This window comes from Hibiscus syriacus, unplaced genomic scaffold (genome assembly GCF_006381635.1).
Source record: "Hibiscus syriacus cultivar Baekdansim isolate YM2019G1 unplaced genomic scaffold, ASM638163v2 tig00116939_pilon, whole genome shotgun sequence".
Lineage (NCBI taxonomy): Eukaryota > Viridiplantae > Streptophyta > Magnoliopsida > Malvales > Malvaceae > Hibiscus > Hibiscus syriacus.
In genome coordinates this window covers 426029-498117 of record NW_024063477.1, presented here as the reverse complement: position 1 = coordinate 498117, position 72089 = coordinate 426029, and the positions used below count along the sequence as shown (strand labels likewise).

Genomic DNA, 72089 nt, shown 5'->3' with positions numbered 1-72089 from the left:
ATTTCGAACAAAAATCGAGCCTAAAATTAAATTTTCAAAAAAGTGTACCGATGCACGAATCCATGCATTGATGCACCATTGAATAAATTGAAATCGAATGCATTATAAGCATCGATGCACATACCATGCATCGATGCACTTAGGTTTTTATGAAAACATCGAATGCATTTTATGCATCGATGCACTCGGGCTTGTTTGAAACATCGAATGCACTTCATGCATCGATGCACTCTTAGTGCACCGATGCACTAAGGGTCCAACGGTCGAAATATTTGAATTTTACACATAGTGTACCGATGCACTAGCCTTATGCATCGATGTACCAGACGCTCCCGACTGTTTTATTAATTGTTTTCACACTTAAACGGCTCTATTGACTCCACTAATCATCCCCAACGTTCAGAATCAATTGAAGGAGTATTTAAACAAGCTTAGAATCCATTGATCAACAAGATGAAACAATAAGAATCAAGAATTAAGAGAGAATCAAAGAGAAAGCATCAAACCTCAAGTTTGAGCATTTCAAGCCTATTTTTCATTCAATATTCGTTTTTGCTTTCAAGAACACTACTTGTACTCAATTGTATTCATTCTTGAGTGTTCTTTTCTTTGTTCTAGAATTGTGCAAACACATTTACCTTGTGAGGTTTTTCATTAAGTTTGCAAATTTGTAATCTTCTCTTTGAGAAAGAGTGTTCTCAAGAATTGGGGCATATTCTTGAGGGAGTTGTAAGGTTATCTCTTTGGCCTCAAAAGAAAGAACAAATTAGTGAATTTTTTGGAAAATCCTTAGTGTGGATAGCTAAGGTAGTGGACGTAGACTTTGGTTAAGAAAGTCGAACCACTCTAAATCGATGTGCAAATCTTTTCAATTTTCTGCAAAAGCTTCCACCGAATTTTTAATTGCCAATTCACCCCCTCTTGACCGATTCCATCGATCGATTAACTTAACACTGTGTATCCGAGGATTTATTGGATGTTGAATTAATGTTTGAGGGCGATCAAATGGAGTTTAAATGGTCGATCGATATGGCACGAAAACTGATGTAATAGTTTACTACCTATTGTATGCTTTTCAGAACTCATAGATAGATGATGAATGCATGAATAGAAACGATTGGTCTATTATATGTATTTAACTATCATTAAACTCAAACGAAAATTGGAATAAATGCATAACACTATATAAGACTCAGATGGCTCGAAAAAGAGAAATTAGTACACTGATCGAAAACAAATATAAGTTTAATGATTTAATTAGTAAATCAATCAATCTCAGGACTCGTAAATTATGATTAATCTAGTTAAAGGTTAAATGTTGGGAATATTTGGATAATAAATTACCAAAATATAACCCTATGAGGTAAAATTACGAAATTTCCCTTATACTTTAAAATACCAAGACTTCCCTGGATGGTGAAAAATAACTCCGAAAGGACATACTTGACCAATTATCAGAAAAACTACATATGATTGAATTGAAAGGAATTACTGAAATGTCCTCGAGCTTCGTAATAACTATAATAATCTCCAATGATCAAATGAACAAATACCTTGAACTCAAAGGAACTAGAATACTTGAAGCCTAATATATCAGAAGTAATGTCACTGACAGATTTAAATTAAATGACGATGATACGCTTAAAGTGTAAAAGAACAATGGATGGCTATGATAATGGTGACGACCTGAGAACTCATATTTTCATCCAATTGAACCTTGGAATCATCAATTTAAATTCTGGATCTATATTGGAATGCCCTGAAGTGCAAAATGACCCAAAAAATGTTTAAGCACTGGAATAACTAAATACCCTCAATATGTAAAATAAATAAATCAACCTCGAATACCAAATGACCTAGAATTTCTATTTTCTGAGATAATACTCGGAGACTGAATTATCAAAGGTACTTTACACGTCTGAATTTCTTGAAATGATTAAATTATATGACCAAGTTGAACTAAATGGAAGAACTGTATGTATCTGAAATTCAAAAATAATTGAATTGCTATGGAAACTCTGAAGTGATCGGGAAATACTTCACTATTAAATGACCTAAGTACCTTCAAAGACCAAGAATTAAGTGAATGACTCAGACAAGTTTGGAAACACTGATGAACTCATATGTTGTACCATCCTCAAGGGTTTTAAACCCCAGATCAAGCACGTCTACATTTATTGATATCGTTGCAATACAAAAAGAAATAAATATCACTGGAATACAGATTCGTCTACTTAAGAACTAATTAAGGATAATTCTGATATTGATCAGATCAACTGGTGCAGTCAGTAATAAGAATGAATAATAATAAAGTATCACAGTCCGAATTATTGACAAGTATTGTAGTGTTGGGATCGTTGGTTCAATTAGACTCAAAATCCTGATAATTCAATATATAATCCTGAATACCCCTGATTGTTTGAGTAATGGAATCACTCTTTGAGTAATGGAATCACTCTTAGTAAATCTGAATCTAGAATTATTCTGATGTAAAGGTTCCTGAACACCTTTCTGATGCTCCTGAATCATACGGGGTTCTAAAGTATCAACTTTAAATGTCTGATTAGATCCATCAGTAATCGATCCCTTTCAATAGGACCTCGTTCCTGGAATCTGATCAAATTACATAAGTTTCATGCTTTTCATTCTTGATAACTATTAAATGCCTCTGAAAAAAATATTTGGATCCTCTAGTGTGTTCCCCATGTACTACATGATGTTTTATATGTTTTGAAATACGTTTTACTGAAATTTATTGATTTACTGGCTTATGAACCATGGCTACATGGTATGTGTTCTTCGATTACAGTTTTCACTGAAAAATATGATTTACTTCTGATTTATGAAATCATGGAATTTACTTATTTATGAACTATGGTTTCCTGTTTTCACTAGTTACTACTTGAACTGTTTTATTGGGATATTTTCTGGGTAGAATGGAGTATAGAGGTTCAGCTCTGATCAAGCTGGTAAATCCTTACGGACCTATATCAACCCTTGGGTAGGCTCTGAGGCCCCGAGAACTTTCTTGGGTAAGCTCTCAGGCCCCAAGATGTTCCCTTGGGTTGGCTCCTTATACCCAATGGGTACAAGGTTACCATATGGACGCAATTCTGGGGAACTGCATATGGTGTAAGGGTGGAGGGCAATTATATGGTTTATTTCATTGTCACATTTATGAGATTTTACTGGATCATGATACAGATATTACAGTTTACTGTTAAAACTAATTTCTACTGGATTCTATATGGGTAGGATTCTGGTGTATGGAGATTCAACTCTGATCCAGCTGGTAAATCCTTACGGACTTAAGGTGACCCTTGGGTAGGCTCCGAGAAAGTTTCTTGGGTAGGCTATCAGGCCCTAAGGCATTCCCTTAGGGTGGCTCCCTTTGTTGTGTGCTTAGGGTAAGCCCTTATGGATGTAATTATGAGGAACTGCATAATGGTGTTCGGTTGAAGGGTTCTACTATGGTTTTAAAAATATGTTTTAAATTGTTATTGTTTCAAATATATATATATATTCACTGGTTTTGGTTAGAACACACTAGACATCCTATTTTAATCTCCTGAAAACATGGTACTCTGAATGTTCCTATGAACTAAGATCTTCATGACTTTTACTCGATGAAATACCTATGGAACCACATCTCATTCTGAAAACCAGTATGTATCTGAATTAACAATGAAATTTTATGGTTTCCATTTATCTGTATGTTCTTCAGCATCATCTGGTAGTTCTGTATTACTGAGCTTCTCAAAGCTTACTCTTTTACTTACCATTTCAGGTTAAAAGGATCAAACCAATACAGCTATCGAGTAAAGGAGTTCCACCGGTGTTGCTTGTAGAGTATGGTGCATGTGATTAGGGGCATGTAGGTTGTATTTTGTATATACACGAGTCTGAAATTTGTTTTATTTTTGAATAGTGGAAAATTTTACTTTTGTATTTATAAATAGTTTTGTGATTTTAAGTGTTTTAACATAAATTTTAAATTTTCTCGGATTTTTATTGTGGGTCGCTATGGTTCCCCTAATGTGACACCCCGAATCAAATCGAGTTACCCGCATCGGTCTAAGGGGGTTACAATAATGTTGACTTAATTTACAAGCCATGTTTTGTTTCAACAATAGGTACGTTGAGAATTTATTTCATTTTTTATTTTTTGGTACATTATAAATTGGGAGAGGATGAATTACATTTATTTGATTTGAACCCCTTTTATAGTTGAAACTATTTAATCTTGTGACGAGAGTAAGTATATTTGGTCGGTTGGTCAAGTTGTTTATCTTTATTCATTCATATTCTCTTAGAACATGAGTTCTAGACCCACTAGGAGCGCTCGAGTCTCCCCTTCCCCTCCCCTTTAGGTAGGATTAAGATTAAATTTAGAATTTGTCAAAAAATAATAATAATCTTGTGATGAAATGAAAACCTTTAAATTTAAATTTGAGTATATGATTTGCAAATATAATAAATTTGAGTTTGAATTCTAAATATATCATTTTTTATATTTTATTTTTTACACAGATTTAAGATAGTTGTGTGAATGAAAATAAAAAAGATAAGATTAACAGAAATAAGAAATATTTTCACACTATCAATATTTTAGGTTCAAGTTGCTTTTCTCAATAATATCATCTTTAAGGTTTAGACACAAATTATTTTCTTAAAAATATAATGTACCTTACTATTACATACAACACTAGTTGGTACATCAATTATGATATTATAAGGTAACCATGCATGACATTGTCATCTAAACTTAACATTTAAGACATTGAGAATAATGCATGAACCAATTTATTTCGGTGGCTAAAAGAATTGTTGTTCTTCCTAGAAGTTACGGGTTCGAGCACCAGCGACTGCAATGGTGATTGAATGTTTATTGCCAAATGGCTAAGAGTACTTAAAATTAAGTTAAATTGCTATCATTATAAAATGTAAATTAATAAATTTTAAAATCGAATATCAATATTTACATTTTTTTAAGTATTCTCAAGCTCCTTCTGCAGGACAATTTAAGGTACAAATTAATATATAAAGTATAAAATATAAATGGTAATTTTCCTAAAAGCATATAGTTTTATTTAATTTTGGGCAAAACTCCAAGAAACGGAACATAAAGAAAAAAGGGGTAAAGTATATAAATGATCCATTGACTATAAGACGTTGTTTTATTGAGTCATTCGGTTATTAAAAGTTACAAGATGGTCCTCCAATTATAGGGAGTTGCTTTGTTGAGTCTCTCGACTATTAACAATTACAAATTGATCACCCTACTATTCATATGTTCCAAACTCATAACGATCGTTTGAGTTGGATTGACTGGGATATGATAGTTATTTGATATTTTAGGATCATATTTTATCATACCTCAATTAATAGGTTAACGTCAAGTTCAGACTGTCGTCAAATTTTTAACGAAAAATGATGAGTTTGGAATATATGAATATTCGGGTAACAATTTTATAACTTTTAATAATTGGGAGACTCAATAAAATAATATCCTAAAGTCGAGGACTACTTTTTAATTTAATAGTCGGGACTCAATAAAGAAGCTTCTTATAGTTAGGGGGACCATTTGTGTACTTTACCCCACAAAAAAAGAGTTGGAGATTGGGATATAATAAGCCCAACTTGATAGCAGCGATTCGATTGCATGCATTTTTTCTGCTTGGAAATGGGAATCCATCTGTTTTTCTTCCATTTTTTATAATTTATTTTTGTCATGAAAATGCCCTTTCAAATCTATTCCAAGTTCCAACTCTATATTTAATAAAAATAGAAAATGTAACTTTTAAGCTTTAAATTTGATATTTCTTCTAAAAAATGATTCTTAATATTTATTTTAAGTTTTAAACTTAAAATATGTTTATTTCACAAAAAATATTTTTTCACATTTTTACTGTTTCATTTTTAAATATATAAAAAACTGAGCATATGAATTTTTTTAACTCAACCTAAGATTAAATTTTTATGCAATTTGCCTTTCAAAAATAGGTTTTAATATAAGCAGGTGTGTTTAGCTGGTTGGTTAAATTTTTCACTTTTTTCCCTCATATTTTTTTTAGGTCATAGGTTTTAAACTTACTATGAGCACTCATCTTTCTTCCCCTTTCTTATAAGTTAGATTTGATTTATTTATTTTTTTAAAAAAGAGTGGCAGTAATATGAACAAATTAATTATATTAAGCTTAATTAATTCAGATAAATGTTAATTTTATTTTAAAAAGTTATCAGTTATACCTGAAATAGATATTATAAATTTGTTTTTAAATTAATTTAATATTAATTTTTAAATAAATAAATAATTTAATTAGTTTAAATTAATATTTTTGTTACAATGGTAGTATTTATTCAAAAAAATTGAATTAATTACTGGTATCCAATCTATTGACCGACTAATCCAGATCGGGTATTGCAAAGGCGAAGAGGACCCTGCCAACCTAGTTTGCTCTATTTGCAAATGTTAGGATTCAAATCTCTGACCTTGCTTAAGGGACCTAGTGTCTCATCCCACTAGACCAACTGGTTGTTGGTATTCAGAATTTTTTTTAACCATTGACAATACACGCACATCTTACAGACATGGTTACTTGAACCCGTGACCTCTAGAAATTTTTTTCCTTTTACCCGTTTAAGTTAAATATTAAATATTAATTTGGTTAGAAATATAATAACTTTATCGCTTGGTTCAATGGTTAAAAGTTCTTTTACGGTAGTCTTAGATTCAATCTACTGCAATTATATTTTAACACAATTTTAAAGTGTAAAATAATATAACTTAAATATAAATTTTGATAAAAATTTAATAAAATTCTAGTCTAACTTAATGGTCACTAAACTCTTTGGTTTTTTAAGTAAGCTAAAAGTGATTATAAAGTAATATATGTTTTAAATACTCTCAACCATTTGATAATGAATACTCAATCACTTTTGTAATCGTTGGTACTCGAATCCGTGATCTCTAAGAACAACAACGATTCCTTAATCACTGAGGTATGTTAGTTCGTGCTAACTTTTTGTCTTTTCTTTTTTTTAAATCAAGCAATTGAAAAAAAGTTAATAACATTTTTTATAAAAAAAATATTTCAATGACCAAAATAGATCAGAGTTCGAGTTCCCTCCCTACCACTTAAACAATAAGAAAAAAAGTATATAAAAGAGATTAATATTTAATTGTATAGTTTACCCTATTTTAAAAAATAATTTTAATGAGTAAATCTGGTTGTATATTGGGCCAAAACAAGTTTTTCAATAGAGTAATTAAAAGACCTCGTTTACATCGAGCTGAGGTCTCCCTTTCAATTTCATCGTTTATGGGCAACATAAACGTTCATTCCTAGGAATAGGTTTTGTTTGTTTGTTTTTGTATATAAGTTACTAGAATTTGATTTAATTTAATATAAGAACATTCAATGACGGAATTAAAAATATTTTTTTAGGATGAACATATATATTAATAATAGAAAATTTTCATATAAGGTATGTACAAATAAAATTTCAGAATGGACACCATCAGTAAAATAGATAATTAACATAAAATAATTTGAATTTTATGGTGAACATGTGCCCACTCTAGAGTTCACTTACGTCTGCCACTGATTACATGCGTACGATATTTAAAAAAAATGTTAATTGATCGGGTCAAATTTATGTTTACTTTTAGTTTATTTTATGTTTGTTTTAGTTTATTTTGACGTGAAATATAAGTTATTTATGAATATTTTTCCTACAAAATCAAATTTAGAGATGTGCTCCGGATTAACTTCTATGAAATTAGATTCATGCAAAGCATTGAACACATGAAATAAACCTTTAAAAAGTTTAATAAGATAGTCGACACACAATATAAACTTATAACACATATAAACATATAACTGAAATTACTACAACATACCAATTTCAAACATGGCATTAATATAAATAAGAGTAAACTACAAAATACACCACTTTCGTTTAAGTTTATACATTTTTCTTTACTGATTTAAGAGAACATAATTAGGATGTGGTCATTTTCGTTTTTATTTAATTAAGATGTAATCACTTAAAGTTAATTGTCGTTAGACCTTTAACAGATTGCTGATGTGGTAACTGAATTTATAAAACTAAAAAGGGTAAACTACATAAATGGTCACTAATGTTTGAGTAAGTTTTTGTTTTTTCCACTAAAGTTTTAAAAGTAATAAATCGGTCACTAAAACATCAAATAGGTCATTGAACAATGATTTTATACCTAATTTACCCCAAAAGCTTTCTAATTTTTTTATTACCATTCAAAATATTCTACTGCAAAAAATTGGAAAAAATTGAAAGCTTTTGGAATAAATTAGATATGAAATCATTTTTCAAGGATCTATTTGATGATTTAGTGACCAATTTGTTATTTTTGAAACTTCAATGGAAAAAAAACCAAAACTTACTCAAACATTAGTGACCATTTGTGTAGTTTACCCTTTTTAATTTTATAAATTTATCATGTCACATCAACAATCCGTTGAAGGTCTAACGGTAGTTAGCCCTCAGTGACCACATCTTAATTAAATAAAAATAAAAGTGACGCAATCTTATGTTTTTTTTAAATTCAATAAGTAAAAATGTACAATACTTAAATGGAAGTGATCAATCTTATAGTTTACCCTATAAGTAATACCATTTCATATTATTTATCAATATTAGCACTTATTTCATTCATTTAGTCAATGATTCATTTCAAAGCACTTTAGTTTATTTCGATGGATGCTGAGCATCTAATAGATATATGGATTTAGCACCTCCTCACCAAGAACAATATCCATAAAAATAAACAACCATCCTCCTCAATAAGAAAGAAAATCTTCTAATAATAGCGTCTCACATCATCATTGATAAACAATAATACCTTATACAAGTATTATAAAACTTATTAAACGTCAATTATATTCGAAATTATATGAATAATTAAGAACATCGATTTATCGAAATATTGAAAATGTCATTTAACATTTATCACATTTAGCATATATCTCATTTTGCAAAATATCAAAATTATAACTTAGCTCATTTACACATATTATGTTCACATTTGACATATATAACAGTTAGCATTTCCAAATCATCATTTTCACATTCTTATCGTACTACCAACAAGTTAATATGAACACCACATTAAAACGTCATTTTTATGGCAAAATAGACATACCCTTTCTATTTTCAAATCATTTGAAGCTCGATTTATAAAATCGTTTTTCACAATCAAACACATTTTAAAGGTAATATTTGAGATTATGACATGTCTTATTCGCATTAATATATACAAATTCCAAGTTATTAGTTTTGATAAGTTTCAAGAAATAAAGAAAGGAGAATGTTGAAGTTATTAGATTAATGTTTGTTTTTGGTATAATCAATGGTATTCGATCTATTGATCGAGTAATCAGAATCGGGTACTGCAAAGGGGAGAACGACCCTTCCAACCCATTTTGTTCCATTTGCAAAAGTCATGATTCGAACCCCAGAACTTATCCCATTTCCAAGTGTGAGCACCATTTTATTTTACAACCAGACCTAAAAACCGGCCAAGCCCAAACCCAAATAAAACCCCAAAACCCAGCCAAGCCCAAACCCAAATAACCCCAAAATCCAACAAGATGCAACTAGATCCGCCCCTATCCGGGTCTACCCTAACCCCTAAGGTAGCCGCCCACTCCCTCAACCAGCAAACACCTTTTTCTGCCCCAACCAGCATACACCTTTCCCTGCACCAATCTCGGCAGCCCCACTCCACGCCACCAAGCTACACACCTCTGCAGAAACAAAACATCAAGCAAACAACAAATAGAATCATCATTTTTCTCTCTGTAAACGGGTATAAAACACGAGCAATACACTGTAATATGAGACTTTTTTCCATTCGAAAAATTCAAAAAAAAAGACTGGAATTTTGTAATCCATTTTCACAGCAATAACAACAAGAATTTCAAGGATTTTATTTTTTCAGTTCGATTACTTTTTTTCTTTTATACTTTAATTTCGAAAACAACAAAAAAGATAGGAGAGCACCTTACCTTCGACCGGAGCTTCGCTAGCGACAAGGACCTCTGTTCACGAATCCGAACGGTAGAAAGGGAGAAGAGGAGACGGGGAGAAACATACTAAAATTTGGGTTCGATCCAACGACGGGCGGTGGAGATCCTGGCGGTAAAAGTCGAGGGGCTCTCGGCTCATTTCGCGGCATTGGGGAGCATTTTTTGTGAAATCGAGCCCATATCGGCGGCCGAAAATCACCAGCAGTGATAGCACGACAATCGACAGTGACTGAAACGACAACCAATAGAGGAGCGACTACTGGTGACGACCGAGATTCTAGAGAGATGGGAGAGCCTCTCTCTCTCTAAGTTTTTTTAAACGAAAAAATGAAAAACATATATATAAAAAAAGAAAAAAGTTGTATGTATAAAACATTTTAAGGGGAAATTGTGTTTTGGTCCCCTAAACTTTGTTGCATTTTTTCAAAATAGTCACTTTCAGGGACCGTTTTCATAATTTTCCCATTTATATGTATGCTTTGTATTTTTGGTAAAGTACAGTCCAGGTCCTCCTATGTTTGCTGTGTTTTTGCATTTTGGTCATTGGACCTTTCTTTTCTAATTTATTGCAATTTATCATTCTTTTTTATTTTATTTTAATTTAGTCACCTATTAGCGTTGTTATTTATTTAAAATTAGTCATTGATTTTTGTTTTGTTTCATTTTAGTCATTAATTAGTTTTCTCTTTATTTTATTTATGAATTTGATGCTATAGTTTTTTTTATTTTTGCATTTTGATCACTATTTATTCCTTATTTAACTACTAACTTTTATTTTCTTGCATTTTCGCCACTGTTATTTTATTTTATGCATTTTGGTCATTGCCTTTTCCGATTCAACTACTATTTTTTTATTTTGTTATATTTTAGTCCCCATCTAGATTACTTTTATTTTAGATTTATCCCTTAAATAAGGAGAATTCTTAATTTGGTCCTCGCTTTTGCTCGAGGTTCCAATTTAATTATTTGAATCTTAAAATTAATTTAGGTCAATATTATAGCCTCTATTTTATCTTGAAGAAAAAGATTTTATCTCGCTTGAGATAGTTTCACTCGAAACAGAAGATTTATCTTTCTTGAGATTTTTTTCTTAAAACAAACTACGCCTCACTTGAGGGGTTAACATTTCCTTTGCTAGATTCATAACACTTCGAATCATCAACGCCCCACTAGAGGGGTTAACATTTACTTTGTTCGATTCAAAACACTTCGAATTAGCTTAAGTCCTTCAGGCCATCAGTAAGTCTTTCGAGCATGATGCTTAAATCCTTCGGGTAATCTATAAGTCTTTTGAGCAAGATGATAAGTCATTCGGACCATCCATAGGACCTTCGGGCAAGATGTTTTCGTTTCTTTTGCTCGATTCACAACACTTCGAATCAACAAAGCCTCACGTGAGGGATTAACATTTTCTTTGCTTGATTCACAACACTTCGAATCAACAATGCCTCACTTGAGGGATCAACATTTCCTTTGCTCGATTCACAACACTTCGAATCAATAACGCCTCACTTGATGAATCAACATTTTCTTTGTTTGATTCACAACACTGCAAATCAGCGACGCCTCACATGATGGACCAACATTTACAATAGAAAATTCATGAGAAGAACTTGTTCGACCTATTATTCGGTTCACAACACTTCGAATCAGCGACGCCCCACTTGAAGATCAACATTCAACCTTGGCTCGATTCACAATACTTTGATTCAACAACGCCTCACTTGAGCGATCAATATTTCTTTGCTCGATTCACAACACTTCGAATCAGCGATGCTTCACATAAGGAACCGACATTTCCAGTAGAGAATTCTTGAGAAGAACTTATTCAACCTTGGATCGATTCATGGCATTTCAAATCAGCAATGCCTCACTCGAGGGATCAACATTTCCAATGGATAGGTCATGATGAGAAGAACATGTAACTTGAAGAACAGAGATTGTGGTAAAAAAATGGCGCTCTATTATCTTTGATTCATTCCCATTTCAAAGCAATGAGCAAAGAGGTACAGCTGTGAGCACCATTTTATTTTACAACCAGACCCAAAAATCGGCCAAGCCCAAACCCAAATAAAACCCTAAAACCCAACCGAGCACAACCAGATCCGACCCGATTTGGGTCTACCCAACCCCCTAGGGTAGCCGCCCACTCCCCAATCAGCAAACACCCTTTTTTACCCCAACCAGCAAACACCTTTCCCTGCACCAATCTCAGCAGCCCCACTCTACGCCACCAAGCTACACGCCTCTACAGAAACAAAATAACAAGCAAGCAACAAATAAAATCATCATTTTTCTCTCTGTAAACGAGTATAAAACCCGAGCAATACAATGTAATATGTGACTTTTTCCCATTCAAAAAATTCAAAAAAAAAAGAGATTGGAATTTTGTAATACATTTTCATAGCAATAACAACAAGCATTTCAAGGATTTAATTTTTTCAGTTCGATTAATTTTTTTCTTCTATAATTTAATTTCGAAAACAAAAAAAAAAAATAGGAAAGCACCTTACCTTCGGTCGGAGCTTCACCGACAGTGGGGACCTCTATTCGCGAATCCGAACGATCGAAAGGGAGAAAAAGAGTCAACGAGTAACATATTGAAATTTGGGCCCGATCCAGCGATAGACGGTGGAGATCCAGGCGGTGGAAGTCGAGGGGCTCTTGACTCATTTTGCAGTGTGGGGGTCGTTTTTTGCAAAGCCGAAGGCCACCCGCGGCGGCAACTGGAATTGCGACCGGACGAGGAGCGATCACCAACGATGGCTGGGATTCTGGAGAGAGGGGAGAGCCTCTCTCTCTCTATGTTTTTTTAAAAAATGGAAAAATGAAAAAAATATAAAAAAAGAAAAAAAAAATTGAATTTATAAAACATTTTCGGCGGAAATTGCATTTTGGTCCCCCAAACTTTGCCGTATTTTTACAAATTAATCATTGTCAGGGACCATTTTCATAATTTTCCATTTATATGTATGCTTTGTATTTTTTTAGGTGAAGTGGAAGTCAATGTCCCCCTATATTTGCCATGATTTTGAATTTTGGTTACTGTATCGTTTCTAATTTATTGAAATTTTATCATTCTTTTTTATTTTATTTTAATTTAGTCACCTATTTGCATTGTTATTTATTTAAAATTAGTTACTGATTTTTGTTTTGTTTCATTTTAGTCATTAATTAGTTATCTCTTTATTTTATTTATGAATCTGATGCTATTGTTTTTTATTTTTGCATTTTGGTCACTATTTATTTCTTATTTAACTACTAACTTTTATTTTCTTGTATTTTTCCCAATGTTATTTTATTTTATGCATTTTGGTCACTGCTTGTTTCCAATTCAACTACTAATTTTATTTTTGTTATATTTTAGTCCCCATCTAGATTACTTTTATTTTAGATTTAGTCCTTAAATTAGGAGAATTCTTAATTTGATCATCTCTTTTGCCTGAGGTCCCAATTTAATTATTCGAATATTAAAATTAAGTTAGGTCAATATTATAACCTCTATTTTAGATTAGATTTCAAAATAGTCTTTTAATTTAGGGAATAATTCGAGTTGACCCTCGCCTAAATGCTCGAGGGATTATCTCGATTATTCGATTCGATAATTGATTAAAATCAAACATGATTAATATTAGAGCCTACATTTTTAGGCTTGAGCTTCTTAGTTCCTTAATTTTCATAATTTGACACTTTAAGCTAGAAAAGCCTTTAATTTACCCTTAGCTTAATTAGGACGAATAAAATTTGTTTGATTGCACTTTATTTTTAAACCTAAGGCAATGTTAACTTATTAGGGAATTAATGGTATACCTCCCGCAAGTATGCTCAGGGGGTTACTACCGGTGATTCCCAAAATAGGTCGACATCCTTTTCAAGACTGCATCATGATTTCTAAAATTAAGGCAATGTCCGGTTATTATGCACAATAGTTGATCTCCCGCATCTATGCTAGGGGGCGAATGTTATTGGCATTAAAAAATGAATATCCTTTTCAACTTTGCATCTGTAATGATTTTCAAATTAAATAAAGATCGAACTCGAAATTTTCGATTTTAAATATAAGGTAATCAACTAGGTACCAATTTTTGGGCGCTTGTGGGGGTGATAATCCTTCCCCACGTGTAACTAACTTCTGAACCTGATTTCTTGATTTTTGCAGACCTTAAACATGGTATTTTGATAAAAATAAAATGTTTTATTAAAATCATCCGGTTTTTAAGGTGTCACAATCGTACCTTAAATGATTGGTGGCGACTCTTCACATTTCAAAATTCTTTTCAAAGAAAAAATCTCAAGTCGGTACTGGTATTTCCCCGCCCGGGCGAAAATCGTTGTCGACGCCAAGTTATTAGATTAATGTTTTTAATCTAGTAGATTCCATTAGTTAGTGGGTTAGTCAAAATTGTTGTTATAAGTGGTTAGTTGGTTAAGCGCAGTTGGCTTCAGTTTGTTAAGTAAGATGGGCTAACCCATGATCAAAATAACGTAGCATTGGGCCTCTGCCATGGCAGCTAATTATTTTTATTAATTAAAAATGAATATGAGATATTATCTGTTTAGAAGTTATTCAATCAATTGATAATAAATATACACATCTTGCAGAAGCGTTAAATTTCGTAATCGTTCTCCAAAGCAATGCTAACATTTGAGAATTTTCTCCTATTGTTCTTGATGTTCTTCTCTTCCTTTTCAAATTTAAATTTACGACTAACTTTTACCAGGTCAAATGGAATTACTTGCGATTCAATACTAGAAGGTATCAATATAAAATTTTAATTATAGTAGAGAGATAAAATTAGATATTATCTATTAATTTTAATGTGCTTCACCATTCTTTTAATAACAATTAATAACAAATTATTTATTTTGTAATAAAATAAAAATAATATTTATTTTATACTTTTTAAAAATTTAATATTTCAAAAAATATTCTAAGATAATTTAATGATATGTTGGAGAAGGGAAGTATAATAATAGCAAAGCAAGGGCACACACAACACGACCATCCATGCTTATTTATTAATTTAGTGCAAGGGGATTATATAGGACTTAAAATAAATAAAACAAAACAACTCATTTCATGGAACATTTCTTAAGATAAAAATGTGATCGGATCTCATGTATTCAAAATATTTTAATTCTATAAATATATTCTTTATCCTTTTAGGGTAAAGTACATAAATGGTCCCCCGATTGTAGGGTTTTACTTTGTTGAGTCCCCAGCTATTAAAAGTTACAAAATGACCACCCGACTATTTATATGTTCTAAACTCATCATTTTTCGTTAAAAAGTTGATGGTCGTATGAGTTGTACGTTAACTTGTTAATTGGATATGATATAATTATATTTTAATAATGTCTATTATCATCGTTGTTGCTTTCAAGCATCGACTCGAAAACATAATGTTTCAAGCACTAACTTGATGACATAATATAAATGGAGAATCAATCCACAAAATATACCTCAAAAGGTTCTGAGATCATATTTTATCATTTCTCAGTCAACATGTTAACGTAGACGGCCGCCAATTTTTTAACCAAATGACGAATTTGAAACATATGAATAGTCAGATGATCATTTTGTAACTTTTGAGAACTCAACAAAGTAACTTCCTATAATCGAATGACCATTTGTGTACTTTATCCTTATATATATATATATATTAACTCTTAGCATATGATAATAAAAATACAAATTATTTTTTGATATATTATCCATAAAAAATAATTTCAAAAACGATGTCAAAATAATTAAAAAAATATTCTTGGATCTTCTTAAAAATTTAAAAAATAAATAATTTTTTTTTATAAAAAAAAACTAGGTTTCATTACATAAAATGTAACGTACAACAATGGTAAAACAATCTTAAAAATTCAAAAGATACGAAGAAAATAAAATTAAAACTTATCCTTGATTCCTTGAATACTCACTTCATCTTTAAAAAGAAATAGCAACTATCAATAATCTTCTTATCTATATTCAAGCTTAGACGCAATATTGATGTAAACGTGGAGATTGAGAGAATTAATATGACACATTATTCCATGAACGATTCTGAATGTCTCGATAAACTGACACAAAAAAAGATCTAACTATACGAGACTATCGACCTTTCTTGATCATGAGATACATCGTGATGAATACAACCCGAAACGTTAAAGTACTATAACGATAAACAATATCTTGTCATAAAAACATATAAATAGTCATGTCATAAAAGCACACAAACAAACTTGCTGGTTTAAAGTTTTCTTTAAATAATTATTAAACACTCGTTCTGTTCAAATGCAAGCAATGTATGTAAATATGTCGTTTCTGGATGTAAATATGTCGTTTCTGGTCGGACCCATTATTTTATATATCTTGTAAAACCTCATTTTTAAGAGTTTATGTTATATACGTATATGAATAGAAAATATAATTTTTACATATATAAGAAAATTTTAAAATTTCAATATACTTATATCATAGAGAAATATAAGGGTAGAATTCAATTATATAATGTAAATCTTTTTAATTTTACATAAATTTAAGATATTTGGATGAGTAAAAATAGACGATTGAGATTAACAGTAGGAAATGATAATATATTCATTGAAAAAATAATGAGTTAATCTCAGCAGCCTATTTTCACTCATCTAACTGGCTTAAATCTGTATAAAATTAAAAAGATTTTACACTATGTGAATAGTTTTTAACCTATAAATATATATTCAATATTTATATTTTAAATAATATATATCAGAAATAAGGTTTTTTAGATATTTTAAAACCCTAAGATATGGGACACGGGACTTGGTGTGTATCTCTCTACATGTGCATGTGTCTCGATCAACTTAATTTTTCAAAACATTTAAAAAAAATAAAAATAAAAACATAGGATGCCAAGGGAAAGAAGGGCATGAAATACTGTGGAAGTAAAAGCCGAATGCATGCAGCCAAAAGCAGTTGAATCAATTGATAAAATTCTGCATTATATAATAATTATATACACCATCAACCAGTTGGTTTAGTGGAATGAGACAGTAAATCCCTTAAGCAAAGTTAGATATTTAAATTTTGATGTTTACGAAAGAAACAAACTGAGTTGGGAGGGTTGTCTTTGCCTCAATGACCTGATACGGATTAGTAGATTGATAAATCGAAAATTGGTGATTGTGTAACCCCCTCAGACGATACGGGTAACCCGATCCGATACGAGGTGTTATATTAGGGCTACCGAAGTGACACAAACTGAAAATACTGGAAACTTTAAAATTTGTCAAATGATTTGCGAGCGCAAAACAATTGTGAATAAAAACACAACTTCAAAAATCATTCATATCGTTACCAGTATCCAATAATAAAAAAAATTAGACTCGAATAAAATCAAAATACAGCCTACGTACCCCCTAATTACATGCACCATACTCCGCAAGTAACGCCGATGGAACTCATTTGCTGATGTCGATAATAGCAGATGATCAAACTCTTTAATCTAAAATGGTAATTAGCAGAGTGAGCTTTGGGAAGCTCAGCAATACAGAACTTCTAGATGAATGCAATAAGTCATCGAGTATAAGTTAAAACATATATTTCCTTAGTGGGACGGACATAATTAGATTCTATCAATGATTTCAGATTTCATTAGCTAAGTCTTCAGTTACAAACAGGGATTCATAGTCCGAAGGAAGTATTCAGAGAGACATATTCAGAAGATTAAATTGGGGAGTCTAGTGTGTTCCAACAAAACAGAGAAATGCATACAGGTCCTTTAAAAACATTAGTAATGTAAACATAGTTTAAAACCACATTAATACACTTCAACCGAACACTGATATACAGTTCCCCAGAACTGCATCCATAAGGACTTACCCTAAGCACACAGTAAATGAGTCAGCCTAATGGAGTACCTTGGGGCCTATGGGCCTACCCAATGGTCTCCTTGGGTCCGTAAGGAATTACCAACTTGATTAGAGCTGAACCTCTACACTCTAGAATCCTACCCATACAATATCCAATAGAAATCAGATTGAGCAGTAACTTTAATATCAAAATCATGATACAATGTAATGTCGTAAAATGAAAATGTAGTTATTTAAATCTCATGAATGCCCTCCATCCGTACAGCAAAATACAGTCCCCCTACTAAGGGAGTGACTTGGGGCCTTAGAGCCTACCACCTTAGGTCCGTAAGGAATTACCAGCTTGATCAGAACCGAACCTCCATACTCTAGCCTACCCAGATAGTGTCCCAATAAAACAATTCAAGTAGTAACCAGTAGATTTCATGATCCATAAATCAGGAACGATTATATTTTCTAGTGAAAACAGGTAACCAGAGAGCACATATCAGGTAACCATAGTTCATAAACAGTGAACCAATACATCAAAAAATCACATTTCATGACAGATAAAATAACCATTTGGAACATATGGACACACTATAGGATTCAGAGAATTTTTCAGAGGTACTTGGTATTTATCAGGTAGGGAGCCACGAAACGTCTGTAAATTAATAGGATTCCATAAATAATATCCCTATAAAAGGGGGTTTAAAAGCTAACGAATTCATCAGTCATTGGAGAGTTGATTTATCAAGATCACATAGTATTCAAATATTTTTTGGAGGCACTAAGTAGTCGGGAAGGTATTCAGAATCTTTTACATCAGAGTTACTAGAGATTTTGGATATGATAAGAGTGATTCCATTATTCATGCAATCAGAGGCATTTTAGAAATTTTGGTTTCTTGATGAATTCTTAGTAATTTGACCCAATGAGAGTGAAACAACAATTTATGTTATTTAGGATTTATATCGAATTATCAAGATTTTGAATCCAATTAAAATATTCAATCCTAACACTACGATACATGCCAATCATTCAAACTGAGATACTACACCATTATTCACTTCTTAATATCGATTACTCTAGTTGAACTGACCACCTTCAAAATCATCGTTGAGTGTATCTTAGGGAGACAAACAGATAGTCCAAGGGTATTTATTTCATTTCTGTATTGCAACAATATCAATAAATACTAATGTGTTTGATTTGGGGTTCCTAACCCTTATGAACGGTACAATATATAAGTTCATCAGGGTTTCTAGACTTTTCCAAGTCATTCACTAAATTCTAGGTCATAGAGGGTACTTAGGTCATTTTGTATTCAAGTTTACCTCGATCATTTCAGAGTTTCCTAAGTAATTCAATTGTTAAAATGATTCGGATACACATAATACTTCCATTAAGTTCAACTGTGTCATATAATATAGTCATTTTACACTTTAGGGTATTTTGATCATTCCTTCAATCTTATCTTTCCATTTAATTTAATTTTCTGAACAATTCAAACATAAATAATACTCCCGATGTTTTAGTCTTTAGTTGTTTGTTGATAAATCAATAATTCTAGGTCTTATACTTTCTCAGATGTTAGGATCTGATTGATACAAATCAGGAATTTAACATATGAATATGTAGTTTGTCGGATTAAATATGAATTCTCAGGGTACTTTTACTATCAGGGTCAATTCAGACCGTTTTTACCTCATACGGGTAATTTCGTAATTTCTTAACCAGATGATTATGATATTAAAACTTTTAACGAAAATATTAGAATTTGATGACTCTGAGGTTGATTGCTTTATTGGTTAATCATTGAACCTAAAATTATTTCTTATCAGTCTTCTAGTGTATTATACAAGCCATCATAGTTTTATTCAATTACAGACTTTTTATCGCATTCGGATCCAGTTTAGAAATAATTAACTATGCAGATGAGACCAAACATATTCATCCATGCATTTACCAATACCAACATGTTCCATAAAGCATGTATAAGGTAGTAATGTATTACCTCAATTTTTGTGCTCCACTGATCAAACATTAAAACTCTATTTGATTGCTCTCGAACATAAATCCAACGTCCAATAATATATTTGATATATATCGAAAAAATTACATAAAAACAGAACTCGATTATGAAAAATGGATCGAATCGAGAGGTTAATGTTCGTGAATTGTGACTACTAAATATGGTTACAAAATATGTGCAAGTATACACAATCGAACAAGTAATATAGTGATGAGTGAGTATCGTCTCCAAAGGGATTGAAGGAAATTTATAAGTTCAATCACAACAATTAACTACTTCTTCTAAGTATAGTTAGTAATGATATGTACAAATGAGAATGTTGTGGAAAAATGAAATGGATGTTGGTGGGACTTAAATGATGGTGTGATATAATGTGGAAGCAAATAGAGATGTCGTGGCAAGATGGATGAAATATCCTGGAAAAAATAAATTAAGTGTAGTGAAATCAATTGAAAATGCAAAGGCAAAATGAAATGTAAACACTGGATTTAATTAAATAGACTTTAGAATCCTCACACAACAAGCTACCATAGGAATGAATGATATGAGTCACTTAGGAAACTTAAGCCTATTTTCTCAAGATGGTCTTACTTTTATGCCTTACTTACCCGACAGAGTTTAGAAGGGTGTCATATGCTATCTCTAGTCAAGGGACTCGATAGGTTGAGGATGTCATGGTAATACCTCTCGGCGTTAGCAGGATTAGGGATCCTATTGGTTCAGACCAACATAATATGTCAAGGTAATACCACTCAGCGTCAACTCTAGCATCTAACCTCTCGACCGAGCACTACTTCTTTTAGTCTATTGAAATCTTAGCCTTATGTCTAAGGTTGGATTAGGTCTAGTTACTATCTAGAACCCCTTGCTTATGTGGATCCTCCCTAGTTTCTCTCGAGAACTAGAGATATGCTACTTAGTCATTCTCTTAAACAATAAACATTCTCCTAAGGAATGGCTACTCTCATAGCTCCTACAACTTTAAGGCATTAAGCATCATAAGCTAAACAAATAACAACATACAAAAAAACCATCAACTAAAATAAAACTTAAGTATCTATAAGGAACTCCCACCAAATAAGACTAGTTCATGGTGGGGTTCAAATATTCCAAAGAACAAGGCATGAAATTAATCCATTACATACAACCCAACTAAGATAAATGAAAGCAAATAGAAAAGGTATGGAGGAAAAGCCTTCGACGTGCACTGCTTGAGCTCCCCTCGGCCACCACGAACTACCCTAGCTCGGTAGCTCCTCTCGTAACTCCCTCTAGCTTGTTAATAGTGGAATGTCACAGTAAATAGGATAGGAGAGAAAAAAGATATACCTTTTCTCTTTTTAATTTTAAGCTCAGCGGCGTGTAAAAGAGTTTTTTAATCTAATGACTTAATCTCTTTTTTATAGTGGGGAATAAACCTAAGAATTTGTGTTAAAATCCCTTGGATACCCCGAGCTTGTTACTTCACGTGAGGGGGTGAGGCAGATGTGGCAGTGGTCCCTTCCTGGATAGCTAAGCGTGGTCCATTCTGGAAGGCTTGCAGCTAGGCGTACATGCCGACATCAGCCGACCAGGTGGCAGATGTTCCCTCCTAGGTGTCGGCAGTTGAAGGCACGTGAAGACAGGGAAAACTGGTTCTTGAAAATATATTCTTTTTTTTGCTTCCAAAATGTCGTTTAAGTTGGCTTTTGCATTGTGCTCAGCATTCACAGCATGTTACGACAAATCCCTTTGCTTATCATTGCTCCCAAATCCTACACATCATCAAACAAAACACCTTCCCCATAACGCATTATCGTTTTTAAATAAAATGCCACGACAAAATATATTTCCACCACATGCAACTATATACTCCTAAATGCATCTATATGATCCTATATGAGCTATTAGACAACCAATAAATTAAGTGAAAATGCCCTAAATATGACCTTTTTTACAGAGTTATCACACCCCAAACTTAAGTTATTGCTTGTCCATAAGCAATGTATAGTATTAAGCAAAATAAATATACCATGGCAAGTTCAGGTTCAAGATAGTCATATAGGATAGAATTTTAGCCCTCAGAACAGTTGGCTTCAACATGTTAGACTAGTTTGAGAAATCAAGTATTGTTTCGTAGAGCAAGATACTTTGTGTAAATTTGTGTGTACTTGTATAAAGTCCATGCTTATCAAATCTAGAAAATTTATAAGAAAACTTTCTTATTTTTCCACGACATTTACAAGTTTACTCTTACATTGTTTTATTATTATTCTTCTTTTATTTTTTAACTGCTACAAGGGGAGTCATCCCATCACATCTACTATCCCACACTCTAGGTGAAAGGGAGCATACCTTCCATCCCCGAGCTAGTCAGGTAGAGTCATCGTGTGACTACTTTCATTCACTCATATATTGTGGCTGCCATTTATTTAAATGCAGTATCCAGACAATAACATGTCATAGCAGAGTATCCGTCTACAGTTATGCAGAAGCATTTATTCTCATTTGTTTTCATTTTTTTTAACATGTGGGGTTTTCATCATTCAAGGACATTATCAAAGTTTTATGCCAAGACATGTAAGAGTTCTCTTATAAAAAAAATTCTAAGTTCCTTAAGCATGAAAAACATACAATTGTGTATCAAAAGTTACAAAGAAGCAAGTCTTAAAGTTGGTTCTATCATCCTCAATAGTCATGTACATTCAATTCTAGCCATAAATAGTTCATCATCATCGGGCATCATTAATTTATTCCAGAAAACTAATACGAACACTTATTAATGTCATGACATATTCATTCTACTAATACTATCATGCAATGATTTAATAAGAACTCTACCTCCCCCAAACTTTAGAGAAGCATTATCCTCAATGCTAAATAAAAACTAAGTTAAAAATAGATTACGTGCTATGCAATGCAAGGTACCTTGACTTTTTATGATAGTGGTGGTGCGACAGCCATGCGACGCATGCGCTTATACAATGGTGTGGGGCTAGAGTGTTCAGAATCTGATGGTGGTGCATTAGGGGGATCTTAAGGCCTTCAAGGATCAGGGTGAATTGAGGCTCCTTACGTTAAGACACCTTATTCAAACGGTGTCGACTCCTTCGCATAGAGATTTTCTACGACATTTATAATTGTGTTGGATCAAATGGCTCTGTGGGTTGCGTGTGTACTGGTAAGGTTGAGAGTTGGAGCTCGATATCTTGGCATTCAGTTGTTGGTACTTAGTGGATTGGATCATGATCTACTGGTTCCTCATTATCAGTGGGCTGGTGAGCATCTTCTGATGTCGTAGCATCCACAGAGGGACTCAAGAGTGTATTAGAGAATACTGGGTTATTAAGATTAAAGTGCAAGAGGATCTCCATGAAAAAATTCACCACAAACTCATCTCGGGTGTTTTACATAGGCAAAGAAAATCATTATATTGCTGGTCAGCTGTACCACGTGATCTTAGGTTCACTTAGTGACCTCCTATGGAACATCTAGTTTTGTACTGGCATCTTGGGTTGCATCAGCGCGGGAGATGCTCTCATCTTTTTCATTGCCCTTGTTTTCCTTGAATCCAAGCAACATAGGCAGCTTAGCCTTTGTAATACCAGATAACCCAGGCAATATTTCGTCAAATTGTTCCTTTAGCATATTATTCTTACGATAGAGTGTCGTGATGAGGTTTAGAAATACCAAGGCACTGGTAGGTCGCTTCAAACAAGTATGAACTTATTCTATGATTATCTTCCCTATGTCAATGGAGTGCCCCACCAAAATAGAGTGCAGCATAAGCATCCTCTACAATAAGATTGTGGTATTGTGGGTAATGGGGAGAACATTGTGCTTAATAAAATGATTCCACAACTTAGCCCTCGGTTGTAACCTCTCGTGATCCACCGATTATCTGATGGCTTGTTGCCCATTCCACTTTGTGTTTAAAAACACATATCCTCCAAATTGTCATGGTAAGTCTCATTATCATCCTCCTTCATGAATATAGTGTGGCTATTAACAATATCCTACAAGTTAAAGTAATGATTAATATCCTAAGGGGTAAAGAAATATAAATACCATGAATCACCATGACATATTGATTTGGATCAGATAAGTTGGCATAAAACTCATTCACAAGGGAGGCATTCACGTTCTCCAGATGCCTAGCAAATTTTTTCCACTTGTATTGGTGAACAATGTTTATGACATCACTTCCAAGGTTGGCATCTTCAGTGTCGGAGAAGATGAAGCCTAACTCAAAGAAAACCTACGGTTTTTTAGCCCTTCATCGATAAAACGCTATAGAGATGATGAAGCCATGCTTGAAGGACATGAGCATTCGGTTTGAAAAAGACAAAAATGGGGTTATGTAATAGGTGGATGGGGTGTGGGTTGGGGAAAAAGACAAAAGCATTAAATGAAAAGTAAACCCTAAAAAATTCAAAAATTCAAAAAGTAAAAAAGGTAAAACATTTCCTTCCCATTTTTGTCTTGGTGTTGCCCACTCATATGTCATTAGTGTACGGGTCTCACATGCCTTCTACGTAGGTCCCTAAAAATTCAAAATATTTTCATTAACCCAAAAAACTAAATATAAAGTAATATTAAATAAAATAAGCATTTATTTATGTAAAGGACTAAATTTGATATGTCATGACATCTTCAATATGATTTACAGATTCTGACATCTTGTAAGAAGAGTGTCGATTTGTCACGCAAGTGCGGAGCTCCTTGATAAGCCTTCAAACACTAACCGTTAACTTTAAAAATGGTCCCATCATTTATATTCTTGATATTAATAGTTCCATGATGGTAGACACGGTGTACTTCAAAGGGCGGATCATCGTGACTTTAGTTTGCCTGGAAAGATCTTCAACCTCGATTTGAAGAGGAACACCTACTGGCCAATATGAATGTGCCTTGGCAAAAGCATTCGATAATGTCACTTCTTTGTTTTTTCTTTGTAAAGCTTGGCATTTTCATATGTTTGTGCTCTAAATTCTTCTATATCATTCAGATCAAGTAATCGTTGCCCCCACTAGTTGCGCGTCAAAGTTAAGATTCTTGATAGCCTAATATGCCTTTGCTCTAACTCCACAGGTAGGTGACATGTTTTACCATATACCATCTTGAATAGTGACATTCCCAAAGGTGTTTTTAATGTTGTTCGGTAAGCCTAGAGTGCTTCGTCAAGCTTCGGGGACCAATCCTTCCTTCTAGGATTCACAACATTCTTCAGGATTTGCTTAATCTCCCGGTTGGACAATTCATCTTGCCTATTGGTTTGTGGGTGATATGCCATGGCAATTGTGTGTCATACTACATATCTTTGTAATATCTTGGCAATTAACTTGTTATCAAAATACATTCATTCGTCTCTGATAATGGCTCCAGGTGCTCCAAATCGGGTGAAGAAGTTTTTGTTAATGAACTTGAGCACGGTTTTAGAGTCATTCCTTGGTGTTGCAATTGCTTCAACCCACTTAGATACATAGTCTACAGCAAGCAAGATGTACAAGTCTCCAAAGGAAGATGAGAACAGTCCCATGAAGTGAATGGCCCACACGTCAAAGAGCTCGATCTCTTAAATGTTTTGCAATGGCATTTCATATCGTCTGGAAATGTTCCCAGTGCGATGGCATCTATCACACGCTTTGCAAAACTCATGTGCATCCTTGAACAGTGAAGACCAATAAAAACCTGATTGGAGGACCTTAGCAGCAGTCTTCATACCTCAGAAATAGCCTCCACAGTGGGCTATGTGACAATGGTGTATAATGTCTCTTTGCTCCTCTTCAGGGACACAACATCAAATTATTTGATTGGCGTATTGTTTGAATAAGTATGGTTTGTCCCAGAAGTAAAACTTGGCATTATGTTAGAACTTCTTTCCCTGACTGTTCAATTCATAAGGTAAAATATCACTAACAATAAAATTGACTATGTCAGTGTACCATGGAATTGCCATGGCATATAAAATTTTCTCATCGGGAATTGTTCTTGAATATCTAAAATGCCATGGCATTCAGAATTTCTCACTAGCCTAGAAAAATTATCTGTAACCTGGTTCACAGTACCTTTTCTATCTATCACCTCTAAGTCAAATTCTTGCAATAGTAATATCCACCTAATGAGTCTAGGCTTGGCATTTTTCTTGTTCACTAAGTATTTTATAGTTGAGTGATCAGTGTGAACAATAACTTTGGTGCCTATCAAGTATGACCTAAATTTGTCAAATGTAAATACCATGGCAAGTAATTCCTTCTCAGTGGTTGTGTAATTCATTTGAGCTTCATTCAAAGTGCGACTAGCATAATATATAACATGAAAGATTTTACCTCGATGTTGGTAAAGCACAACTCCCACAGTAAAATCGCTTGCATCAAACATTAGTTCAAATAGTGATGTCCAATCGAGGGAACCACGATGGTGCAGAGATAAGTCTTTGTTTCATATCGATGAATCATAACAATTTTTATCAAACACGAAGGGCTAATTTTGTTGAAGTAGTTTGCATAAGGGCTTGGATACCATGGAAAAGTCCTTGATAAATCTTCTATAGAACCTAACATATCCAAGGAAACTCATAATTCCCTTGACTGAAGTTGGTGATGGTAGCTTCTCGATCACCTTGATTTTTTCTTTGTCCACTTCAATGCCCTTATTAGAGATCTTATAGCCTAGCACGATGCCTTCGGTCACTATGAAGTGACACTTTTCCCAATTCAGCATGAGGCCGACCTCCTCATATCGCTTGAGTAGCTCTACGAGATTGTCGAGGCATTTCTCAAATTCATCTCCAAAAACAGAGAATTCATCCATAAAGATTTCTAGAAAGTCATCAACCATGTCAGAAAAGATATCTTGCATGCACCGTTGAAAAGTTGTCGGGGTATTACAGAGTCCAAAAGGCATCATTTGAAAAGATTAAGTGACATAGAGACACATGAACGTAGTCTTCTCCTGGTCCTTTAGTGCGATGTCAATTTGATTGTACCCTAAGTATCCGTCCAATAAGCAGTAAAAAGCCTTGTCTCCCAATCTATCAAGCATTTTATTGATAAAGGGCAAAGGGAAGTGGTCCTTCTTGGTGTCCTTGTTTAGCTTGCGATAGTTCATGCATATCCTCCACTCGGTGACAGTGTGTGTTTGAACTAACTCATTGTCCTTGCTAGTCACTACGGTTGTGTCTCTCTTCTTTGGCACACGTTGTACAAGACTCACCCATGAACTATTTGATATGGGGTAAATTACTCCAGTATCAAGCCATTTGATGATTTTTTTCATCACGACTTTCTTCATGATTGGGTTTAGTCTTCTTTGTGGCTCTATGGATGCCATGGTATTTTTCCAGTAGGATTTTGTATATGCAAATAGTGGGACTTATCCCCTTCAGATTTGCCACAATTCATCCTAATGCTTTCTTGTGATGTGACAAAACACTTAACAAATTACATTCTTGGTTAGGAGTAAGGGCAGAGGAAATAATAACAGGTAAGGTTTCATTACTACACATGTAAGCATATTGAAGATGATGTGGTAAATTCTTTAGGTCTAGGGTAGGTGCATGCTGTAATGGGGGCTTAAGAGGAACAAAATATCAAAATCAAGAGGTTCAAAGCGTGTACCTGGGCTAGCTATGAGAAAGCTAGACTATTACACCTCCAAAGAAAAGTTATTGGGCTCCTTGGCACTTTCTTCTTCAATAAGTCTCTCATAATTTTCCAACTGAATGAAATTTTCATGGCAAAATTGATCAACTTCTCCTTCTATCAATGAATCCGCTTCGAAAATGCTCTGGCATTCTTCAGACTCATCGATGTATTTGAGAGTATGAAAAACATTAACGGTGACACATTGGTCGACCACTCTCACGATGAGTTCACCCTTTTCACAGTCGATAAGAATACACCCAGTAGTTAGGAAATGTCTCCCCAAGATTATGGGTGTTGTGGCATCAACTCAATCCAGTATAATGAAGTCTTCTGGAAACTCAAATTTATCCACCTTTACAATGATATCCTCGATTCGCCCTTCAAGACGAACATGAGAACGATCAACTAGTTGCAAGATAATAGAAGTGGGTCTTGCATTTCCCATTCCAAGATTCACAATGATTGAATTAGGCATTAAGTTCAAGCCAAGGTCATATAGTGCCTTCCCAACATTATTTTCTCCTATCGAACATGGAATGATAAAGCTGCCTAGATCTTGTCGATTTGGCGGCAGTTTGCTTAAGGCAGAGAAGTATGCTTTTATCGTGGTAATGATATTGTACTTCTCAGCTTTTATTTTCTTGGTAATAATCTCTTTGAAGAATTTAGCATATGTCGGCATTCTCTCTAAAGCTTCAAGAAAAAGAATATTGATATGGAGTTGGTTCAGAATGTCGACAAACTTCTTGAATTGAATGTCATCATTATGTTTATTCAGTATTTGTGGGAGAGGAGTTGGGGATCTGACTTCCTCTAATGAAGGGATGGGAACAACATTTGTTGTGGCATTTTTGTTTAATCCCTCAATTGCTTCATTGGATGAACCCCTATCCTTATCCTCCTCCACTTGTGTCTCTTTTGGCATTTCACTCTCAGCTTGCACGGTTATAGGGGTAAATCAGTCATCTTTCTTCCCCCAAACTTTTCTTATACATTGATTTGGGTGCCACTTTGTAGAGTTAGTGCACTACATTGCTCTTTTCCATGAGGTTTTATGACTTCAGTATCACTCGGTAGACGGCCTGGTTGACATTCTTGTAATGCCACGGGTAATTTGACCAACTTGACTCTCTAATGCCCCAGACATGAGTTATGGCTTTGAAGCAAAGCTCCTTGGTTTTTTATGGATGTCGCATGGTCATGCAGCATGGTCTTCGTGGTTGCTATAAAATCTTGCATTGTGACCTCCAAAGAACTTATGTTGGATGAAGATGATACTCCCTTGTTATAATTATGTCATGGCATATTCATTTGAAAACCTTGTGAGTCATTAAAATTTTGCTGCCTAGTGGGCTGACTAGCATTGTTGTTCCTTGATTTCCCCAATAGAAATTTGGATGTAAACGCCATCTAGGATTATAGGTGTTAGAATAAGGGTTATTATTACCTCAATTGTAGTTTCCTACATATTTGATGGATTCTTGATCGGTCGAGTAATCGCTATCATAGTGATTGTCATGACATAATTAACATGCTAAATTAGTTGCCTTTAGTTCCTTCACCTCACTTGGTCTTTACAAATTCTTCAACATATTGGTGATAGCAGCAAGTTGGGCGGACACAGAATTCCTAGTATCTAACTCGAATGCCCCATGTAACTTTCGCCCAATTCCAAGCCTTGTAGATGGAAATTGATAATCATTGTTGGTAATTCTATCCAGAATGTCAAATGGCTCTACAAGTGATTTATCGAGCAATGTTCCATTTGCCGAGGCATCTAACATCATCCTTGTGGGTGCATTTACTCCATTATAGAACATTACCACTTGATTTCAATCTTGAAAACTGTGATTTGAGCATTTGCAAAGCAATCCTTTATACCGATCCCAACATTCATACATTGATTCGTCATCAACTTAACAAAAAGAAGTGATGTTGTTCCTCAGTTGGGTGTTCATATTTGGTGGATTATACCACAATAATTTTTTTTTCCACAGATCAGTCCAAGACTCCATCGAACATAGTGGAACACCACTCAACCAAGCCCTTACTCAGTCACACAGAGAATATTGAAATAACTTTAACTTTAATACATCTCCGTGCACTCCTTGTTGTCATAAATAATTGTACACCTTCAAGAAGTTATAAATATGTTGCCTAACATCTTCATTTGGCATGCCCCCAAATTACCCTATGGAATTTAGCATATTGAACATGACAAGTTTTAGCTCAAAATGAGCTCCATGAATCTTGGGTGCCACAATTCCTGAATTTAAATCGTTCAAGATAGGATTTAAGTGATTTCGAATGGCACGAGGTCTAGCTGCACTCCCAACATTCGAAATTGCTTCAGCATTATGATATTCCTCGTGACCAATACCTTCATTGCCAATTTGATACATTTTTGCAAAGTTGAGCATGTCTTCTTTGCCTAAAAAGCATCTCAATCCCAGGTTCAAATGGTTTTAATGTCTCGTCAAAGTGTCTTCTGGTCATACACCAAGAAAAACCTGAAAAAGACAAGAAAAATAAATAATAAAACTATATAAAAAATAAAGAAGTAAAATAAAAATGCTATGACAAAACTAATTAACTTCCAGTTGCCAATCCTGGTAACGACGCTAAAAACTTGTCCGCGAATTGTGACTACTAAATATGGTCGCGAAATATGTGCAAGTATACATAATCGAACAAGTAATACAGTGTTGAGTGAGTATCGTCGCCACGGGGATTGGAGGAAATTTATAAGTTCAATTACAACAATTAACTACTTTACCTAAGTATAGTTAGTGATGATATGTACAAATGAGAATGTTGTGGCAAAATAAAATGGATATTGGTGGGACTAAAATGCTGGTGTGATGTAATGTGGCAACAAATAGAGATGGCGTGGAAAGATGGATGAAAATGTCTTGGTAAGAATAAATTGAGTGTAGTGGAATCAATTGAAAATGCAAAGGCAAAATGAAATGTAAACACTGGATTTAATTAAACAGACTTTAGAATCCTCACACAACAAGCTACTATGGGAATGAATGATAGGAGTCACTTAGGAAACTTAAGCTTATTTTATCAAGATAGTATTACTTCTATGCCTTACTTACCCGACATAGTTTACAAAGGTTCCCTATGTTATCTCTAGTCAAGGGACTCGACAAGTTGAGGATGCCATGGCAATACCTCTCGTCGTTAGCAGTGCAGGGATCCTATTGGTTCAGATCAACAGAATATGTCACGGCAATACCACTCAGCGTCATCACTAGCATCTAACCTCTCGATCAAGCACTACTCCTTTTAGTCGATTAAAATCCTAGCCTTATGTCTAAGGTTGGATTAGGTCTTATTATCTAGAACTCTTGCTTATATGGATCCTTCCTAGTTTCTCTCGAATACTAAAGATATGTTACTTAGTCATTCTCTCGAACACTAAACATTCTCCTAAGGAATGACTACTCTCACAACTCCTACAACCTTAAGGCAGTAAGTATCATAAGAAAAACAAAGAACAACATACAAAAAACAACCATCCATTAAAATTAAACTTAAGTATCCATAAGGAACTCCCACCAAATAAGACTAGTTCATGGTAGGGTTTGAATATTCCAAGCAACAAGGCATGAAATTAATCTGTTCCATATAACCCAACTAAGATAAATGAAAGTAAACATCAAAAGGATGGAATAAAAGCCTTCGACGTGCACTGTTTGAGCTCTCCTCGGCCACCACGAAATGCCTAGCTCACTAGCTCCTTTCGGACGCTTAGCTCGCCACTCCCTCTAGCTTGTTAATGAAGGAATGCCACAGTAAAGACGATTGATGAGAAAAAAGAGAGACCTTTTCTCTTTTGAATTTTAAGCTCAACGGAGTGTAAAAGAGTTTTTTTAATATGGTGGCTTCATCTCATTTTTATAGTGGGGAATAAACCTAGAAATTTGTGTTAAAATTCCTAGGATACCCCGAGCTGGTTCCTTCATGTTAAGTGGTGAGGCAGAAGTGGCAGTGGTCCCCTCCTAGACAGCTAGGTGTGGTCCATTCTGGGAGGCTTGCAACTGGGCATACGTGCCGACAGGATCAGCCGACCCAGGTGGAAAATGTTCCCTCCTAGGTGTCTGACAGTTGAAGGCACGTGAAGACAGGGACAGCTGGCTCTTGAAAATATCTTCTTTTATCTTTTTCACTTCCAAAATATCGTTCGAGTTTGCATTTGCATTCTGCTCAGCATTCCCAATATGTCACGATAATTCCCTTTGCTTATCATTGCTCCCAAATCTTGCACATCATCAAACAAAATACCTTCCCCATAACGCAGTACGTTTTCAAAATAAAATATCACGACAAAATATATTTTCACTACATGCAACTATATGCTCTTAAATGCATCTATATGATCCTATATGAGCTCTTAGAGATTCAATAACTTAAGTGAAAAGGCCCTAAATATGGCATTTTTACGGAGTTATCAGTTAATCAATGAAAAATAGCTTATTGGGTTCAAATTTGATGAAACAGCCTCGAAAATAGACTCAGGACGTCTGAAAACATCAAGATAGATGGTCCCAGAAAAAGCCAACAGTCAGTCAACAGGCAATGCATGGTCAACGGCTCGGCTCGGCTCGACTCGACTCGACGGCTCGATCCAAACTGACACAACCGATTTAATAGACCCCCTGGATGGCAGACGATGCCCACGCACAAAAAGTGGCACGTGTGGCATCTCTGGTCGTTGGTTCGGAGTGAAATTTCTAGTCTTGTAAATAGGCACCTCAAGGGTCTCGTGGATGGGTTATTTTTCAGGTAAACACGACGGAGTGTGAAATTTTAAAACGTTCGAACTTTTCCAACAGTGATCGACGAGTAATAATGGTGGAGCAATGGCAGCGTGAAGATTTTGGTCGGATTTTGAGCGAATGGAGAAGGCGAGTTCAACCCCGCCAATAGTGAGGCAAATCGATGAGCAATGTTACCAAAATCGAAGAAAAACCCACGCGCGACAAGGGTTTTCGGTGAATTTCTTCGGTTTAATTTACGACAATCGGTGGCGCTACTCGACAAGGGGATGGAGGGGTTTTGGTCGCACGTGGTCGATGCTTCGTTTAGTGCTGGTGGTGTAAGCCACCGCCGACCGATGACTGGTGAACGGCAGTGAGTGGCTTTTGGGTAAAACCAATTTGTTTCTGTTATGGTGTTTCATTGGGGAGAATTGATTTTGGGAAAATGAGATTTCATTTAGTTTAAAAGATATTTTATTTATAACACATTAGCTATAACAACCTAGTCTAAATGGTTAAAGCTTAGATTTGGTTCCCCATGCTAAAAAAAGTCTTGGGTTCAAATTCTACAAATTTCATATGTTTTATTTATTTTGCACTGAAAATAGATGGTCAATTTTAACTTTGAGTCCCTGAACTTCCAAAAATTTTGAAAACTACCATAACATCTTCAAGATCTTATAAATTGATTCCCAATTTGATTAAATAAATTTAATTTAAAATCAAGAGAAAATTAGGGTGTTAGAGGTTGTACAAAAAATATAATAATTACATACATCAATGGAATTATAATTTACAACGCTCAAACTCAGTTTTGATAAATACATCCACATGTTCAAATCCAACTCTCTTGATGTTCACTTAAAAAAAATTGCAATTTTATTGCATGGTATATAAAGGACTATACGCAAGCTAAAAATATATATTTTTTACTTACTCGATGGTAATATATATATATATATATATATATATATATATATATATATATATCGGTATTATTTATTTTAATTTTTATATTTAGAGTCGTGATTGTCTTTCTGAATAATAATATTGTCAGAGTTTAAACGTGAGTTATCTTTGAAAGAATGCAACCTATCTTATCATCATACAAATATTTATCGGCTATTTTTTATAAGTTTGGTACCTGGAATTTTTGGCCTTATCACGTACTTAAATTTCACTTTAAGGTTTAATTTGTTACTTCAAGTTTTTGTCCAATTAGGTATTTGAACTTGGTTTTTATGTTCAAATACCTAATTGGAAATTGACATCTAAAGTTGACTTCATGATTCAAATTGATTTAAACAAATCATTTATCGTAAGTACCAATTTAAACCAAAAAAATGAAATTTATGTACCTGTAAACCAACAAGTCAAGTTCATGTAGTAATTGAATAAAAATTAAATATTGAATTAAATCTTAAAATCAAATTCAAATACTTGATTTTACAAAAACAAATAAATACTTAATTAGATCTTGAAGCTAAATTTGAATTTCAAAATATATATTTCACCTTTTATATTTAATAATATAAGTTTTAAGGTGAAAGTTACTTCTAGTTCTTATCATATAGTAATTCATCGAACATGTGATTCTCTCATTTTGGGGCCCTCGACCCATATCTTGGGAACTCTGTCATATGGAACTTGACAATTGACGTATACTAGCTTACTATCAAAATGAAAATGAAATCTAACCCCTTCGAATTCTGGTTAGCATTGGTTTAAGGCTTGAATAATGTGGAATCCAATCCAATCCAATTTAAATTGAAATTGAACTTATTGTTGGCAACATTTAAGTTGTGACAATCGCAGACAATTCATCCCTTTTGAAATGGATGAAGAGTCACAGTCGTTACTTTCACTTCAAGTGATTACTTAAGATGATAAACGATGTCTTCTCTAGAGAATAAGAGAATGAGAAAAGAAGAAACCCCTCTCAATCTTGCATGAGGGGTTTTATAGTGATTTTTAGAGTTTGTGTCAGACATAAGACAATGATGACTACTCGTAGATTTGTAGGCTAAATTTCATATAGTAGATCACATATCATGTGGGCATGTCATAAGTCACATCGAAAGGCTGTTAATTGTTCGGAAGACGTGGTTTTTCAGAGGTTTCGAGGAACTCCGAATGATATCCCTTTTAAATTTTCTAAAATTCAATTCACGCCCTCTTGAAAATTTTGGTTGATCGATCGAGCTAACACATCTAATCATAGTAGAGATATCTTGACTCTTTTCAACCAGTCATCACAGAGATAACAAAAAAAGCCCCAAATTATACATTAACATTTAGTACGATATGCACAAATAGTCTTTCTCTTCCTAAGAAGCAACTATGATGCTTAAGCCCAAACATGTAACCCCGTGTTCAATTCCAAAATCAAAATCAAAACTAATTAGTAAGAGGAAAATAAAACACTTGATAGGACATTGTCATCGAAGGGAGGCGTGTGATGACACATGCAACTTCAGTCGTACACCAACAATGTTTTATAGAAAATAGTGATTAATATTATTGTTGTTGTATGTCTAATTATAAAATTTAACAAAAATAACTAGATACGAGAGATGTTGTATTCTATAATGGTACATTGGTATGTAAGTAATATTATGGTGTGTATAATTCTTTAAAACCAGGAAAGACCTTCTAATCATAGGGTTGAGATTGAGATCCCTCTAAATAGAGAAGCTTAATCCGAAATGACAAACATTCATTGCAACAATATAAATAGTATCGTTTAAATTATAATACGACTTTTATTTAAATAAGATAGAATGAACTATTAAATCTCTTTTTAAATTGTACCCTCTACTATACATCAAAGAGATCAATCCTTATGTTGTTTCAGCGCAAGAATGACTTACAAATAAAATGGTTATTACATCAACATATATAAGGTTGTCTCGAACATTTTCAGGGTTCTAGACGAAAATTAAAAAATAAACTCCTATAGAACGAAAACATATTCTATTACTTTTAAACAATTAACTTAATATTGTATTAATAAATCATAAAAATATAATTAAATTTTGTCAAATAAATTATTTTCAATATTTTATTAAAAAACGCCTTAAAATATAAATAAAACAATAAAGAGCAATCATTAACTTAAAATATTGTTAAACACATTATATTTATTATTTTGTGAAGGTGGAAGGTGGAGCCCTGAGCGGCAGCTCATGCTGCTCTCCCATGAGTCGGGCCTGGACATACAACTAGCTAATAGAATAAGCGTATTATGACCTGAATAGAGTGAGCGACAAACTTATTTCGTGTCACCCTGTGAAACATATAAAGGAGATACAAATACTCAAATTTCTCTTCACAAAAAGGGGGGGACCCCTTAAAGAAGTCTATTATCTTTTAAGTCTTCTCAAAATACACTAAATAAACCCTATGAACCTCAACACATTTATCCACGATCCTTCATCCAATTCAAAAATGATGAATAAAAAATATTATATAATCTCTCCCCACTTATGACCCATTTAACCACCGTGAACCACTAAGCATGTTGTAGGAATGTTTAAGGGACTGCAGTTTGATTTAAGAGTAAAGAACGACACAATCGAAAATATTATAAAAGAACATAATATTTTTGGTTCGGTGTAACATAAAATATTAAAAAAAATTAACATTTTTTGGTTGAACATCTTCTTCATAACATTTTTAATTCGCAACCAAAAATATCATCTTTTCATAATATTTTTTGTTCATCCAGAAAAATCAAAAAGTTAATATTTTAGATTGTGTCAACTAAAAATGTTATGTTTTTTTATAATATTTTTGTTGCACTTTTTTTCTACCATTCTTTAATCTTAAATTAGATTGAAATATAACAGAACTGGGTAGTTCTGCTGTGCGGCACTTAAAAAACGGCTAATATACGGCGTGATCGGTTAAACAAGTGACCGGTTAAAATTTAGATCGGTTATGCTATATTATTTAACCGGAAATATTATCAAGTACAATAACATATTAGGTAACGTTTATATAATGTAATAGATAGCACTTATATAATAAAATAGGTATTTAACCGGAAATATTATCAAATACAATAACATATTAGGTAGCGCTTTTATAATGTAATAGGTAGCGCTTATATTGACCTATTTTATAAGTAAATCGGTATATTTATACCGGTAACATTGCAAATTTACCTATTACATTATAATTATCGGTTTCGATATTTTTTTGATCGATACTTTTTATAAATGTATTGACACTATATGCATTCACCTTTTGTCATTTATAGACCGGTTTTATCATATTTGTACATGTTATATTATTATGGATCGATACATTTTTATAAAGTATCGACACTTTATTGGCGCTATAACTTCTTCTCTTATTAATTCCAAAAGTGTCGATACTTATAATAAATTATCGATACTTTCAACATATCCGGTAGCGCTTTACTTGATTTGTCATTTCGAGACCGGTTTTGTCATATTTTTACATGTTATATTGTTATGGATCGATACATTTTTATAAAATATTGACACTTTATTGACGCTATAACTTCTTCTCTTTTAAATTCCAAAAGTGTCGATACTTATAATAAATTATCGACACTTTCAACATAACCGGTAGCGCTTTACCTATTTTGTCATTTCGAGACCGGTTTTGTCATATTATTACCTGTTATATTGTTATGGATCGATACATTTTTATAAAGTATCTAAACTTTATTGGCGCTATAACTTCTTCTCTTTTAAATTCCAAAAGTGCCGATACTTATAATAAATTATCGACACTTTCAACATAACCGGTAGCGCTTTACCTGTTTTCTCATTTCGAGACCGGTTTTGTCATATTTTTACATGTTATATTGTTATGGATCGATACATTTTTATAAATTATCGACACGTTATTGGCGCTATAACTTCTTCTCTTATTAATTCCAAAAGTCGATACTTATAATAAATTATCGACACTTTCAACATAACTGGTAGCGCTTTACCTGTTTTGTCATTTTGAGACCGGTTTTGTCATATTTTTACATGTTATATTGTTATGGATCGATACATTTTTATAAAGTATCGACACTTTATTGGCGCTATAACTCTTCTCTTTTAAATTCCAAAAGTGTCGATACATATAATAAATTATCGACACTTTCAACATAACCGGTAGCGTTTTACCTGTTTTGTCATTTCGAGACCGGTTTTGTCATATTTTTACCTGTTATATTGTTATGGATCGATACATTTTTATAAAGTATCGACACTTTATTGACGATATAACTTCTTATCTTTTAAAAAATGTAAAATTTACCTGATATGTTGAAAGTGTCCATACTTTTTATAAAAAGGATCCATACTTTTTTTAAAGTTATGTAATTTATGTTTCAATTTTTTTTAATAGTGTTTCATGTTTTCCACCAACAATATTAATTTAATAATTTCATTTACACAAAAAATTATTTGATTGTTTTGATATTTTATAAAATATTATTTAGAATTTAAATTTAACAATATGTTTAGGTAGAAAATGTATTGACACATATTTAGGTAGTTATTGTACATACCTAAATATGTACTGCGAATTTAATGTTGTACCCACCCTTTAACTACCATTACCAATACCACATCCTATTGAAAGCAGCACGACTGAAACATGTTCAAAATGAACCTTTGCTTACATCTCCATCAACTCCAGGACCACTGAACTTGCACAACAAAATTTTTGCCATGGATCATACTGATGTAGAAAATGTTAAGCCAACCGAGGAATGCCATGAAGTACATAATGTTGATGAATATGACAGATTGGTTGGTCAGCTCTTCTGTTCACGTGATCAAGCTTGGTACTTTTACAAGGGATTCGTACGGGAACATGGATTTAGTGCACGTAAGGGAACAACACGGCTTGACGTGGAAGGGAATGTGAAGACACAAGAATTTTGTTGTTCCAAAGAAGGGTTTCGAGGATCAAAAGTCAATATTGTTGATCGTCAACGTGCTCATACACCAATCACAAGAACAGGATGTAAGGCTAGAGTCTTAGTTACAGCAACAAATACAAACGATCAGTGGGTTATAAGTAAGTCTGATCAGAAACATAATCATGCATTGTGCACACCTGCTATGGCACCATTTATGTGTTCTAATAGAGCTATAAGTAAGGCTGATATCGATGAGGCAACAACATTGAAAGAGGTCGGTGTTGGCACGTCACAAGTAATGAACTATTTAACGCAGCAGGAAGGGGGCTATCATAATGTTGGATTTACACATAAAGACCTCTACAATGCACTTCAAAGAGGTAAAGCAAAGGAAATCGTCGATGGGGATGTGAATGCGCTTATTTCCTACTTTGATTATAAGAAACATGATGATACCGGGTTTTTTATGACATACTAGGTAGACGAATCGGGGGCATTGTATAATCTTATTTGGTCGGATTCTACATCGAGATCGGATTACACATGCTTCGGTGATGTAATTGCATTCGACACAATGTACAAAGATAATTTGTATGGTCGACCAATTATGCCTATTGTCGGTGTCAATCATCACCATAACACAATTGTGTTTGCCACTACCATAATCGCTGACGAGACGTCTCAATCTTTCGAGTGGGAACTACAGAATTTTTTAGAAGCCATGATGAATAAATCACCTATTTCAGTTGTCACCGATGGGGATAGGGCAATGCAGAGGGCTATCAGATCTGTTATCCCTTATGCTAAGCACATATTATGTTCTTGGCATATTTCTCGCAATGCACAAGCTAACATTGGTGACCCAAAGTTTACAGCAGCATTCTCAAAATGCATGGCTTCCTGGTGGACAACCGAGGAATTTGATATTCAATGGCATTCGGTTGTTTCAGAATTCAACGTCCAAAAGCATCCATGGGTGATTGAGAAGGGAAATACATGACACTTATGGGTATAAGCATACCTATCCGGTCATTTCTTTGCCAATATCGCTCAACACAAAGGTGCAAGTCTATGAATGCTTCACTAGCGATTGCACTGAAACACAAGAAGACATATTTAGATGTTGTTAGTGCAATTGAAGATGGAATTAGTAGAATGTGTATGAACGAGTTGAAAGCGGATTACTTAAGTTACCATACGAAGCCCTTCTAGATCACAAAACTGGTCGACCTTGAAAGCCATACCGCTGCGATTTTTACCCGCGAATCTTTTCGTGCGTTCCAAGATGAACTTATACGGGAGACATTGTACCGGATTGAGGCAGAGATTAAGTCCTTATCAGATGAATGTCAACATTATATTTTGTCAAAGTACGCAGAAAAAATGGGAAATTTGAAATTAGTTTTGATTCTCGTACGAAAACTCTAATTTGCTCCTGCAAAAAATTCGAGACCGTTGGACTTTCGTGTCGCCATCAACTTCACATTTTGAAGCACTTGGATTACACATATTTTCCTGGGACTTTGATTCAAAGTAGGTGGACTAATGATGCGAAGGCTTCTGCACCCAGTTATGTTGACATGAATGTGTCTCCAGAGGTGATGCAGATGGCAAGGTTCGCTGCTCTACGTTCAACGTCAAGTAGGTTATGCTACATTGCATCAAAGACAGACGAGTCTTTCAAAACCGCAAGAGATGAGATGAAAAAACTAATAGAAGAATTAGAAAACTCGTTTGGTTTGAATGATTCAGTCAACCAGAGCATTGTAGTAAACAATGTTCGTGACCCTCAACGAAAAACAACGCAAACGAAAAGAAGTGTCGAAGAACAAGGTCGAGAAGAAAATTAGGCGATGTGGGTACTGCAACGGTGAGGGACATAACAAACTAACATGTCCTCAAGTCAAGCTCAGTTTGAGTACAAGCACACAGCCTACATCAATTGATTTTTTCGAAGACGGAATGGAATGACAACGATCTCCATATATCGTAAGTATCAACATGACTCCTCTCCTATTGTGTATAAGATGTACATATAAATATTGAATGAAGGAAGAAAAACAGCGTTACTTAAAAGTATGGACACAATATTAAAAAGTGTCGATATAGGTTGTAGACATATTCTCTCATAAAACTGGTATATTTATATCGGTTATATTAAAAAATTACCTATTACATTATAATTGTGGGTTCCGATGTTTTTTCAATCGACACTTTTTGAAAAGCTATCGACACTTTTTTCATCCATTCTGGACATAAAGTAGCGACACAATATTAAAAAGTGTCGATATATACCTATTCTCTCATAAAATCGGGATATCTATACCGGTTATATTACAAAATTACCTATTACATTATAATTATGGGTTTCGATGTTTTTTCAATCGACACTTTTTGAAAAGGTATCGACACTTTATGCTAATATATTTTTTTGGGTATAATGAAAATTTACCTATTACAATATAATTATCGGTTTCGATGTTTTTGGGGTCGTTACTTTTTATATATTGATCGAAACTTTATGGGAGATTTTAAATTTGGATACATTTGCAAGCATATGTAAAATACATTAATAACTAGTATTGATATTTCAACAATCCTCAAATGTATATGTATACAGAGAAGCAAATATGGAATAATTAATGAAAATATACATACAATATAATCAAACCAAAATATACATACACAACATTGTTCAAATAATGTTCCGACAAACGAAATTAATCCTCTTCAATTTCAGCATATGTCACCTTCTGCTTCAAACAATATTTGGAGGCAAGTGTTTTCCAGTCCTTACTCTTACAGACTTCTACAACACTTTTGCCTTCATTTTCTACCCTCAATACGGCAGCACATGGGATCCCGAGAGGAAATGAAAAATCACCATACTTAGCAATACATTGTCTGACATCAAATTGCGCCATCAAGGATTGACACAATTCCCTCCGAATAGGTCGATCCCTTACTCCTACCAACGATCCAAAACCTATTTCTCCCAGCACATTCAACTGACCATTCTCCTTAAGGTGTTTAATTAATGAATTCACCATTTTAATGCTGCATCTTGTCGACACTTCCTACATTTTTTAACAATATATAATGTTATAGTTCTTATATATTTTGTATCAACGTATTTACAAGTTTAATGAATACCTTATTTTCATGTTCTTTCCTCCGTTCTTTGTATTCTTTACTATCATTCCTTGACTGTGTGATGTAAGGTTCCTTTTCAGCATCACTCATCGAATTCCATTTAGACCTCACATCTTTTGTCACCTAATATTAAACATAAACATTTCTTAATCAATACATTAACACTAAATAATACTCAATGTCAATTTCATTTTACATACCGAACCGCTCTGTGTGTCATCTTCCTTCATCCTTTTACATTCGGCCATACTGTCAACATTTAAAATTTGTAATCAATTTAAAGTTTATCGATACTTTAATCCAATTACCATTTCAACAATAATAACAAAAAGACATTGATACTTACTAGAAGTACATATATCCACTCTTTGGTTGCTTTCGAGTCTCGGCCTCAATTTCAAAGTCATATGCGCCACCAACAATTTTCCAACCCATTGACTCCATTTTTCCTGGCCTTTATATATCAGTTTACGCAAATCAAATTATTTTGTTACATACACTTTATTCAATATACAAATATAGATAACTACTCTTGTGGTAAAACGGTTTTCTTCAAAAGAATTTGAATGGCCACTACAAAATGTGTCGGCACATTTATACAACCTATAATATCATTTTCTACCTATAATATTTAATAAAAGTATCGACATTTATATTTTTCCTTGAATATCACTTTCTATCTGCAATCGGTTCCAAATGCTTCTTTACTCCAAAATCCCAAACAACACATAAAAACCCTATCGCGATTACTGTAATAATAAAAAATTAGGGTTTCGACAACATACTTTTCGATTCGACTGCAGCAACAAACAAACAAACTTCGCTTTAGAAACGCCTTCTGAAATGCAGCAACAATTACGCTTCGATTTCAAAAACTCGTCCGTTCTATCTATTTTCAGAGGATATTTAGCTATGACTTTTATATTTTCATCGGATATGTTATTTATATTTAATCGATATAAATACAAAAGTGTCGATACTTTTATGTCAGGTGTCGATACTTTCGAAAGGATAATTACGTATTTCTTTGAAAGTATCGATAATTTATTACATGTACTTACGAAAGTATCGACACTTTTAATATATCCAGTATCATTTTACCGGTTTTATCATTTTGATACCGGTTTTATCATATTTTTACATGTTATATCGTTGTTTGATTGATACAAGTATCGACACTTTATAGGCGCTAAAACTACTTCTCTTTTAAATTCACAAAGTGTCGATCCTTATATAAAGTTTCGACACTTTCAATATATCCGGTAGCGTTTTACCGGTTTCATCATTTGGATACCAGTTTTATCATATTTTTACCTATTATATTGTTGTTGATCGATATATTTTTTGAAAGTATCGACACTTTATAGGCGCTAAAACTGCTTCTCTTTTAAATTAACGAAGTGTCGATCCTTATATTAAAGTACTGATACTTTAAATATATTCGGTACCGCTTTACCGGTTTTATCATTTCAATACTGGTTTTGTCATAGTTTTACCTGTTATATCTTTGTGGATCGATATATTTTTAATTTGGATCGACACGAACCGACAAGTTAAGTTTGCCGGTTGCATAATTTTTTAATATTTCTTCATGACTTAGACCTACTACATTATTATTAATCAACATTTCCGATACCGCTAAACCAAATTTATTAAATATCTTTTAATATATCCGATAACACCGTATATTAACCATATATTAACCCGCCGTTCCTAAGACATTCCCAAACAGAACTTCCCGTATGTTATATATAAACAAGTTATGCTCTATCTTTGATCTAGTTTGTTTGAGGTATGTGTATAGGTCAAATAATGGGATAGGTAATGATCATGAGGACGAAGACGAATGAGTAACAAAAACAAACAAGAGTGGGAATAGTGGCGATGATTGAGGATGGTGGAGCATCTGAATCACGGTTCAAGTGTGGGTCCCACTTTCCAGACAAGTATCACGGACCGTCCTTTCACTTTTGGGAACCCCCATCCCTTATCTCTTCCCTAAATCTGGCCTTACTTTAAATTATGGTTTAATCATTTCATTCGTAAAAGCTTATCAAACATGGCTGTAAAGCTATTTCACTTTTTAAGCCAAACTTCCTTTTTCATGGACTCACATCACTAGACAAAAATGAGACGTCTTTAAAAAAAAAAAAAACCGTTTCTCCCGAAATATCACTTTAACCCTATATTTTTTAATCTAACAACCTTTGCAAGAAGGCGCACCTCCTGAATCGTGCTTTACACCACGTGATAGAAGGCGCGCTCCGAAGGTGCGTCTTACCAAATGTGTAAAAAATTCAGGTATTAATTTTATAAATATTTTTAAACGGGTGTCAAATACGTTATTAATTTCTATTATGGTGACATTTGTATAAAAATGTCAGTATTTTAATTGTGCATACATCCCACACCGCACGTTCCAGATGAACTGATTGGAATTTGGTCATAAGTTAATGAAATGAACAGTTTGTGTAGTGGTTGAGTTCCCTGAATCGCGCTTTACGCCATGTGGTAGAAGGCATGCCCCGGGGGTGCATCTTACCAAATGTGTAAAAACTTCGGGTGTTAGTTTTGTAAATATTTTTAAACGGGTGCTAAATACGTTATTAATTTTTATTATGGTGATATTAGTGTAAAAATGTCAGTATTTTAATTGTGCATTCACAAGTTAATGAAATGGACAGTGCGTGTAGTGGTTGAGTTCATTAGTATTTTAATGTGTAACAAGTTTATTTTTTTATAATAATAAATATTTTATAATTTAAAAAATTATAAAATTCATATATTTTTGAAAAAATTATTGAATAATAATTCATTTAAACCCTCAGTTGTAATTAAAAGTTTATTTTAATATTTTTATATTTTTAAACAATTAATTTTAAAAACAATAATTTTTTAAAAAATATATGAAATTTATAATTTTTTAAATTATAAAATATTTATCATCATTAGTATTTTGTAAATAAAATACTAGTTATAAATTTTTTATAAAATTATTCATATTTTAAAATACTTACCCTCAAAGTTTTTATATACTAGATTATACATATTGTGTAATTTTAATGCAAAAATTTAAATAAATTTATTAAAAATGAATAAACATTATTAACTTTTGTTAAAAAATAAAAAATAATAATTAATTTGATCTCTCAATTATAATTAAAAATTTATTTTAATATTTTTTATATTTTTAAACAATTAATTTTAAAAGATAATATTTTTTTAAAAAATATATGAAATTTATAATTTTTAAAATTATAAAATATTTATTATTATAAAAAAATAAACTTACGACACTAAAATACTAATAAACTCACTACACACACTGCACACTTCATTAAAACCCCAGGAAATCGTGCGGTGTGAGCTGTGCACAATTCAAAATGCTGACGTTTTTACACAAATGTTACCATAATAAAAATTAATTACGTTTTTGACACTCATTTAAAAATATTTACAAAACTAGCACCAGAGTTTTTTACACAAGGCACACTTTCGACCACGTGACGTAAAGCGCGGTTTAGGGGTATCTTCCTGCAAAGGGTGTTAGATCGGAAAAATATAATCTGAACGGTGTCTGATTGGGAATATTAAATGAAAAAAATGATTTTTTTTTGGAAAAACGCCCTCAAAGTGACGCCAGACAGAATAGTGATTATCCTGCAAGCGCTCCAACAGATGATTCACAAGAGAAAATTCGCCCAAAAAAATCTAGAGAAAAAAAGTCTCTAGGGTTTAATAAAATATTATCAAATCAAACAATGTTAAAATCAGTCCACAAGCCGGATTGTTATAGCCAAAAATCGTCTTTATTCGAATTTTGTCAAAAATAGCAAAATCCCGAAAATCACTCTAAATTGAAATTCGAAATAAAATAAGCAATCTCCAAAAAATCCGGCCTAAATCGGATTTAAATTGACTTCCTAATTGACAATCGAAATATTACCATAAATAGTAAAAAAATATCTAATTCTAGTGATTCGGAGGGGAAAACGACAGAATTTGAGGTTGAAAAAAAGGCCACATGGAGCGTAGTTTAATGTGGAGAACGTGGCGTCGAAAAGAGCTTTCCGGATTAGAATCTTATGCGCGATTCTGACACATGTAGCCAAAGTTATGACCAAAAGACTGAAACATACTCAAAACGACCATAATGAGGAACATGTCACAATCAATTCTCGCCTTTACGCTGATCTGCCAATTCATGATATCTCAACACCATCAAAGTGCAATCTGACAGCTCAGCATCATGTGTCACGTATCCTGCATCACAAAGTCTCTCCTTTTATTTTATAGGTATTACTGCAAATACTATTAAAATATTAAGGTACTTTAAACTACGCTAGGCTATGTAGTTTGAACTCAAAAAGCTGCTAAAACTACTACAAAAAATTAATATATTTTCAGCTGATCAGCTGGTCGCTGTCTTCCACGCACAAACGCAAACGCAGAGTTCGACGATTGTGTTTGTGCATGGAAGAGAACGAGAGTTGAATAATGTAAGACTAAAGACTCTAAGAAAGAAAAAGAAAAAGAAAGATAACAGTTTTTGTTGCTTGAAAAAAGAAAAAGCACCAGATCTAAGCTTAGTAAGTATATTTGTTTGTTGGAAGAATTTTCTTAGATTTAAGCTTGAGTTGTGCTTTTCTTGTCTCTTTGGCCAAACCAGAGAGATATAAAAAGCTGAGTCAGTATTTTAATATATATATATATATCCCCAAACGTTTATCTACTTGTGTTTGGAGAAATCCTTGTTTTCCTTTTGTTTTATACTGTTTTTTTTTCTCTTACAACTAAGTTTCTATACTATCGGTTTTCGGAATTTAGTTGCAATACCTCCCCAAAAAATGTCTGCTGATGCGTTTTCTATAGGAGGGTTTGTTCATCAGGAACAAAATCATGCAAACCCTAATCCTAAATCTAATCCAGTTAAGAATAAGAGAAATCTTCCAGGAAATCCCGGTAAGTTTGCTTGATCAATTATTATTTTCTCTCTCTTTTGATAATACCCTTTTCTTTGATTTCACTGATTTTATTTGTCTTGTTACAGATCCAGATGCTGAAGTTATTGCTTTATCTCCCAAAACTCTTATGGCCACCAACAGATTCATATGTCAAATATGCAACAAAGGTTTCCAAAGAGACCAGAACTTACAGCTTCATCGGAGGGGTCACAATCTTCCATGGAAGCTCAAGCAAAGGAACAACAAAGAAGCGATTAGGAAGAAGGTTTACATTTGCCCCGAGAAAACCTGCGTCCACCATGATCCTTCCAGAGCACTCGGCGATCTCACTGGGATCAAGAAACATTACAGCAGAAAACACGGAGAAAAGAAGTGGAAGTGTGAGAAATGTTCCAAGAAATACGCTGTTCAATCCGACTGGAAAGCTCATTCTAAGACTTGCGGTACACGGGAGTACAAGTGTGACTGTGGGACACTGTTCTCCAGGTACATAAAATGCTCATAATCAAATACTATATGTTTTAAGGGTTTCATGGTTTTGGGGTTTCGAACTGAATTCGAGGAGACCTAATGATTAGGTCATAAATGGCCTGTTTAATGAATTTGGGTTTCTTTTGATTCGAACAGAAAAGACAGTTTTAACACCCATAGAGCGTTTTGTGATGCCTTAGCTGAAGAAAGTGCAAGATTCAGTTCATCAGTTTCAGCCACGAATCTGAATTTCAGAAACGATGTGAATACGCCTATCGGATTTGCTGGCCGAGGAGCTCATGATGTTGCTGGAATCCCTCAATTTGGTTCGAATTTTACACAAGATTTCAATGGGATGACTGCATCAGGTATCTGATCATCTCCCTCAAAACTATACCAATAGGGATGGATAGAAGGCGACAACTGATTTTATTTTCTATTGATAATATGTTTTCGTTCTCCTTAAAATTTTATAATCTCTTCACTCCTAATAAGTTTATCTTCTAATATAAAATACTGTATCACTGTATACCAACATAATCTTGGTAAAAGTATTGCATGATCTCTTTGGTTCAAATGTTAATCTTATTGCCCAGGTATGCCTGAGATGGTTCAAATGGCTTCATGCAATCTCTTTGGTTCATCATCACTTGGCAATTTCGGTACGAATTCCAATCTTCCCCTATTGCCATTTCCACAAGGGCTAAAAGAAGAAGGTGGAAGCAAAGGGAAGTCAATGGAAAGTATGTCATCTCTCTACTCAGATACTCAAATCAAGCAGCAGCAGTCCATACTTGCTGCTGCTACGCCGATGTCCGCAACAGCCCTTTTGCAGAAAGCAGCCCAGATGGGTTCAACAAGAAGAAAGTCGACGTCGTTTTTCGGTGTAACGAGCTCATCTTCTTCCCATGGCATCAGTCAGCGAGAGTGTTTCGTGGCGTCAAGAAGCAACCTGATGTTACAAACAGGAGTACTGAAACAAAGTGAGGCGAGTCAATTGAAGACGCACCTTGGTTCCAACTCAATTGACCAAAGCTTGACTAGGGATTTCCTTGGCATGAGCAATGATCAACCTGCTCGTCCATTTTTACCCCAAGAACTAGCCAAGTTCGCATCAGTTGGCTCGACCATGGGTCTGAGTCAATTCACCAGCAACCACTGAGCCAAGCTATCCCATTACAACTTACAAGGCTACGTCTAGTTTCGAGAAAGCTGGTAATTGGGGGACCGAGTTGGAGTCTGGGAATTAATCAAACCCCAGAAAAAGGAACAGAAGTTCATCTTGTGAATGGTCAATAATTTTGTTGTGGGGGGGGGGGGAGTTCCGAATTCCTTGTTTGAAATGACTAAACAGTGAGCTAAAATTAATCCAAGTTCATGCATGCATGTATTTTGTTCTTATTGTTGTTTTGCTTGGTGTCTTAGCTCGCTTATCCTTTGTTCACAATTATTTACTTTTTACCATTTGCTTATATCTCTATATATGAATTTTCTCGCTTTACTCAAGTATTCAGTTGACTATTATTTCCAAATATATTTCTTATTATCAATGATGATTTTCTATTGTTGAGAATAGTTACATTTATATTAATAAAATTTTAGAATGTAAACAATATTCAATAATACAGGTAATTATTTAGAGAAATTCAGATTTCAAAATGAATAACTTAGGTGTGCATCCGCGCAGGGACGTATACAAGATTTTAGGTTAGAGGAGACGAACTTATAAAATTTGAGAAAAACAAAAATATATTTTCAACAGAAAATATCTAAAATATGTATGAATTTAAAAGTTTTGGGAGCAGCTTTGTCCATCCCTGCTTCCGCCACCTCTTATTATCCATATGTTTAAAAATATGTTTTTAAATTATTAAAGCTATTCTTATATAAAAGAACAAGTTTAAATATGAGATGAAAATAAACAACTTTTATATGTTAAAATTCAAACCCTATATATATATTCAATTGAATTAAAATTAAAATTCACAAACTATTACATTTATTTAAAGTCATTATAAGTATATATTAAAAAAGTATAATATTTGACATAGTTGAATAATGGCATTTACCTTTATATTTGTACTTTCAAGACTCAAATTTTTTTTTTGGGGACTTGGATCACCCTATGTCTTTGAAGTTTTAAACTATATACTATACTTTTTATTTAATTCCAAAAACAACCTCAACAATTCCACCACTTTTTTACAACATTTGCCTCTAAAATTTAAAAATATTTTTGTTTAGTTGCCCTCCTGATTTTGAATGTGCTTTGTTCTGACTAATCTGCATATACAATGATTTGAACTCGAGACCTACTTAAACGATATCAAACTGCTTACCACTTGAACTAAACTCGGTACTAAAATGTAAATGTGTGTTTTATTTATGGATACAACATATATTATCATTGACACTCAATATGTATTAGTTAGTTTAATTATGTACAAAGAGACTTTTAAATAACATAAAAAGAATATTGGTTTTGGATTTAAATTCATTGAAATAGGCAATACTCTTCATAATTTTAAAGTAAAGACTATAAATTAAATACAAAATAATTATTTACTATATTTTAGTTTAAATCTGTATTCACGAGTTTCTCAAATATAAAAAATAGAATAAAGTAGTTATCATATATATATATATATATATATATATATATATATATATATATTTAAAATTCTGCATAAAATATCTTATATTTTAAATGGGATGGAAGGAGTTTAAATTTTATATAAAACTTTAATAAATTCATCTCGAAGCTTATATATAATTGTTAAATATGAGTTTAAAATATTTTGTTTTTGTAACCCAAAAAAATTATTTTATTTGAAGTCTAACATAATTTAATTAGAATTTAATTTTTTTTAATTTTTAATATAATGTTCAAATTAGTTAAAGTCTCATTGTTTTGTAATTAAAAGTAAAAGAAATGAAAAATGTTTAAAAATTATATAAATAATAATAATAGAGGTATAATTATGTATATATTTAATCATAGGGAGAGCTGAGTATTTTCGTTAAAATTTAAAAGGTAAATGAATATTTTTAAAATCATGTGGAATAAGTGAAATTTATACAAATTTCGAGATTTGATAATTTTATTATTAGAGTTTAGGGTTTAGAGTTTAGTATTAATTATAAAGAAAAGTTGAGTCGAAGAAGTCTGGAAAAGTTTCTGGTTGAGATATTTTCTACTCTAAAGATCATATTTATAAACTCAATATCATAATTTTTTATTAGTATAGGGTGATTATAAAATTGTATTTATTAAAAAAAATTAATCATTGATAATATACACACATTACCGATATAAATGTCCGAATTGATACTCCTAAGAAAAATAAACTCTCATTTATCACTGAATTCGTTCAATTGATTTAATACCTTAATGTTTTTAAAAAAAATTCTCCAAATCCCATATTAAAATCAACAAACAAACATACCATACATAGAATAAATGAATTATTAAAAAACTTAGTATTTATTTTCTAAAATATGTTTAATAATTATATTAATTTTTTACTTAATAAAAAACTTCACTAAAGATGTGTTGAATAAGATAAGTTAGTAGGCAACTATCTCACCTAATCTAAAAAAAGTTGATTTTATTTAATAAAAATATATTTTTTAAAATTTTATATTATTTATTATATTTAACTTTTATTCAACATTATTCAAAGTTAATATATATTAAAATTAAAAATAAATCATTTAAAAATAATATTTAATCTTATCAAATAAAATAATTCTTTAATTTCTACTAATTAATAAAAAATTTAATATTAATTTTTTTGTACTTTCTCCGGACTTCCTTCGTAGGTCAAATTTCTAATGTCATTTCTCTGCCTATTATTGAATCTTGAAGTTTCTAGAGTTTTGTGTCCTTCAACCAACTATAATCCTTTTATATGGCCACTGACAGGTCTACGTGAACACTAAGGGCATGTATATAAGTCATCATGTAAGGTTGGATGAGACTTTATTTTTCTCTCATTTTTTCTCTCTCGGGCACAATCTCTTACTTGTTCATCATCTTCTTTAGTCAACTAAATAACTATTGAAGACTCTTTATCCAAACCAAAAGGAACAAACCACTAAAAACCATCATAATCACATTTCTTCCATCAACAATTGGTGCAATGAGCATAGAGTACCTCATGACCAAAGAGAATCAACTAAAATGAACCTGAAAAGTAAAATAATCACTCTTACCTATTATCTTATTCCCAAAATCCAACTGATGTTCTCGATTTTTCAGGTCAACAACAGCAAACTGTGTACGGCATAACGTACCACCAGCCTTATCACGATGCCTACAATCAAACCGGTTAACATTAAACTCATTGTAGGCAGTAACATCAATTTATATACTCCGACAACTAAAATATCCTACAAGTTCAAAATATGTAGAACGAGCTACGAAGTCTGCATGTATAGTTCCAAGACTCTCATGTGTTTCAATTGTAGTTGCAACAACAAAACCAACAATAATAAGAGTTAATCCAAAAAATTCTTCAAGAGTTGCTGATCTCCCAACGCTAAAGAAATTGGCGGCGAGAGAAAGAAGAAGAAAGAGCCTTCAATAACGAAGAGGAACGCTAGTGAGAGTATGTCATCGCTAGTGAGAGAATATGTGTTGGTCCAGTAGAACAAAAACGAAGGAAGTAAATACAAACCATAAAAAAATAAATTGATGATCTCCGGGCTGCAAACAACTCCAAGAGAGATGAGGCTACGAAGGAGCATAGTCTCTCATGTCTACGTGCTAGCAGCTTCCTACCCTCCATACCTCAAGTTGTCCAAGAAAATCTATGATGTTATCAGAGATCCTACTAAATGAATGTCCTAGTACATTAACTATATGTACATCATAGGGGACTCCGATGAACTGAAGTGTAAAGTCTTTCCAACCACTCTACAAAAGGAAGCTAAGACTTCCCTGTCTGTGACAACACTGAGGGACATCAAATAATTGTTGTATATATTTATTAGACAATTTTTGGCTAATAAGGTCGTCATTTACTCAAATATCAGTCTGTTTAGTGTGATTTAAAGATTTTGACGAGCTTTTAAGAGACTATACGAGAATATTCTTTAGATCTACGCACAATATCCGTGACCTTTCAAATGATTGTACAATTTCTATGTACATTTTCGAACTTCAACACGAGCTTATGAAATACGCCTTGATAGATAATAGGGAATCAAACATCCTGACCTTTTTGTTTATCAGTGTTTCAAGGATCTATTCTCCAATTTGAAAGCTCAAATGATCAAGAGTATCGAGAAGATCAATATATTAAAAAAAAGAGTTGGATTTGGTGGCACAAATGACATATTAGAGCTTGAAAATTTCAAATATCAAATGAGGTTTTGAATATTGTTTTAAGAATTCTGCCTGAGAAAGTGAAGAAAGACACCGATGGGAGTTGATTGGTGTCCTGATTAGTGGGAAAGAACAACCAACGAATCGTTATTGGCGAAAAAGTTGGTAAGTTAGGTTTTTGGATTTGGGAGAAATTAGAAGATAGTAGGGGTATTCAATCGGTTGGTTCGGTTGATTGATCAAACTGAACTTCTATAATTTCATTAATCAAAAATTTTTCATTAATCATTAACGAACCAAAATTTTTTCAAAAATAATTAACTGAACCGAACAAAGTTCGATTAATCGGTTGATTAACTGAATTAACCAAAATTTATAAATAATATATATTAAATATTTTATATTTTCAATTAATCTGGTTAATTTGGTTGGTCAATTTATTTAAAAATGAAGTTTAAACACTCTTAAGGTAAAACTTTGATCGATTAATCGAAAAAAACTTTAATTTGACCAGTTAAATCAGTTTTAATCGAGGGTTGAACATCCGTAGAAGAGAGATTATTTTTTAAGAAGGGTAAAAATAAATAAATAAAAGTTTGAACATATATATGTGGTTGGGTCGGGTCGACCCGATAGGGTTTGTACCTCGACACGCAAACCGACCCGTGCTGCCCAAACCCTTTTTAAAATTTTATTTTTCTTTTTTTATTATTTATTTCTTATTTTCGGTAAATTATATGTCTAACCCTCTCGTTTTGTTAGTTAATGCAATATTTAATCCATTTTGCATGTTTTTATTGATTTCTGCTCCATTTAGCTTCCAATTTTATATTTTTTCGTGTTACTATAAATTTAAAAGCTTAATATAAAAAATGTCTAAATTCTATAATTTTTCTCATTTAGATGTCAAAATTTTTTTCGGTCAATCTAGGTATCTAACGTTACAAATGTAACCATTTTAAGTGTTTCGACCGTAACAGATGTTGAAAATTTTGTTAAGTGATATATGTCACGTTTATATAATTTTATGAATTTTTATTTAAAAATATTAAAATAAATGTTTTTAAGAAAACTCCCCACCCCCTTCATCCCCCACCCTCCCCCGACGACCCCCTCCCTGGCCCCACCCTTAGACATGAGTATAGGGATTGAAATAAATGTTTTCAATGCTTTGGGTTTTTTTAGATTTTCAAAAAAATTGAGTTTTTTAAAAAAAACATATTTTTAATTATTTTATTTTAAATAAAAATTTTCTAGATTACCAGAGTTCTGACATGTGTCACTTAACATAATTTATTAACGTTGTTACGGTTGTGACACTTAAAATGATAATATTTGTAACTTTAGATACTTGGATTGACCAAAAAATAATTTAGACGGTTAAATGAGAAAAACAATTTAGCTTAAGCATTTATTTTTATATTAAGTCTAAATTTAAAGGTGAGCATCATACATTTTTCTCATGCTTTAAAAAATCGTAAAAAAATGTTGTTTTCTTTTAGAAATTATTGAGATGGTCTGCTAATTTACTGGAGTGTTATCTCGTTAATTATTGGTTTTGTAAGATGCTCTAACTTTCACAAAATTTATATGGATGGAAATATATTTTGACTAGAGGTGGAGATGACTTGGTTCAAGTCGAGTATGGAAGATCGAAAGGTTGTGGCTTGATGCGAGGGACACGACTCATGAGTACGATTCTTAGCTTATGGTCATTGGTGAAGGCTTCTATTTATCTATTGTGGATGATGATGCCTCCATACTCATTTCTATCTATATGGTGCTGGCGGATTAGTGGAGCGGCATTTGATTTGTATCGGTCATCTGCACGGTGGAGACAATGATGTACCGGTTTGGCTCTGTTGGTCAGGTACCCTGCAACCTGCCCCAAGCATTTGAGATGTTCCATAAATTCCACCACTGGTTGCTCGTGTCCACCACGAACCACTCTCGGGCATGGCTTGATCTTTACCCAGGAATCTGTGCTTTCTGTTTGTCGAGAGGGACACATAGAAATATATACGAGACCTGATTGTATTACGTTTTTACGATAGAGGAAAATTTATCTTCTTGGAAGATCAGAACCAAACTACAAACAATGAGCCACACCATCATCAAATCAGAGCTTTTCAAGTCTCATACAATATGTTTTAATAACCTATTTTTGAAGGCCCATCAAACAAGATGGTATCTATTGGACTGGATATATTGAGTGTGAAATTACAGCATCTTCTTCATACCATGTTATGTAGTTGATTATAACTTCCTGTTCCGATTATTTGAAAGGCTTTGGCATAAATGTAACAAAATACTATACAGGTCTCATTCATCAGTGCCGTTGTTGACCTTTATCTCCAAAATCCTCTCGACCGGCTGCCTGCAGATCGGGCACCGATTCGTCTGGCATCTCAAAACCATTGCACAAGAGCTGCACATGCACTGCATTATGTACAACAAAAAGAATTACATCAACCACTGCCTATAATCTCAAATTACCTGAACTAATGAAGAGAAAAGAATAAGCAGCTTATGTTTACCATGTGTCTGCAGGGAAGAACAGTTGTGTCCCGTGGTTCCGAAAGGCAAATAACGCATTCTTTTCCACTATCGTTTGCATCCACGTCGTTTTTGACTGAATTTCCAATCCCGTATATTTCTTGCAGTTCATACCTCATCCCGTTCACCCACAGAATCTGTTTCACTACTCTCGTCTGGTATTCGTCCTTGTCCTTCTCGAGCACTGCCCGAGTTATCTGAGAATTCATGGATCCCGAGCCTGGGTTACCATCCGACACATTCTCGACGAGAGGAGATGCCTCTGCTTTCACGGCCAGATGATAGATATCGACTTCATCTAGTTTGAGTAGTTCCAACTCCTCGAACATAGAGAAATCGATCCCTGTTCCAGAGGGCAATCTAAACTTCTGTCCTAGACCTTGTTCGAATGGTACGATCACTGGGGGTAGAATACTTTCCTTCATTGCTGTCAGATTACAGTCTTCACCTTCTTTTGCAAAGAAAATAACAGTCATCCTGTTTGCAGAACAAACCAAATACTACATGTCGTTAAGAAATGAAATCAGAGACAACCAGTGATTCACATAAAAACTGGCACATCTGAACTACAGATAAGATCAGAGATGGATGGAACTGGCGGCAGTCGCCCTGAAAATTTCGAATTATCGTATAATTTAGACATAATCTGTTTTCGAAATTGTAAAATTCATATCTCAAACATTAGATTCACGTATATGGAAACACATGAAACTTTTTTTAAATTAAAAAAAAATACTGAATTTTTATACCTTCCAGCAACAGTGGCATCAAACGTGAAAGAAACCAAGTACTTCCCTGGATTCAGCTCATCAGCTTCGAATTTCAAAGTTTCCTTCTTCAAATTAACGTCGTTCTTTATCGTAACCGCCTTCTGATGCTCTATATACGGCACCGGCGGCGGTGGCATCATCGGTCCATAAGCATACCGACCCCAATTGGCGGGTTCTATGTGGGGGCCAGCTCGATGGTGATGGTGATGATGATGATCGTAGGGCGCCGGAAGCGGAAACGGCGCGGGCGGCTGGTGGGCGTAGTACCCTGGGTATTGGTAGTACTGGGGCGGGTTGGTGTTCGGGTATTGGGGCGGGTAAGGGGTTGCGGCGGCAAAGACGTAACGGTTGGCGGGGATTTCAGTTAGCGGCTGAGCCGGAGGAGGAGGCGGTGGAGGAGGAGGGTGGTTCCGCCGGCTTCCGTGTCTTCTCCGGCCATTCACTCGGCTACTTCCGATGTTTCCCATGAATTTTTTCCCGGTTTTTGGATTATCAAGTAAAATCAACCAGAATATTTTGCAAAAGAAAATATAAAGGAATGATTTCTATAACCAAACTCGATCCGGGTTTCATGTAAAAAATCCAGGGTTTACCATTTTATTCCCTCGAAACACCCCAAGAAAATGAAAGGAAAAGCTAGGCTAGCTACCTATCTCTTCCTTCCATTTCTCCATCTAAAGAATAAATAAATAAGAGAATCTTTGGTTGGGTGAAAGTTGGGTTTTGCGTAAAGCTCCACCAAAGCCACCATTGATGAAGAGATATAAGTTGTGCTAAAGTTAACATCTTTTTCTTTTTCCTTTTTTGTTGTTTGATGACAAAAATACCAAAACTTCCAAAAAAAAACGTCTGAATTGTTAGGTTAATTACAATTTACGTTTCATTATCAAAGATGAACAAAGCTGTCAAAGCAGAAATCATTGGATGTATAATGAACAAAATTTTAAACCTTTTTTTTTCAGATCAATTTTCAAGCCCAAGGCTGTTGAAAAAGAAATGCTTTACAGGTATTCTCCACCTCCACCACCATTTTCAACCTATCTAATATCCATAACATGGCTTGTTCCACTGCAAATACCAAATAAAACCCTGAAATTTAAAAAACAAAATTAAAATCTTTTTGTTGGCTAGTGAAATCATTCATATAATAGTATCAAAATCCAATTAATAATTGAATTCCCTGTACATAATGTCCTTCGATATTCATTATAGCGGGGGAATGGAAAAGTGGGAAGCTTTAACATAATTCCCACTTAGACTGGAATGAGATATTGAGAGGCTGCTAAGTGCTTTGGTCCCTTGGTTTTGCCCATTCAATGTCTTATTTTATATATATTTTTAAATAAAAGTGCTGCAGGATCAGTTTATTGCATCCTCGATCTTCATTTTAAATTGATTATTATATTTTTAAATATTATAACTTAATTCTTAAATTATGACTATGACTTTAAATTAATCCTCAAACTTTTAAATATTTCAATTTCACCCAAATTATATGTATATACTAATCACATTCCTTGTTAATAAAATCATTAGGCCAAGTTAATAAAATTGTTAGGCCAAATTATATTCTTTATAGAGGTATTGATTTCGAACTACATTTACAGAGTATATATATTTTCAAATAATTAAAAAATATCATAAATAGATATTACCTTTTAGACACCCAAATTATTCAAAAAATAATAATAAAGAATGTCTAGATATTGAATCATGATGATAACTATTTATTCGTTCTATCTTATGTCATTATATAAAATTATATTATATATATATATATAATAGTTGGAAAAAATAAAATTGTGATGTATAAAAAATTAAAATTCTTTTATATTTAAACTTTCATGTTTAGAGAAATATAAAAAGTATCTTATTATTTATGTTAAATAAATTTTTTTAAAAATATGCTTGTATATTTGCTTTCCTTTAAAATATTAAAATTAAATAATAAAAATCAAATAGAGATGGACGGGGCGTCACAAGAATAGATGTATCCTAACACCCATAAAAATGATAGTGATTTTTTTAGTAATATAAGGTAAGTACAAGGAAGTATATGTTTAAAGTTAACTCTTAACCATTTAACATTAAGCGTTCACACCCTTAATATTCATGGTGCTTAAACCCGAAAACTCAAGAAATAACAATAAATTATTTACCACTTAAATTGCTTGGTTCGTGCAAGAATGATAGTGATTTTTAAAATTACAAATTTATAATAAAACGAACATATAATAAAATAGAACATGTCAATTATGAAACCACGATAGATTTAACAAAATTCACCCTCATCCTATTGCATTGTTCCTTTCACTATCTAAAAATTTATTTATTTATTTTCACAACAAATAAGCGTACTGTAGTTTGCAAATGGTATATAAAAAGTGCTAAAATTCGATTATACAATATAAGACATTTTAGTTTTACATAGATTTAACATTGTTAGATGAGTGGAAACAAACAATTTAGATTAATAGTTGGAAATAATAAAATATTCACTGAAAAAAATGAGTTAACCTTAATCGTCTATTTTCATTCTTCCAACTATCCTAAATATGTATAAAACTAAAAAAGTTTTACACTATATAGGGTTAGAACCCACTCGCACAATATAAAACTTTATAATTTTACACAAATTTAGGGCATTTGGATAAGTGAAAATAGACAGTTGAGGTTAATTCCTTGTTTTTTCGTCCAGTGAATATTTTCTCATTTCTTACCATTAATTTCAATCGTTTATTTTCACTTATTCAACGGTCTTAAATCTATGCAAAACTATAAAATTCTACGTTGTGTAATTGGATATATAGGATTATATATATATAGCATGATATTTTCACTTATTCAACGGTCTTAAATCTATGCAAAACTATAAAATTCTACGTTGTGTAATTGGATATATAGGATTATATATATATATAGCATGATATGAGCGTTGGATATATAGGATTATATATATAGCATGATATGAGCGTGAAAAGAGAATTTATCAAAAGAAAAAAAAAGGGGAAGAAATATGCTAATGATGCTCAGGAGTGAATAAAAATTCAAATCTAGTGAGAGCTTCTCTCTAGAAGGTTAGGTGTTTTTGGGATCCCATTAGTTCTCAAGTGTGCGTTCCGCTATCTGCCAACACTATTTATCGTTGACCGTTGTCTGCCGCCTGTCGCCTTACTCCGACCATCTTCCGTCGTCATTTTTCTCAGGAAAGTTCATCTCGCCACTGTGATTCTACTTTTGAACTTTGTTTTGCGAAAAAATCCTTCAAACGGCGCAAATCTACCGTTGAAGGTCGTTTTTTCATTTTCGCCGGGGACTTTTGGAGACAGTTCTCTCGACACAGCCGACACCAAGAGGTTCATCGTTCGATGATCGACCGATCTGTAAAGCCCGGTCACCATTCACCCATTGCGTGGAGTTCACGCGCCGCCACACAGTACAGCTTCTTCTTCACGTGTCGACGCGTGAGGGCGCGTGAACAATCATTTTCGGCGCCGATTTTAATGTTGTTGTCTCTAGAGTATTCCGACCATACCCTGCCGGAAGTTCTACAAAATCCCGCGTTTCAGTTTTGGATTCGTGGAGGAAGGTTAACAGTTCATGGAGGAAGGAAAAATATATATCGACAAAAAAGGGAATTAGGGTTGGATGTTATACGCTATTTGTTGAAAATATTCCTGAGAATCTTCATTGGAAAAAGCTTAGCTCTCTTTTTTGCATCCATAGAAAGGTGATTGATGCTTTCATCCCTTCTAAAAAATCTATACGGGGGATTCGTTTTGGATTTATCATATTTGTTACATTTGAAGAAGCCAATAAAACAATTGTTAGGATGGATGGCTCTTTCATTTTTGGACGCAAGATTGGATTTTTAACGGAAAAATATAAGCCCAGGCAATCCTTCTGGAGAAGAACTAATTCATCATTTCAGCGAAAGGATAGGGAGGTAGCTGACAAGCAGAGTTACTTATCCTCGATTGAAGGGGTGATTGATGAAGATAAATTACGAGTACTGGAAAATTGCCTTATGTGTTGGTGTAGAAATTTTGTCTCCATCTCGAATCTTGCAAGACAAATGCATGAAAAAAGCCTTAAGGGTTTTTCGTTGATGAGAGCTACTAGAAATGTTGTCCTAATGTGTTTTGAATCCTTGCTGTTACTGAATAGAATGAAGGTAGAGAATTCGGAGTCTATGGCAGTGTGGTTTAACAGGGTTGAATCATGGTCAAAAGACTTGATGGTAGAGAGTCGGCGTATATGGTTGGTTTGCGAAGGTATTCCTTTTCATGCTTGGAGCTGGGATACCTTTACAAACATTGCATCAAAGTGGGGGAAAATTATTTCAATAGATGAAAAATCTCAATATCCATCGTCATTTGATCGGGTGAAAATCCAAATCTTCAAAAATATAATCTCTAGAATTGATGAGGTAGTACGACTGAAGGTTGAAGGTCAACCGTTTAACGTCCTGGTTCGTGAGATCGATCCGAGTTTCAAGCCTATTCCTTGGGTTCCCGAGGAACATAGAGAAGACACGATTGCCCCTGACAACGATGAATCAAAAAATCCAATGGTGAGTCAAATTGAGGCTCCTCCCACTAGTCAATGTTCCCCTAAGGCTACACCAGGTTCCTCTCCACTTGGATTGATGGAAAACTTGTCGAACCAGATAGGGAAAGAAGTTGTGCCTGGCGATGGAACCAATGGTGGTGAGATAGGTTTAGCTTCAAGGTCAAGTTCATTTTTGGAGTCTTCTTTACCTTGTGCCCTCGATTGATTAGATCAGAATGTTGGTGAGTCTCATGCCCTGGAAGACGGTCTCAGTAGTGGGGCAATAGGTGATTCTAACCAGTTGCAGGGAGAGGGTATTCAGAAGGGATAAAAATACGGAAAGAAAAAAAAACCTTGCTAATCTAAAAGTAGCAAGCAAAAGGCTAAAGTGGCTTAAATGTCTCGGACGTATATTGGATTTTAGTCTGTTAGCGGTTTTGGAAGAAGTTTTAATTGATTGGAGTGTGTTGCTTCACCAAGATATTGATGGTTCGTCGTTAGGAGTCGGTTGTGTTTTTATCATTTTAATGGATTTATGTACTGCTTTCGAATATTTTTGGTTTTTAGTGATGTGAGGCTTGTGATAGGCGTGAGCGGGTATCAGATAGGGTTGACCTTGTAATATTTGGTTATCTGGTTTAGATGTGGTGTATGTATCTTTTTGGGGTGTTATTTCATACAAGATGTAATGGGTTTATTATTTAATAAATCATGAGGTACTCTTTTCCTCCTTCCAATTTTCATTGACATACGTTTTAGTATGTTGATGATTATGAAGGGGGTTTTTAACGATGCCTCCAATTCTTATAAAAAAAAAGGGGAGAAATCTAATTGAATCAAGTTGGGTTCAAGCTGACTATGCTCTCGTGCTACTTTTTCTCCCATTTATTTTCTCTTGAAGCATGTAACCCTTGCTTTTGGGTTGTCAAATTTGGCATATAGCTGACACACAAGCTCTAATTCCCACTTGACACAAGCTCTAATTCCCACTTGAAGAGGGCAATTTCTTTGTCTCTAAACTTGGAGAAGGTAGTAGGGTGTTTGTATGACTTGGAAATAGAAAGAAAAAGGAACTTAAGGCATATGATACAATAATAATAATAATAAAGGCACACCATTTGTCCTACATATTCTCAAAGTCATTTGCCTGATAAAAAGAGTCTAATTTGCTCACTAGAATTTAAACTAAATGAAGACAGCAAACTAAATATTACATCATGTAGGGAAACATCAATAACAAGTTGTGAATGTTTGCCATTTTAAGGGGGACTAATTCTTTACAGTTGTTACATGCTTGAGAAGCATTTGAACAACATCTCCTGATATTCTTGCAGCCTCATTTTTCAGGTGTTGGATCTTTGTTCGTGTCTCTTGCTCAGGTCGCTTCACGTTAACATTTGAATATCCGCTCGTTTGTTTGAAGACTGCAAAACAAATATCAGAAGACAGGGAGTTAACAAATCTATGATGCGTCTATTATGCAAGTCGAGAAAGCTTCCAACCCTCAGAGACACTTTACAAGCTACAAGGGTCGGATGCTATGCCTAGTTAACCATCAAAAAGTAGTTACCTCATCAAGTTTCCTCTTAAACCCCTTCTCCACCAGAGCTCGGTATTCGGCAATCTGCTTTTCAGCCTCTTCCTTGGCTTGTTTCAGCCTAGCCATCTTGGCTAAAAGTAGAAATCCAAGCAATAAAGAATCAAGAAAATTTGTTTTAGCATTAATAATGAACCAAAACGAAATCCATGGGACTACTTTGAGAAGACTAAGAATAATGCAGGCAGAAACAATTCCATGCATGACAGAGACACATTACAAGCAACAGATGCAAACACGGGCTCTTCCATTGATCACGAAGTTCTTTCTCCTAAAATTAGAGATACGAGAAGGTATACACACGAACAGACATAGATATCGGTCTATAATTATAAATCCAGACAAATCTCTCCAAATGGCGATTTGAACACAAGTAGTTACCATTTCTGGCAGAATTCACAATGTGCTGAGCTTCTTGTTCTGCAGCAAGGAACTGCTGAATTCCACCTTGTCCCCTATTGGCTTCCATGTTTTCCTAAATGGTCAAAACTAGTATTCAAGCGTATGGTTGATTATAAGTTTATAACAGTATAATTGCAAATCTAGCAGGAAGACAACCTCACTTTCTAACCACTGAATTATGTTTTAAGTCTAATAATTTGGAAGTTGAAAGAACATGGCATGACTAATTCAAAACAGATTAAACTAAATGCAATATCCAAAGTTCATGAGTGTAACCTCGTCTCGATCTCAAAAAAAGAAAAATACTCCAGCTTAATCAGAGTAGCTGATCATATTGAGATAAAGTACTACGGAACAAAGGAAATTGCACGTTATAGCTATAAGATATACTTCATCACACTTAAAGCTAAGCTCTCAAAAGGAATAGACTTGATCAACTCAATTTCCCCACAAAACTGGATTCTGTAGAAATTTTCTTGGTCTGCCTGGAAACTTCATTTCAATGGAAGAACTATAGTTACTTTCCCAAAGAGTCTTAAGCAAGCTGCACACCATAACCCCAAAATAAACAGCTAACATTCAAATCTCCATACCAGACAGCATAGAAATCAAAATTAGTTCTTGAAGACCAAAGAAAAAAAGTTAGGTTGAATTAAAGATCTGTCCTCAAATCCCATCAACATCTTAGAATTCTATTATAGCACTAGCAAATTGGGTTTTCAAATAATTCAATTACATGAAAAAGGCATGAAGGTGAGATCGAAAAAGAACTGACCAACCAAAACCATAAGAACTAAAACTGCAATGACTTAAAAAGAAAACATCAAGTGAAAGGATGAAACTCTTGGGTTACCTTGACAGAATATCCAAGTTTTTGTTTTCCTGTCCCCGGAGATTTCAGTTCAATCTTTTAGGAAAAAGTAAACAATAGAAGAGAATAAAAGTACCTATAATTTTTTTCTTCAAATTTTATATTTATAAATAATAAAAATAGATATTATATAAAATTATAATCTTAATAAACAACAAAGTCCTAATAATAATAATATTATTATTATTATTAAAATTCTATTTATTACAGAGATTTTTAATCATATTAGACATACATAGACTTTTAATCATATTAGACATAAACTAAAAATAATTAACCATAACAATTTTGATATTAATTATTTTTAAAATAAAAATGGATAGCAACATCGATATTTATTTTCTGAACAATTTCTATATGTGAGAGAGAGGAAAAAGAATTTTTACTTCTAATGAATATTGAATACCTAACTTAAGAGAGATGGGAGGTGTCAATATAGAACTACTTATTCTAGAGATTGTTGACAATATTTATTATTTTTAAACAAAAAAGTTGGGACTAAGGGCAAGTATGGATTTAATTTTGGGTAAATTGTGTGTTTAATATCTAAATCATCAATTTTGATCCGTTTTAGTACCTAAATTTTCAATTTTTTCAAAATCATACCTAACGTTTAGTTTTTGTTTCATTTTAGTACATCGTCATTAATAATTTAATGTGTTTAGAACCTAAAATATCAGTTTTGTTCTATTTTAGTACCTAAACTTTATTTTTTAACTTAAGTATGGTTTAGGTACTAAACGTGATTTCGTACCTAAACTTTCAATTTTTTCAACACTTAAGTTTTGGTACTAAAAATGAAATAAAAAACTAAACTTTATGTATGATTTTGAAAAAATTTAAAAGTTTAGGTACTAAAACAAATCAAAACTGAATATTTAGATACTAAATGTGTAATTTACCCTTTAATTTTTTTTATTATGTCTTGATTTGATCTATGAACACATCTATTATTATCAGCTAATCATATATGGTTAGTACAATCTTAAATTAATTGAGATTATTATTATTACGATAATATGAAAATTCAAGTATTTATAACATATATTACTTTGCAATGCTTATTTAAAGAAAATGAAATTTAATTTTTTTTTCAAAATATACTTTTTGAGTTTTACTTTCAAGCATTGTATAAAAGAATAAATAACGTATGCTGAAATGAAAAGAAATTGTTGTTTAAATTTTATAAAATTCATAAGAGTTTGAAAATAATAATAGTTGTTGTACCAGCCGGTAATTTAACCGGCTAGCACATTTATCACATTTATTAACCAAATGGTTAAAAACAAAACATACAGATGACAGACAGGACATCAGCAGCATTTCCTTAGCAAGCTAAGGTCAAATTCTCCGAACAAAGCAATTCCTGCACCGCCGTCAATTCGGGAAGAACGATAGCACCCGATTTTCTCCACTCCTCGGCTTCGGGAGTACTGAATCGATCCAGTAACAAGGCATTCATCCCCAGACTCCTTGCCGGGACATAGTCTTTGCGCATGCTGTCACCAACGTGCAGAGTCTCTTCGGGTGCAATATTTCCGGCCCTTTCAAGTGCAATCTCGTAAATCCGTCGGTCCGGTTTCTCTACACCTTCGAGACCAGAGAACACACCGAAGTCCCACTCCGATCCCTAAAACAACCATATAGACATGACTTCCAAATATAAACACCACGTTAAATCACCTAACCAAGCTCGACACATAAAAAGTACCATCACAGCATTATGTTGCAATGGAACAAGCAGACTATCCCATATCATTGGTTCTCATATTTTTCAAGTAGGTATTGTGTAGGGATGAACCTAAGGGCAAGTCAAACTCTCGTACAAGTAGGTATTGTGCAGGGATGAGCCTAAGGGCAAGTCAAACTCTTCGTATACTTTAGATATTTTCCTTATATTTTTATTGATAATTTATTTTCATACTCTAAAAATCTTACGTCCATCCTGACATTGAGGTTAGTTTACCTGGTTCAATCCCAATGCCGGAAGAATGACATCTTGGTATCGATATTCGGCATTGCTAATGATCCCCACCTTAAGACCCTTCTCATGAGCCCATCTTAGGAAGGGTTGGGAGTCTGGAAACACCATATACGGTGCAGACGAGCCGAACGAAGCATATATGCGTTTAAATATCTTCTCAAATGTCTCTTCGTCGTACTCGTATCCTGCCTGTTAGCAAAACAAGACTAATGTCATATACATGGATGGACCGAGGGGAGCTAACAGGATGATCACCCCAGCATAACATCGTGCATCCGTTCCTTGTCATATACAATGACAGTACCTTTGATAGCCTAATTCATATCTTACCTTGACAAAGGAATCCCTAACACAGATTTTCCACCATTCAATGTTGGGCATTTTTGCAGCAAATCCGAAACAAGGATACTTGTTTGTCATCTCTATGTATGCAAAGCTTGAAACCTTCATGCACACGTTTATAATCTGGGCATGGCAGTCCAACAGATTTGGCTGCCATGCAGTAGTAGTCACCGAGCTCCCCTTTGTAAGCTATGAGAGTCCCGGTCACATCCACAGTGATGCATCGTAATCTGGATAAAAGGGACATCGTAATGGCGATTGTGCACCAAAGCTCAAAAATGTAGAAAAAAAATGAAGCTTTTGGTTACTCTTCGATGCAACTGATTAACCCAATCCTCAATCAATCTTCACAACTGTAATAAACCATAGAAATATGATCAGAATTTCATCACCAATGAAAAAGATTATACAAAGAGCAAATATTATGCTTTACTTGTGTGTAGGATGATCCTCGTCTTGCCCTCTCCTTGAATCTTGTCGTGAAAACTGCATCTTTTTTATCAAGACGATATCTTCTGCAAATGGTTCTCTCTCAAATGCCAGAACCAACATGAATCGTGTTTGTTTTGATTATTCGTATGATTAATAAAGAAAAAGGGGGGTGATTTGAAACAGAGAGAAAAAACTGCAATAAAAAGTGTGCAAATGCATAATACCAATGGTAGTAACACCTAGAGATTAGAAAACCATGGGCGCTGGGGCCTGTTGTAATTTGGTTGCCAAAATAGCTCGACTGGGAAAATCAGAATTCGGGCATGATAAGTGGCTAAAGATTTGCCAGGTGTCTTTAATCTAATGGTCAATTTATAAGATTGAACTGAACTCCATTTAAAGAAAAAAAAACTTCAGTGACCGAAAATGTCTTATAATATACGATTTTAATTAATTTTTTTGAATTTACGAAAATAACCAATAAATTCGCAACGCGAACTCCAATTTCTCAGTTTCTAAATTCGCAACGCGAATCTAAATTCGCAAACAGAGAAGTCAAATTCGCAACGCGATTTCCAAATTCGTAACGCGCTTTACAAATTCGCGTTGCGATTTACAAATTCGTAACACTGAATTTCAAATTCGCAACTCGATTTCTGAATTCGCAACTCGATTTTCGAATTCACAACTCGATTTTCGAATTCACAACTCGATTTTCGAATTCGCAACATGAATTTTAATTTCGCAACGTGATTTACAAATTCGCGTTGCGATTTACAAATTCGTAACATTGAATTTCAGTGACCGAAAATACCTTATAATATACGATTTTAATCAATTTTTTTTTGAATTTGCGAAAATGACCAATAAATTCGCAACGTGAACTCCAATTTCGCAACTCAGTTTCCAAATTCGCAACGCGAATATGTAAATCGCAACGCGAATCTGTAAATCGCAACACAGAAGTCAAATTCGCAATGTGATTTCCAAATTCGCAACGTGATTTACAAATTCGTAACACTGAATTTCAAATTCGCAACTCGATTTCTGAATTCGCAACTCGATTTTCGAATTCACAACTCGATTTTCGAATTCGCAACATGAATTTTAATTTCGCAACATGTTTTATTTTTGCAACACAAATGTTTTGGGTATATAACTACGCAGCAGCAGCAACTCATAACCTAAATCCCTAAATCGTAACTCATTCCATCTCCATCTATCACTCTCTCCGGCGACATATGTTCCTATATCCAACGACATCTTTCCCCATCTCTAATTTTTTATACATAATTTTATTTCTATATAATTTTTCAATGATTTCTCTCCCAAATTATCAACTATCAACTTAAAAAATTTACGTTCTTCTCTAAGTTAGTGATGATATGTAGTTTATAACTCATTTGTTTAGTAAATTAATTTACAATTTGTAGAATGAAATCATCTAATGTTGATCATGTTTGGATAGATTTGTGTTTTGGAGGGTCATGGGAGAATGTTCATGGTGTTTTACGATATATGCATTTACCCATGAATCTTCAACTAAAACTGTCATTAAAAAAGTTAACTTATGAAACTCTAATGTTACGTGTTGCAAAGAAATTGAATTTAGAGCCTATAAGTGGATTTAGGCTATCTTATCAGAGAAAAGGTAAAGTTTATTTGTTAACCGACAATGAAGATGTTGAACGATTCGTTGCTTACATTAGTGTTTCACAAGAAGATGATGTTACATTGTATGTTGTTGAACCTAGAAGTAGTGAAGTTGGGTCAGTAGCGGGTAGTAATCAACTAAGTTCTTCAACCCCAATTTATGGTGCCCACAATGTACAACGTTATTATCAACCTCAAAATTTAATGGTTCCACCATAATTTCATCACCAAGAAAATTTTGTTTAACCATATTTCCAATACCAAACACAATATCAAACACAATCTCAAAACCCACAACCTTTTCCTAATCCAAATCCCAATAAACTTTCAGCACGAAATTCTGGTTTTCATATTGACCAGTTAAACGATGATGAGCCAACAGAAAAAATTGTGAGTACTAGTCAGTATTCGAAATTTGATCTTGGTCAATACCCAGACTTTGATCTTGGTCAATACTCAGATTTTGATGATGTTTCAGAAGAAGAAACAGACCATGCGTGTAATGATTTTGATATTGGTCAATACCCGAATTTTGATGATAAAACAGCCGCTGCCGAGGAAGATGTTGTTGATGATAATGAGGAGGAAGTTACGACTGTAAATGAACATTTTGAACATCCATTCTGTAATTCATATAACCCTGAAGAAGAAGAAGAAGTCCCCGAAGAAAAGAAAAAGAAGAAAATGCTACGGGAGTATAACTGGAATATGCCAGAATTACTTCAGATACTGAAAGAAGAGTTGGTAAAGATAGCAGTTGATTGTTACACAAAAGTTATTCGTATCAAGAAAAATGATTGTTTTGATACAAAGGAAGACTTGAAGATAGCTTTGTATACGAAATGTGTGGAAGATGGCTATCAACTAAAAGTTAACAAATCAAGCAAAGATCGTTTCGAAACAAGGTGTATGATTGACAAAAACTGTACGTGACGTATGATTGCAAATAGGATAAAAGATTGAGAAATGTTTCAAGTTATGACTTTTATTGATAAACATACATGTTCAAGAACCCAAGTTTTTCCTCACCATAGACAGGCAAACAAAAAGGTGTTGGGTGGTTTTCTGGCCGAGTTAATGTTTTTGAATGGCAGGGTTTATCGGGGACATGAAATTATGACTGCATGAATGCTCGGTTCAAGATAAGTATCTCATATTCTCAAGCTTGGAGAGCCAAATGTTATGCCTTGGAATTGTTGAGGGGGTCGCCAGAAGTATCGTTTGCCCAACTGCCGGCTTATTGTCACAATTTAAAGCTTAAAAATCCTGGGTCGGTAACTCATATCAAAACAGATAGAGATGGGTGCTTTGAGTTGCTGTTTATCGCCATTGGTACTGCGATTAGTAAATCAATATAATTTTGTTGACTCATTTTTGTTAGTTACATGCATTTAAATGATTATATTTCTTGTGTATATTATTTTGTAGATTCGTTCGTTTATTACTTGCATGCGCCCAGTTATTATAGTTGACGGAGCATATTTGAAAGGTCGATACCTTGTAGTAAACTTATTAACAGTAGCCATGGATGCTAACAATGGGATACTGCCAATAGCTTATGGGGTTGGCAGGTCCGAAGAATGCTTTTCGGATACTATCCATTTCAGTAAGCTCATTGAGGTAGGTTAACCTTAAACCGAAAATGTCTTAGCCAAACATACTTGATGTAGAAGCAGTTGCAGATTTAAAATCTCAATGGTGATGCATTTGGTTCTCAAACAGTTAAAGCGTCAGAAACGTTTCAGACGTATGATCTGGGTGGTATACGAGAAATGCAACAAATGACAACTAAAAATCCCTATAATTGAGGGCTACAACTTGTAATAATAACAAAAATAATTGAAGGGTACACGTCTATAAACTATCGATACTTTGTTAAATTAACAATGTAAACGGTAAAATTCTACCGGTGCAATGGTAATAGGTGTACATGACAAGCGTCTCAACTTGTCATTTACGACTATTTTCATTATACCGGAGAACTTTTATCCGTTTACATTGTTAATTGTACCGGTACTTATTCTTTACGTGTGTATCTTCCATTATTTTAACATTATTATTAAAAGATCTAGCGTTTAATTCTCGAGAATTTTTTGATGCATTTTGTTGCATTACCTGTGTACCACCCAAATCATAAGTCTGAAATGCTTCCGATGCTTTAAATGTTTGAGAACCAAATGGATCGCCTTCGAGATTTTAAATATGCAGCTGCTTCTACATCAACTACATTTCTCTCAGCCTGTTTCGGTTAACGGTTATCCTAACTTCATGAGCTGGATGAAATGGATAATATTCGGAAGGCATTTTTTTTACATAATTTTATTTCTATATAATTTTTCAATTATTTCTCTCCCAAATATCAACTATCAACTTAATAAAGGTATGTTCTTCTATAAGTTAGTGATGATATGTAGTTTATAGCTCGTTTGTTTAGTAAATTAATTTACAATTTGTAGAATGAAATCATCTAATGTTGATCATGTTTGGATAGATTTGTGTTTTGGAGGGTCATGGGAGAATGTTCATATGATGCCAGCAAAAGGAAATCAAAATCGCAATCAAAATCAAAATCTCAATCACAACCGGCTTCACCTTTTGGGACTTATTAACATAGGTGATTTTTAAATGCAAACGTTGTATTATGTGTATTTTATGTGTGAATGCATACATTTCAGTTAAACATTCATTAGTAACTTGAGTTTGAACATTGCTATGATATGTTCAGTTGTTACCACTTATCAGACTTTTTGTTGCGAAAGTCAAATTCGCGTTGCGATTATTGCGAAAGTCAAATTCGAAATGCGAAATCGCAATGTGAATCGCAACACAAATTTGACTTTCTTGTTGCGAATTTGACTATCGCAACGCGAATTTAACTTTCGCGTTGCGAAAGTGTACATTAAACATGTCTTTTTTGCCTTCAACATAATGCAGATTGAAATTTAAAACAAAAAAATCAACTTTTACAAATCAATTAAACAAGCAAAAAATAAGAATTATTTACACATCAATTAAACAAATCAACTTTTACAAATCAATTAAACAAATCAACTTTTACAAATCAATTAAATAAGCAAAAAATAATTCTTATTTCCTCATCAATTAAACAAATCAACTTTTACAAATACATCAATTTCACGCAGACAGTTGTTTATGCACAGATACATCAATTTCACGCAGCTCACTTCAGGATTAACCTGCAGAAACCAAACATTTGCTCAAAAAACACTTTCTACACATCTAAAACCAACAAACATCAAATTATTGAATCTAGGTACTTAACCAAACATTTTCAAACTAACAAAGAGTATATATGTTAACAACACTTGCTCAAACTTACCAATTGTTTATGCACACTTTCAGCACGCGGATGCAGGTAGGCAGCGTCTCGCATATATCGCTCTAGCCATAAAATGTCAAAACCACAAGCCTACTGTACCTCTATCTCTATCTGTGGGAGGTAGAAACTGTTTACTTCCTGTCGTCAAATGTTCCAAGCACATGTATACGAGAGGACCACAATCCCCTCTGGCTCCCTGCGTTTGTTGTGGCGCGGTCTTGTCTCTGATCATTGTAACTTTAAACTTCTTTGGCTTCTTGTTTCCAGAATTAGTCCAATAATCAATCGCATCCAAGTATTTAGCCAAATGAGCGTTCCATCCCTTACAAATAATACCTCTCAAATCAGACAATGGTATGTAATTCAACTGTCATATACCATCATCGTCAGGGATGGGAGCTGAAGCTCAATGAGAAGCCAATGACGAAGTTCCAAAACAGGGATAACACTGCAATCATAAATAATAATTCAATTGCGCACGTCAAAATTTTAGTTATGAACACCTTTAAAATATTCAAAAAAAATACTAACCTTATCGACCTCCCACCACGCAGGATAAAGTTTAGCTTTTCCATTACCCAACACATATGAAGTGTCTATCTGATCCTTCAAGTGAGCTACGTGAAAAGAAGTCAGCATAATAGTCCATCGCGTATTTTTTATTTTCTTCAATTTCCTTATTATCAGAAGACGTGACATCTATGCATCAATATGTTGTTTTATAAAAAAATACATATATTAGTGAATTTCATAAATTTTTAAAAAAATTAATCAAAATGCAATATAAGAAGAATATAAGACTTACCCCCCGTCGAAATAGCCATTGTCTTCAACCCCTAATAACACTCCCACCAAGACCGATCAAGAAACAAATGCATATCATTGCCGAGTTTGCATATGTCAGAGTAACACCCCTGGTTCCGCTCATGTAGATAAAAATCAACTGCGGTCTTAGCCCAAAGGGTATTATCCAGAATTGTGTCCGGGAGTGTTCTCCTCTCCACTTCAGATATTGGAATGGTACTGACCGGTAACTCATACGAAAGCCAACTCTCGAAATGTGGGAGGGACCTCTTGAACGATGACAGGGGCCTCTTGAACGTGGGAGGGCCTCTTGAAGGATGATAAGGGCCTCTTGAACGATAGGAGAGGCCTCTTGAACGATGACAGGTGAATCGGGCTTCTTCTTACGGAGTCTTGGCACTATTGGGGTGAATGGAGACGTAATGGCACGTGCACGATGTCTGATGCATGAACCCCATCGTGCAACAAAACCCGACGTAAAGCATCTACCTTATCGGGCCGCTAAAAATAAATTATATAAATCAGTAAATAAACAAATAAATAATGCTAAAAAAGGTTATTTGCATATAGTATTAAACAAACTTACCTCATTCTGCAACGATGCAACAATCTCACGTAGAGCGGCTACCTCATCACATAAAGTAGATACCTCAC

At 33.7% G+C, this 72089-nt stretch overlaps 3 protein-coding genes and 1 pseudogene across 3 annotated transcripts; 1 reads left to right on the top strand and 3 right to left on the bottom strand.

The window, feature by feature from the left end:
* Window positions 1-46149: 46149 nt before the first annotated feature.
* Window positions 46150-48093, top strand: LOC120188198 (zinc finger protein JACKDAW-like). The gene is made up of 4 exons (XM_039191705.1): window positions 46150-46331; window positions 46420-46819; window positions 46961-47172; window positions 47401-48093. The coding sequence occupies exons 1-4, from the start codon at window positions 46217-46219 to the stop codon at window positions 47964-47966; spliced, it is 1293 nt and encodes a 430-aa protein (XP_039047636.1). The 5' UTR covers window positions 46150-46216; the 3' UTR covers window positions 47967-48093.
* A 6154-nt stretch (window positions 48094-54247) lies between these two features.
* Window positions 54248-56278, bottom strand: LOC120188163 (probable E3 ubiquitin-protein ligase LOG2). The gene is made up of 3 exons (XM_039191679.1): window positions 55439-56278; window positions 54671-55166; window positions 54248-54572 (listed from the first exon to the last, which is right to left on the bottom strand). Exons 1-3 carry the CDS (start codon window positions 55924-55926, stop codon window positions 54456-54458), a joined length of 1101 nt encoding a protein of 366 aa, XP_039047610.1. The 5' UTR covers window positions 55927-56278; the 3' UTR covers window positions 54248-54455.
* Window positions 56279-61126: 4848 nt separating this feature from the next.
* On the bottom strand, window positions 61127-62950 carry LOC120188164 (V-type proton ATPase subunit G-like). The gene is made up of 4 exons (XM_039191680.1): window positions 62863-62950; window positions 61989-62082; window positions 61581-61681; window positions 61127-61434 (listed from the first exon to the last, which is right to left on the bottom strand). Exons 2-4 carry the CDS (start codon window positions 62074-62076, stop codon window positions 61396-61398), a joined length of 228 nt encoding a protein of 75 aa, XP_039047611.1. The 5' UTR covers window positions 62077-62082; window positions 62863-62950; the 3' UTR covers window positions 61127-61395.
* Window positions 62951-64137: 1187 nt separating this feature from the next.
* On the bottom strand, window positions 64138-65772 carry LOC120188203 (annotated as a pseudogene).
* Window positions 65773-72089: the final 6317 nt, after the last annotated feature.

Coding starts and splice junctions, on each gene's coding strand:
- LOC120188198 (XM_039191705.1), top strand. CDS start 46,217: ATGTCTGCTGATGCGTTTTCTATAGGAGGGTTTGTTCATCAGGAACAA. Junction 46,332..46,419: donor AAATCTTCCAGGAAATCCCG/GTAAGTTTGCTT, acceptor GTCTTGTTACAG/ATCCAGATGCTGAAGTTATT. Junction 47,173..47,400: donor CAATGGGATGACTGCATCAG/GTATCTGATCAT, acceptor CTTATTGCCCAG/GTATGCCTGAGATGGTTCAA.
- LOC120188163 (XM_039191679.1), bottom strand. CDS start 55,926: ATGGGAAACATCGGAAGTAGCCGAGTGAATGGCCGGAGAAGACACGGA. Junction 55,167..55,438: donor GATGCCACTGTTGCTGGAAG/GTATAAAAATTC, acceptor TTCTGCAAACAG/GATGACTGTTATTTTCTTTG. Junction 54,573..54,670: donor TTCTTCCCTGCAGACACATG/GTAAACATAAGC, acceptor TACATAATGCAG/TGCATGTGCAGCTCTTGTGC.
- LOC120188164 (XM_039191680.1), bottom strand. CDS start 62,076: ATGGAAGCCAATAGGGGACAAGGTGGAATTCAGCAGTTCCTTGCTGCA. Junction 61,682..61,988: donor TGTGAATTCTGCCAGAAATG/GTAACTACTTGT, acceptor TTCTACTTTTAG/CCAAGATGGCTAGGCTGAAA. Junction 61,435..61,580: donor TTAAGAGGAAACTTGATGAG/GTAACTACTTTT, acceptor TTTGTTTTGCAG/TCTTCAAACAAACGAGCGGA.